At 34.5% G+C, this 72,089-nt stretch overlaps 1 protein-coding gene across 2 annotated transcripts; it reads left to right on the forward strand.

Moving 5' to 3' along the window:
- The first annotated feature begins 11,806 nt into the window (after positions 1–11,806).
- LOC129808273 (zinc finger protein Elbow) lies at positions 11,807–34,570 on the forward strand. Of its 2 annotated transcripts, none has more exons than XM_055858110.1 (3): positions 11,807–12,449; positions 32,863–34,211; positions 34,306–34,570. In XM_055858110.1, exons 1-2 carry the CDS (start codon positions 12,381–12,383, stop codon positions 34,201–34,203), a joined length of 1,410 nt encoding a protein of 469 aa, XP_055714085.1. In that variant the 5' UTR covers positions 11,807–12,380; the 3' UTR covers positions 34,204–34,211; positions 34,306–34,570. The 2 variants fall into 2 exon arrangements, with proteins under 2 accessions (XP_055714085.1, XP_055714084.1); XM_055858109.1 differs by having other exon boundaries at positions 11,808–12,449; positions 32,863–34,250.
- The last annotated feature ends 37,519 nt before the right edge of the window (positions 34,571–72,089 follow it).

The raw sequence follows: 72,089 nt of genomic DNA on the forward strand, positions 1-72,089 counted from the left end.
TCGTAAAAAAAATAAAAGCTAATTGAATAAAGCATTTAAAAAAAAAGAAACCATAACGGTACCATCAGAGACGCTAGTCAAAAAGGGAGGCATTACGTCTCGAATATTTTGGGTTGGCTTTAGCCAGCTTTAGCAGAGCATTTATTGTTAATAAGCGGGAAATTTGAGAGCTAAATTTAGTCGAAATATTAGTGTAAATATTATGTTAAGTATACTATGCACTCGAGGAATTCTTCGCGTATCTTTGAGACAACCACAGATTTTCGTGAAATTATTCCCGGACTGTATTTTTTGTTTATAGAATTTTCCTTATTCCCAAAGGGAATTATACGCACATCATAAAATTGTTTTCAGGCTAGAGGTTTAACTCTTTCGCGTCCCACTTTTATTCAGCAGATGAATTCATGTAAAATTGAGTTTTTCCTAATGCTTTATGATCAAATATAATAGTTCAGAGAGGAAAAAAAAATTTCCATTGCGTGAAAACTCGGAAAAACTCCGGGTCATATATGACCCTATTGTCCTCCAGGGAAGTGTACATACCATTTTCAAAATCTATATCACGGGCTTTTTAAGACTTCTTTTTGCTTGAAGTTACTAATTTGGCCAAAACCATGGCAAATTGGATTGTCTTGATGAACACTGTACTCCTGGTTTTCAAGGAATCTTCCTGGTAATCCCTTGAACAGTCACTGTAACAATATTTTGAGTGATATTTGGCAAAAATAAACTTGTTCACATATTTATTCACACACAATACAATTGCATAATATGAGACGCTTGCAGAATACTCTAAAATATTGCAAAATATGTTATAATTCATCAGATATAAGATGAAATGTCCAGGAGCAAGATGTCCCACCTGCATTTCACAAAGAAAAACAATGTCCCAACTACATTTCGCTATAGGTTTGGGACGAAAACACTGTTACCCTTGGGGACCATAGGGTCATATATGACCCGGAAAATTCTACACGCTTTTCTGGAAAATTGAGAGTAGTTTATTATATAAAAATATGCAATATACAATCTTTGGATATTCTATTTTGTATTTCTAAAGAACTTTTTGCTGAAAAAAATATATGAATATAAAAAATTTTGAAAAAGAAAAGTCATTTCACAAAGTTCGAAATTCGTGATTTTTGATCTCAAATATTTTCTTTTCCTGAATATCTGGAGTCTTGAGAAAATTAGCCAAGAATCTTACATCCTTCTATTAAATGATGTCGTGTACAAACCGATAGATTTCAATTAATATAAATAGTCAAAAAAAATTGTTTTTTCCCCGGGTCATATATGACCCTAATGACGCGAAAGAGTTAAGCCTAGTTTTCGAAGGTTTCAAAATCCTAAATAACAACCAATTTAATTTGTTCCTTTGATTCAAATAGATTACTATCCCTTAAAAGTCCATTTCTAAGTCAAAATTTTCCAAAAACTTTCCATTAATGAAAAATGTGAGAAGTTAAGCCTTGTGGCTAAGTCTTAGGTCTGAAGCCCGTATAAGCATAAAGGGTGCTCCAAACGGATGCAAAATTATAGGCCTCCATCTCTTATGGTTTCCGACAAAATTGACTGTAAAATTCATTGTATAACATTGTGCAACAAAGTTTCACGTGTTCTTTCAAAGGACTGGTATTTTCGGGTTTTTTTTTGTGTTTCTTGAGAATCTGTCAGAGAAACTTATGGTCCATCTAGCAGAGTTTCTGAATTAGCTTAAGATGAAAATCTTTCAGAAATGGGTAGCCTACATAACTTAACGCCTTAAGTTTTCACCATCTAATCTAATTTTTTGGCGCTCCTAATTTTTTGGGCGCTCTAAGGCATGACGATCACATTCTCTTTCATTCATGGAATTGTGAGTGAAACGGCTCCTGCTCAGCTGAGAAACCGAATCAAGAGGAAGAGACTAGTCTGAATCCGATCAGACTATTCCTTTGCTCTAGTAGGGATATCTTTAAGTAATTCCGGTGACTTCGTCCTCTGTTTAGACTGACTCTCAGCTGTATTATTTACGGCCTCTAGTAACGGCTCTTTCGAGCCACTCCGGGCTTAAGGCAGTAATGCCCCTTTGTGTAGGCTACCACCGGGAGTGCCTCGAAAGAGTTTCAACTCAGGGTTAGAAAATAAATTTCCTAACTTTGCAGTCCGGCAAATAAATGCCTCATGAGGACAAATTCCTCAACGGAAATTTGCTTAAAGACGATATCCCAAAACTCGTGCCCTGGATCGTAAGGGCCTTGACAGACCTGAGGATTATCCAAGAGTTGGCTTAGCGTAATTATATTAGAAATAATGGTTAAAGTATATTTCCATAATTTTCCACTAAGTCGTCTCTCGGCTTAAGTCGTAAGTGTGTCTAGGGCAAAAGGCTTCTTGAAGAGAAGCCGCTGTCTTTATAGCAGGATAGAACCAATTGGCTGATTTCAAATAATTTGAAATTTTTATGATATTTATACTTTTACATGACTGTTTTCAATTTGGTTTATTCTTAGTTCTTTTTACGTTAGAATTTTTCAGAATTGTTTTGGATATGAAAAAATATTAAATGATTACAATCCGCTACAATGGAGTGTAGATAGATGGTGCGATGGGGAATCGCATCATTTTTTCATTTTTTCTTCTCAGGCGAGAAAATGGTTCAAGATTGAAGGAAATTTTTCATCTATTTGAATGATTTCATTCATAATTTCTTCAACTTATGCAACCCTATATTCCTGGGGGCACTTCAAAAGATGACCCAGAGAAGAGTGGCTTCCCAAACTCTCTTCAATCACAGGGAAATAATCCACCCACACGTGAGAAAAGAAAACGCATCTCTGGCCATAATTCATCTGATAGAGCAAAATGTTTTTAATGTTTAGGGATTTTCCACCACCACTGGAAGATTAGTTTCGGATGATCTCTGACACCAGAGGGAATTGTGTGCGAAGAAGGAAAATGGATACACTTGAAATGCGATCTATATGTTCATATATAAGGGAATCACAGATCACGGTGATATATGTCTTTGAAGAAGGACAAGGGTGAGACAGGATGCAATAAATCATTCATGAAGTACTTACCATCAAAAACCCATATTATACTTGGCAAAGCTGCTAGAGCTGTAGGTTGGGAACAACAGCTAAAATTTGCACATTGACAACAACAGGATACAAGATGAAATCTCCTTTTGTGTCCTTTCCATCATTTACACAGCATTTTACTCTGATTTCTTTTCTTTCCAACATTTTTTGCAGAAGCTGAAAGAAAAATAAAACGAGAAAATTGCCTTCAAATAAATTTTGATTTAAATGATTGAGAGTGAAAATCATCAAATTGAGTGTCATTTATTTTAATTAATTTTCCTCAACTGTCAGCAAGTTGTATGTGTTAAATTTTTCCGCCTTTGAAAGCATCACAAGTCAAACACACGCCAAGAGAGAAAGCGAATTTCTTCGCCTTTTGTCACCCAAAAGTATAATCATCTCTCGAGTGAATAAATGCTGAAAGGCATCAACCCAAATTTGTTGGCATGGCTGTCAACAAGGAGTGCTCTCTCTGATTGTCGCAAATGAAATTGAGATAGTTTTAGAATGGTGTTGCAATTATCTTTTTCAAGCCACACCTCATCTACATCGTCTTGTCGTGCTCAATGTCATCACAACATTGTTGTACAAGATATATTGCTAAACGCATTTCAATGAAAAAAATTTAGTCAACTGTTGATTTAATTTCCGTTGTTTCAAATTAAAATTGCATCATAAAATCCTCGATAACGCTTATCGATTAACAAACTGACAGAAAGTCGTACAATTTGTAAAATTGAACGACTCGAAACTGACAACAAGGTAAATGAATTTAATGCCAAAAATTGAAATACAGAACGAATTTGGTTGAACAAAGTTTATAAAATTCAATCGACAGTATCATATGAAATTCTAAAAGACTAGGGTAAAATGAGGTAATTTTGAACCATTAATAATTTGGGACATTTGAGAGTTACTCACTGTTTCAGGTGAGAAAAGAGAAATCAAAGACCGGGAAATAAAAGAAAAAGACGATTAAGAAGAACAGGAACGGCTTTTCTTCCTTTTGGATCTCTAAAACAGTGAGAAAATCTTAAATGTCCCACATTTTAAATGGTTCCAAATTACCTCATTCTACCCTATACTGATCTAAATATTGAAAGATAGAAAAGGAAAATGACAAATGAGATTATTTTGAGTCTAGATTCAGAAAAGAAGAATTGGACGCTTATGATTTTCATCCAATCGCAAAGCCTTGCATCTGCTTAAATTATATAAATTATAAAATCATAACCTACTCAAAATCGAAAATTTCGGCATTGTAAGGAAACATTAAACGAAATAATATTTTCCTATACACGTTTATGAAACAGGAAAAATAAATTACAGTGGGACCTCGATAGAGTCAACCCCCGATAGAGTCAACAGCTATTTTTTTACTCCACGGACTCCGATAGAGTCAACTTGGACCCAAATTGACTCCGATAGAGTCAACTTGGACCCAAATTGACTCCGATAGAGTCAACTTTTCCATTATTATTGAACTAATAATACTGTATGACTTTTTCGAAATTAAAATCAGTGTTTTGGTGTATCAATGTAACGTTTTTAACATAATAAAAACAATCTTATGATAAAATTCGTATATTAACCGTGTAATCAAATTTCAACAAAATAATTTTTTTCGTGATTTTAAACGTTTTGACCGATTGAAAGTTCTCTTGTCTTTTTTCTCTTGACTTAGGATTTTTTGATTAAGCCCCATGATCCCGTATGACGTGTTTTCCTGTACTCACAAAAAAAAAAACGATTTTGGCGGTGAAGGGTAGGGGCAGGGAGGAAATGAGGGTCATAATAATAATCCCTAGGTTGACTTATTATGGGGTCATCTGAAGACTCCAATTAGATATCTCTAACCATTTAGCGCCCATTTTTCAGAACAAGAAGAAAATGAGAAAAATTGGTTTTATTGCTCTTTTTGTGAAGTTTAAGCCATAGTTATGACATAAAGAAAAGAACAACTATCTTATTCTTTCACACAATAACAGTTTAAAAGAAATTGTAGTTAAGAACATTAATTAAATTAGAATTTTGAACAATTAATATTTACCGGAGCACTTCTTAAAAAAAAAGTAAAAAGAAATCTTTAAGACACCATTTTCTTATCTTAATACCGTGGATGTATTTCAATATTATCATATGGATAGTAATTTTCACTTAAGATACTTACTAATTATAAAAACATTCTATAAAATCATTCCTTAATCTTCAACTTTTGTCCAAAGATACGATTTTTTTAGACCAGAGGATGTAGAATTTATGGGTTTAGTAAATGAAATATTCTACTATCGTGTTAAATTTATCAATTATAGTACAAACATAAAATAGGGGTATTATGTTATCAAAATTTCATGTTGTAATTGATGTTTTCGGACTCTGATAGAATCATCGAATCCAATGGAGTCAACAGACCTGTAAATAATTACTTGACTCTATCGAGGTCTCACTGTATTATTATTTATTAAACTATATTTTTATACAGACTTCTGCTTATATGAAAACTAGGGTAAAATGGGGTTCCTTTCAATTAGGTCAACTCTAAAATAGGCTTTTTCACCTATATTTTGTTGGAACCAGGCTGTAGTAAGTATTGGTCATGCCAGTGAAACCTGCATGACAGTCGAGAATAAAACCTGGATTGATATATTACCTGGAATATTATATTGTTGTTGAATCCCTGTTGGAAGAATCTGCTAAGTCCGTTTGTAGACCGCCCAGGAGCGCCTTTCCCGCAATGTGGATGCTTCATCCATGCTGCCGGAGTTGTTGAGGCAGTGCATTTTATCGCGTTTTATCACAGTGAAAATGTATTTTTCTAAGCGTTCAGTTGTTTGCACCGGGCGGGACTCGAACTCACAACTTTGAGAGTCGAGTCAGGGACCTCATCCGTCCAAGACCAACGCTCTTAATCGTCTTGCGTATTGGGCCACTGGGATCCCCTAGGCCTTACCATGATATAATTTAGCTCCTCAAACCAATTATGAAGCCAAATTGCATTATGACATTTTAGATACAGTAGACTCTCGCTCAATCGGGTCTTTTTCAATCGGGCGAAAAATTTTGTTGACAATTTTCACATTTGATTTTGAAGCAAATTTGCTCAAATTCACTGTAGTTTCTCTTGTTTTATCGTGATTTGGCGCCCAAATTTCTTGAAATTTTTGGATGACATTTTGCCCCATATGCCCGATTGTGAGAGAGTCTACTGTACATTAAGGTGCATTTGACATTAGATCGCCATTAATAAAAAATCTAGTCTTTAATTTAAGCCTATCACTCAAATCTTACCGATAAGACTTAAAAGAATACCTATAGATAGGTGTTAACTAAACTTTAACAATCAGATCACTTACACTGTGTCAGATAGGAGGTGACACCGCATTAAATTCATAATTTAAAAAAACTATCAAATTTATAGAACAGTATTGAAATGACCCTAAATAACCTTACAATACAACTTCAGCACAATTTCGAGGTCATCCAGTTTCAATGTTCGAAGCATGGGTTTTAGTTGCAATTTTGTGATTAAAATCAGTGCGAAAGACACCACATTACTGAACATTGCATTTTCCACTTTTGTTTTAACTTCTTTTTCAACTCAACCATATTTATCAATTGATTTTGCAATTTTTCAAATGCCAATAACACTCAATGCTATGTTTCGCACTTCGCATATTACCTCCAATATTTTTATTCCTATTGTTGAGTCAAAAATCGATAATAGATACTATAACTAGAATAAGAAATTATTGGTTTAGATAAACTTCTTTTATATAAGGAAAAGCCACCAAAGTATGCAGCCACTGCAAAATCGACAGAATAAAACATCTTCTGGCGGCGCATAACACTTCGCTTCATGATCCCCATTACCTTCTGGTGTGTCAAAAGGGGCCTACAAATAAATGTGAATGGCGTTTCCTGAATAAATTATACACCAGTTGCGGCATATCTTTTAACTTTTGTCCATTTCTTCCGCCGAGCCTCCCACATCGCTTCACCGAAAAAGGCCAGAGTGTGTGACTAATAAAAATTATGCTCGTGATAAAAATCGACAATATAAAAATGTAATGAGAGGTCCATCTAAATAAAAATTGTGAAATCAGTTATGAGGTGTCATTAAACATTTTACAACTTAATTTTGACCGTCTTTATTGCTCATGATTCACTCTATCATACTTTCTGCATGGTGTTTTTATGTCAGTTCAGCCCATGGGGCCATTTTTTTTTAGCAGCGTGTCTAAATAAATTAAACCAAAAAGCTCTTAAATTTTATATTTATAAGTCTTTCTTTTTCTTACCGGAAAAAAATAATGGGTGTCTTGACAGAACCGAGATGATCAATAAAAAACATCATTTTGAGATTCCACCAAGCATTCCTGAGGTATATTTTTCACCGAAGAATATTCTAAAAAGTCCAATAATGGAAAATGGCCGGTCTTTCAATGCGCCAGCCTTTGAATATTTCACAATTTTTCTCTTATTTTCCAAACCAAAATAAAAATTGTATTTTATTAATTAAAATTAATAGAAAATAATTAATAGTGTTAACTATGGTTTACAGAATAGAATTCTTGCTTTGAAATAAAAAAAAATTAAATATTCTAAGGCTGGCGTAATTAATACATTTTTCTGACAAAGTTTTATTTTAATTTTAATAGAATTTTCGTTATAATTTTGATTTCGTTTTGAATTTCAATTTATCAAAAAAATCAACTGCCTTTGAACATGAGCTCTTGAAGCAGACCACATTTACAATCATAAACAATCATAAGGGCAGAAAGCGTTGGCTTACGCTCACCGGCGTCTTAGCGTAGATGACCAACCTCCAGAGTGTAAATGCTTTAGAGCAAAGATGACCAAGAACCGTTTGAAACCGAATAAACGTCAAAATAAGTTTGTCCAGGTAGCATTTTCACCATTAACGTACGTTTCAAGCGGTTTTTGCTCACCTCTGCTTTAGAGAAGTCTAAAAAAATCAAGATCGCAAAATGTTTATTGTCGAGGCCTATCCAAAGATCGTGGATAACGCAAAGTAAAGCACTGGTAGTGCTATGAAATTTTCGGAAATCCGATTGAAAATAGAGAGAAAATTGCAACAATTTAAGTGATCTTCGATCTCAAATTTGAAAAGTTGTTCAAAAGGTTGGATAAACAAGGTGGGATGCTAATATGTCGGAAGTCCGCAACAGTAAAAGGCTTAGAATTTTTTGGAATAGGAGATGCAATTGCATGTTTTCAGTCATCAGGAAAGAAAGACTGAGTGATACATGCGTTATATATGTCAGAAATGTCAGAAATGGAAGGAAAAAGGATAACTAAAAGGGGCTTCAGAAAGCCAATAAGGATTCCGTCGTGTCCACAAGAATATATTATTAGAATAGGGGAGACTGGGGCAAAAAGTAACAAAACGGATATTTTATTTTTTTACAAGCTACCCGAGCACCCCCAAAATTTCTAATTAGCACAGTTTTATGTTTTAAAGGAAATTTACCGCTCTACAACTCTGTGAAAGTCATTTTCTTCTATTTTGTAAGCTAATATATTTAGCGAGCTGTTTTCTAAAAAGTAGTTTTGTGATCATTCTCAAAAATGCTGGGGCAAATAATATCAGGCATATGATACTATCACATTTTGATTCGCTTTGTTACGGAATTCCGTAAATTTAAGTAAAATACCTAGATTACATATTTTCATAGGAAATTTATTCTTCCTACACCTTTGTAAAACACCGTTTTCTCTGCGAGAAAAGTGAGAAAACGAGAAAAGCGCTTTTCAAGCTATTTTAGAAAAAAACACACAAAAGACTGCAAATCGTTTGACCAATGCAAACAAAAAGCGGCGAAACATGGAAATGACGTTTCTTCTCGCCGTGGGACATCAGAAATTGTTACGGTTTTTGTTACTTCTTGCTCCAAAGCTTTTGTTACTTTTTACCCCAAATGGTCGTTTTTAATAAAAGGATTTCTGGAGAAAAGAATCTTTGTAAAATGGCGCCCTCTTTAGTGGGGAACGAGAGTGACGGATGACATATCTATATCGTGTGACGTCAGCGATAGCGCAAGGAAATAGGGAATAGGGGAAAGTGCCCATGCTTTGCAAGGTCCTAGGCTTCATAATGACCTTTTTCCTATATTACTGATATATATGTTGAGGCCACTAAAATGATGGCCGGACTTTCCGGTTACTTGTGGCCCGGTAGCTTTAAGTGGAATTAAAGGCAAGGGGTACGGCTGCGACCTTCAATGAGACACATGGAATATTTGACAATCTCCTTTCGCCAAAATTAAAAACCCAAACAGGCTGGCCCCCTTATCTTTGTCCTTCTGGAGCTTGGAGCGGTCAGCTGATTTCCAGTGTGTCCATGTATCTCACTGGCTGTCTTTGAGTCAGATTAAAATAAAAATAAATAAATAAGTAAATAAATAAATAGCGTCGAAGGAACACCTCTTCGACAGGGAACTCCTATTGACACTTTTGTCAAAATCTTGAAATTTATGTAAAAGTATCTAATAAAATGTAAATAATATGACTTTTTTTCCTTAGTCTACGTTTTCTGATAAGGATAGGTGTTGTAATTTTGTATTCCAAATGGTACAGAGTAGGGTGTCAATAAGTCCTGTCCTGACACGATTTCTTAAAGTGTCAATAGGTATTCCTTTCACCCTAGAAAAAGAGAATAGTGCAGAAGGCTCTTCTCACATAGAAAAAATATTTTGCGACTGCGACGTATTAAATTAAAAGTACCCCTTCAAAAGAGTGGTTATATACTTAACACGTATTAAAATAAAACAGTCCACTTTTTACACTACTGGTGACACACAAGACAAACATTACAGTGACCCTAGGGGGGCGCAAATGTGACTCCGCAATATATTTTAAAAACAGGACACTTTCTCCTAGTTTTTAAAATATGGGTGCGATGAGACACATTTATTCAGAAACATAGGAAAAATTTATTCATTATGAAGCTTGGCACCGTGCAAAGCATGGGCACTTTCCCCTACACAGTAAGAAATATGTGTAAAATTTTACTACTCTAATAGTGCAAAATCGACCTTTTTAGTTGTTTGTTTTAAAAATGTAGAAAAAATGCACAATATTTTGGAAACGTGATTGAAAATTACCACTATTATAGTTGAAACATTTTCAACAACGTTGTTAAACTTGAAAATGTGTAAAATTTTAACACTATAATAGTGTGAAGTCGGATAAATTAATTATTTAATTGCAATCTGTGTAAAATTTCTCACTAGTCAGAAAAAAAATTTCAACAATGATTTGTAATTTAAACTGTTGAAAAATTCTAAAAATTGACACTATTATAGTATGAATATAGTTTTTCACATTATTATAGTGTGAAAAAATACACACCTTTATGGTATTTTTTGTCACACGATCAAAAATTAACACCATTATAGTTTGATCATAATTTTTCACAATATTATACACTGAGAGAAAGAAAGAGGGTGCGATTTACTTTTTCTCGTCATAACTTTAACACTTTTTGGGTGTAAAAATATGTCAACATTTTTTATGTTAATTTTACACGTTTTTAAGGGTAAAATCAACATGACAGAAGGGTAACTTTAACCCATAATACACCTAAAAAGAGTAAAATTTACACCGTTTTCGGATCAATACCGCAGGGTAAAATTAACATTTCCGGAATGTTATTTTAACTTTTTCGGATTTCTCTCAGTGTAGTGTGAAGCCTTGTGTATTTCAACCTAAGTTGTTGAATTTTTATGAAAAAACTGTTGAATTTTCAGACAAAAGTTGTTGAATTTTTAAACAAAAGTTGTGTAAAAATTGTTGAATTTCTGTTTAAGACATATACTTCAGTCGAGATGCTTTTCATTGGGCAAAAGTCATATAGAACATCAAATATTTGTATGCATAATAAGTATATCGTGAAGAATCGAACACGCTATTTATGTCCATATTCAAATAAATTCCCTACGCTTGTGTATAAAAAACTCTTCAATATGGACATAAATGTCTCTAGTGTGTAGAGGCCATTATACAAACAAGTAATATTTGTAGTACTCTCGAAATTCTAATTTCCCATCAACTTCTTATCTGTACAGCCCATTAAGAGACACCGATTTCGAAATTTAAGTAGGGCTTTCAATTCTAAACCTACAAAAAGTTCTCTCGACGCAATTTACTTTTAAAGTGCACTTGTAAGCTTTTTGAAAAAAAAGATCCTCAATCAAATAAGATACCAATTAACCCTCTTCTCAGTTATCTACCATTCAAAATAAAAAAAAATCACATGTTTAATTTTATAAATTGACTAAAAAGCTAGAAAGCAAGTTGTCAAGGTGTGACTGGTCGCCGAAAAGGTGTGAAGTGTTGTCTAAACAAGGCAGCACTCTAATTGACTTTTCTTCACATTTGCACTCTTGAGCTTTTTGCACTTTTCTCTCTTTCCTGGAAGACAGGTGGGGGATAGAAAGGTTTTCCCAGTGCTAGTTCCTCTCTCTATGATACCGGCATTTGAGTTTAGAGTGAGAGCGGATGTCATACGCATGCCTGCAACTTTCTCTCTCTCTGTCTATGGGAATCCTCTCTTCCTGGTTACTCCAAGTTCAAGAGAAATGGAGCTTTCTGAGCTTCCCGCCATGTGTTCAGAAGTTTTTGAGTGTGTTGGGAAAAAAAAGCAATACAAACGACCAGAAAACTTGCCACAAGAGAGTCTCCCATAGAATGTTTCACTCTCAAAATGCCGACTCGTGGCTTCGCGGTGAATTCGATTTCTCAGCCACATTCAGTCGATGCCAGACATTTCATTCGTGTGGTCTTTACGTCGTTCGTTCAATCGTTATACATTCTGCCAACGTTTGTGACCAACGAAAGTGCGATCATTTTTTTTTATGTTGGAAAAATATCCAGTGCTAAAGGAGATAAATTTTTAATTTTTAAATTTGAAACGGTTTTAAAAAATTACCGAAAACCAGTCATCTGGGAACAATGATTAAATTCCAGTGAGATAGATCAACTGAAAATACAATGGAAGTGTCAAGTGAGATGCAGGATTAATTAACTCACTCTGAGGATTAAAATTACCTGACACATCACATAAGGATTATCAACGCTAAAGCATTAAGTGAATGGTGGTTCTGGGTGCACAACAGTGACAAATCCCAAAAGGTTTTGCACAATTCAAGTGATTAATTTATCAAAGAATGTGGAGCATAAAGTGATTAAAGCAAACCCACTGAAGTGCAGTTATCTGAAAAGAGGATTTCAAGTGATAAGTGTCTAGAAGAGGGAAGAGATAACTTGTGAACCTTAACCTCCATAGTCATCATGCTAACGTCCAGCAATCCCAGCAATCAATACTTAAGACCGGACTATCTGTCACCACTTCCAACATCTGTAAGTGTTTTATCAATAACACCTTCGAAATACATTAACCTCTTCCTTGTCATGTCCCTCTAAGAAAAGATCCCATTAAGTGTAATGCCAGCGCGTGTAAGTCAAAATGTGCCGTGACTAATTTTTGGGGCTCTTTTTTTATCTTAATTTATTCGAAGCGATTTCAATAAAATCTAGTGGAAATAGCGTCTCTGGCCGTTGCAAATGCCACATTAATGGCTATTATCGATAAATTATTGCCGCATACATTATTCAAATCGCAAACTTTACGAGCGCGCCAAGAGCGTCGGCCATATTTCAGGGAATAACTCGTTCCTAAAGTTCCCCCAAACCCCCACGCAGCACCCCTCAATTCCACCCATTCCGCCAGTCTCTTCGAGAGACGGAAAACCCATCCAATACCAAACAAGAGCCAATACTTGAAACCACCCAAAAGGAGTAATATATTGCAATTTTGTGCCCCCATCTCGCTGGAATTAATTGTTAAATTGAACAATGTACATGGGTGTTATTTGGGTGTATGACAGAATGATGGAGCACTTGGGTATCTCATTCGTCAAAATGTGGGAAGAAATTTATGCAAAAGATCAGTGGTTGGAATGTTGAAGACTGAAAAGATGCAGTAAATGTCATAATTGCTAAATGATTGGTGAAACTGATTGATGATATAGGAACTTTTTACACTGCGTATGCAGTTTTTAGAGACATAACGTGTATGGTAATGAGAGCACAAACATCTTGTATTTCTTCTATCAAATCATTTGACAGCTGTCAAATTTAATAGATGACAGTTCCGGTAACATCTCTTAATTTGGAGGTTTGCAAAATATAACAGTAGCTACCTCATATTTCTTTGGTTAGTTGTCACCAAGAACAGCTGCTCTCACAGCACCGAACTAAATCATAAGACCACGTGCTCAAACTTTCATTTCTATTAGATATTCAACAAAAATGAACATCTTTAACTAAACCAATTAAATGTTAAAAACACTGATAACAATCATGTGACAAACTTGACAGAAGTTTGGACTGACATATCAAAAATGACAAATACAGTAGAGTTCTTCAAATTTGAACATTCGGGGATGTAGATGACATTTCCCGTCTGACACAGGGTAAGTGGGCCCAGCGTTGAGCCATTAATTAACACCCAGGATTAGGAACTATTTTAGCCCTCATCGGCAAGATCCGAGAGGTAGGCCTGAATTAAGGACTGGACTTTTCCACGTACATCAATGGCGATGCAATGAATTTTCGAATTTTATACAAACGATAGAACCTACAAAGATAGTGATATATTTTAATTAACCAGTATGAAAGATTTAACACTTTATAAAAGTAAAAATAATTTTGTAAAAAATTGTCTCTTAATAAATATTCACGGAAAGGAAAGAAAAACACGTATTTCACGATTGAAAACTTGTTTATTGTAAACACTATATTCTTCTCTACACGAAACCCACCGCCGCATATTTATTATTATTAATAAAAACACTAAAATCACTCACAATCTTTGTGCAAAATTTAAAAACAAATAAAATCTTTTGGAAAATATTCCATTTTGTCACTGACAGCTGAGCAACACGGCCGGCAACATAATTTTCGTAGTTCCGCTGCTCACCACCATGAACGCAGAAGAGTGTCCTTCACGTATATTTGGTAAGGGGTATTTTGTATGGGACCTTCTTAAAAGTAAGGTATGAAAGATAGGGGTTTATTCAGGCTATAATCCACGCTTATCTGGTCAGACGGGTTTCCACAATTTGAACGATATTTTCAAAAAAGGAACGGAATTTATGTGAAATGCACTTTCCCTAAATTAAGAAAAATAACTTTAGAGGATATATCAATGTAATTTATTGTGAAATAAATGGAATTTGTTGCGGAAGTTAATATAATACGACAATATTGAGGAAACACTAGAGAAAAATGGTCCTAATTCAGACTCCACGCAAAGCTTTCTTCACATAACCTCAAATTTTACATTTTGAATGCAACCGTCGTTCAAATTTAGGGAACATTACTGTATAGAGGACAAACCTTTTAATAGTAGGGTCGAATCAACACCTCTCCGACAGGGAACCTCTATTGAAACTTTTGTCAAAATATTGAAATTTATTTAATGTATCTAATAAAATGTAAGTAGGGGAAAGCGCGCTACCTTCGGCCGATTTATGTTTCGCACAAATCATTTTTTTTTTTCAATGTGTTATAAATGAATTTGGCCCGTTATTATATTATATTTTAATAGCTAGGCCAATGCCTCAAATTTTCAGAAAAGAACTATGAGTGAAATCCGTAGGGAACATAGAGAAAAAATTGAATTATGCGAAGCTTGAGTCATCCGAAGGTAGCGCGCTTTCCCCTAATATGGCGTTTTTCAATTAATTTACGTTTTTCGATAAGTATGAGTATTGCAATTTCGTATTCCAAATGGCACAGAGTAGGGTGTCAATAGGTCCTGACACGAGTTCTTAAAGTGTCAATAGGTGTTCCTTTCACTATATTTTTTGAAAGTTTAAAAAAAAAAGAATAGTGATTTCTAAGATTATGCTGCACAGTCAACAATCTTTTCAACGAAATTATAGCCAGCAGATAAATGCACTAAGAAAAAACCTAAAAAATTAAAACAACTCTATGGCAGAGTTGAATTAACACTACGAATATCGATGTAGTTGTTACTCTTTTTCGTTGTAAATTTTAGTAAATAGAGTTGAAACAACTCTTCGTGCGAGTTGAATTAATTCGTCGGATATCGATGTAATTATTACACATTTTCAATGTAAAATTTCATCTCGACTGAAGTATATGCTTAAGTGTTTTCATTTTAAGAATATACTTCAGTCAAGAAGATTTTCGTATGACAAAGTTCATAAGGAACATTAATTAGAGTGCTTCATGAAGACATGTGCTTGCATCATACGTGATATTTCGCTCAGAACATAGGGAACTTGATGCCAAGAAAATGTTAATAAAGAAAATGTTAAAATAAAAAAGACACATAAAATTGCAAAACATATATTCATTTTGGGATTTGAAAGAGTTATTTTAACTCTTAAAACAAGTTATTTTCAATCTTAAAAAGAGTTATTTACACTTTTTTGTCATGTAAATATCAGGAAAAAGAGTTAAAACAACTCTTCCAAATATTACACCTGAATAAAAGTAAAATCAACTCTAAATCGAAAATCACAACGAAAAAGAGTTAATTCAACATCGATTTGCGTAAGTTTTACTCGATTATTTTTCTGAGTGTACGTGGTTCCAAATTTTTATATTAAACATATGCAGAATGCACTGCATAAAGTTATAAAGAAATAAAGTTCTTACCAGAATTTACCAATAGATTTTTTTTCTTTCACTAGAGATCTTAACAGAGCGAAAGATAATGACAAAATATACCCCATGCCTGACAAAATTTGCCCCAACAGTTTTGAAAATTTCCATAAAATCGTCTTTTAGAAAATGGTTCGGAAATAGCATTTCCTTTCGAGATAGGGAAAAGTGAATTTCAGAAAACGGTATAGCGGTAAATTTCCTATAAGAATATGCTCATTAGAAATTATTCAGATCTTCTGATTGTCAGAGTTTGTGGAAAAAATAAAATATCCATTTTGACACTTTTTGCCCCAGTCTCCCCTAATCTTAAGTTTTTTTTCTTATACTGTCAACCACAGCTCCCTTAAAATTCAAATCTATTTCATCTATTTCACACAAAATCACTTAAATTCTTCTGAATGATAACCTTGGGCCACAGGCTAAAGTTGCAGCCATATAAAGTGACTGACAATGGATGAACGAGTCATATTTTTTTTAGATTTATCGCACAACAAATCTCTAATTTAATTCCCCCATGTAAATCACTTTACCATTAATTTGACACATATGGAATATTTGTGAAAATACAGTCTATAAATTAAAATTTTTATTCAATCAGAAAATATATGTTTGAAAATAAATCTAAAAACATCCAACACGGAGAGAAAATGGATAATTTATGCTTCAAGGTGTAATGATGGAACACTGAAGAAACTCTTAAAATGCAGATATAGTATAAAAATGAAATATTGATGTCATTAACATTTTTAAAGGATAATTTAATGTTAACAATTTACCAAAAAAATCATTTCAAAATGTACGAATAGCAATTTTATTAAATTCTCAGAAATAAACCCTCCCAGAAGAGGAAAAAATGTGCAATAGAGCCACTTGAAATAGGGTTTTATATCTAAATTCTAAAGGCAAATAGAAAAGACGACCCATATTTATTTATTTATTGAGGCATTAATTAAGAAAACACAAAATTAATAACTGTGCGGCTGTCAAAACGACGTAAATCTCCCGAAGTGCTATCAATCATATTTTCCTGTGTTATTTTTTCACTCTCACACTCCCCAAAAAATTCTCTTTATAGAGAAGCGAGGTATAACATTTACGTTTTGTATTAATTCTCGCTCCATGCGATTTCCATTCGTTATAATGTCGCTTGATTGAATGATTAATGACACTGACACAGTTGTCGGTTTTGGGTTTTGGCTTGTTCTGCCTTTTTACCCCGGCTGGATTCAACATTGTTGTTGGGACCCTCTTTTTCTCTTCCAGCTCAACAAAAGACATCGAGGGGGTGGTACAAAAAAAGAGGCCTAACACATGATTGAGTGACAGGGAAAGAGTTTCCAAAAGCATGTCCACATGACATAATCGGAAGTTCTCTGACCAAACAAATTCCCACAGAGCTACTGTCTAACCCGGGGACTTCTTCTTTTTCTGCCCGACAAAATTTGTCCTCCAGCTTGTTCGTCTCCCAAGTCACTCGACTGTATTTCCTATGTAATTAGTGGGACTGTCGTTTAAGTGGCTCATTAGTGTCCTCACCAGCCGACAAAGTTGCTCATGTCCTCTTTATTTGTAGCCCCCCTGTCTGCCTTCAATATTGAAGATGTGCCAAATTTGTGGCTTATTGAATTAAATTCTGAAATACTCAAATAAACTAAAGTGATTTTTTATAATACAAAATTATTTTACAAAATAAACAAATTTCGTCTGGTTAAATTTTGTAAGACATAGGGTAAAGTGGTACAAGTTGGACAATGGTACAATTTAGACAGGGCTTTTTGTCTTGATAAATTTAGTACTTCATTTTTGTTTGTATATTTTTATTGCTTTAGTTTTATAATTTGGTTCCTTATGATTAAAAACAAATTTTGTATTGTATTTATCAAAAAAAATCCCTGTCCAACTTGTACCGGCGAATTGTCCAACTTGTAACACTATGTCCAACTTATATCACTTTACCCTACATAACTTGTACTCATAGAAAAGTCATCATTATTTGTATGCAAGTCTATGCTTGGAATGTTTTTGAAGAATTCAACAGAATTACCAACCTAAAAAATAATCTCCCAGCTGTGTTTGTAAATAGATATTTTAGTTTTAGTTTAGTTCAGTAATGGCCAGAGCGCAACAATTCTTGTTTGTAAACATATTTTCAAAATTCCCTATGAGAGAGAGCGAGATGACTAGATATACATTTTGCCCATCGCACAATAACATTTGTTTTGTAAAAATATTTTTGACATTTTAGTAAAAGTGAGTGAGATCTCAATCTAGTCATTTCACTCAATCTCATGCAATTTTGAAAACATGTTTACTAACAAAAATTATTGTGCGCTGGGCATAAGTTTTGTTTTGTAAACATATTTTCAAAATTTCCCATGAGAGTGAACGAGATGACTAGATCTAGATCTCACTCCCTCTCACAGGAAGATCCAAAATCATGTTTACAAACAAAAGTTATTGGGCGCTGGTCAAAATGTTACAGTAGACTCTCGCTAATTCGGTTCTTTTAAGATCGGGCTACTTTTTAATTCGTGCAGCAGTTAAATTTGAAAAAAGTGTGTTGACATTTTTCAAGTTTGCTTATTATTTTCAAATAAAGCAAATATTCTCAAATTTGCCATGTATTGTCTTAGTTCTGATATGTTTTTGCATTATTGAGCGGTTTTCATAAAATTTACCATAAATATATGAGTATGTAAACTCAATAAGTGTTGCATATGAATAAAAAATCGTTGCATTTCAAAAAATTTGTCGATCGAATTTCTCTCTAATTCGGGTGACATTTTGATTCCAAATGCCTGAAATTGAGAGAGTCTACTGTATATAAACAAATAAACTAAAGCTTGGATGATATCATTTATAATTGGGCTGCTCAGAGCAAAAAAAAGGCTATTTCAAAAACGATAGATTTTTTTGCTATTATTAACAGAATTTATCGTTTATAATAAATAAAACATTTAATATGTTTAAGTTCTAAATTCTTGATTTTATTTTAAAATACCTTGACCGTCCAAATTTAGGATTATTTTTCACTTAGCACTACACATAGAACGCACTTACAAATATTACAAATTATTTTGCAGCAAAATCATCAGCATTATAATTAGACTAAACAGCAAGTATCGTTCTACAACTAAATTTCGGCGGAAAAGCCCTTTTTTTACATTAAAAAACAACATTGTTAGAGGCAAAAAGTACTTTTCGCCTCTAACAAGAGAAGATTTTCGACCCTTATACGGGCTTCAGACCTAAGGCTTAGCCAAATGCCGTAACTACTCTAGTTTATTATCAATCATGATTTTTTGGGAAAATTTAACTTAGGATTGGATTATGAAAGATAAATGACCTATTAGGCTTTTAAAAAGCAATTAAATTACATATTAGAATTTTATTTGAGACCTACGGGAACTGGGCTAAACCTCTAATCTGAAGACCGCTTTAGTGTACCTTAAGAGGCATGTATGGCGGATCTATTGACAAATTTGACAATTATCTGATAGTACTTTTAGTCATTTTTAGGTGTGATTCTTACATAATCACATCTATTGTAATCTGCAATTTGGTCTACTTGCTTTGGCCAATCTCAAATTTACAGGGTTGATGTTTGGAGCATCCCTCATGACGAAAATGACAGGTCCTTTTTCGCAAATTTTCGCGTTCCGAGATATACGGAAACATGTGTAAAAACGCGTTTTTTTTCTTAGATTAACTCGAAATCCTTCTATGCTTTTTCGAAAATTTTTAAATACTTTTTATAAAGCTATTTAAGTAGATGAAATAATAAAAATTAAATTTTCTATAACGGTACCCTAGATCGCGAGATATTTCAATTAAAAGCAAAATTGAATTTTTAAAAATTTTACTGTGTTTATAAAATTTCCCGAAATATGTTTACTCGCTTTCGATCATTTTGAATTTGAAAACAAACCGAATTTGCAATGTAAGAATCATACCCTTTATAAGCTGATCTAGGCTATCATTGGCTTTTTAGTTACTAAGATCCATTGTCTTCAAGGCTTTAATTTTTTCTCTATTTTTGTTCATTAAACATTTTCCTCACGATCTTTAAACCAAAATTAATGTAAAAGTTTAGAAAATGGAATTTTATTTAATAATTGTTAAAAATAAAATTATTCAAAGATATTATCCTTAAATTGGTCGAAAATAAATACCCTAGCAGTAAATTTATTGAGTGGAATTATACTTATTTCCAAACAAAAAAAAATAAAATTCTAATAATAGAACAAAAAATAAAAATGTCGATTTTTATGTTGGCATGAAAGGACGTTATGATCTATGTATGAATTTTTTCGAATTACACTTATTTCCACGACTGACTGTAGCAGATAGGATTGTTAAGTGTCTCATCTTATGGTCTCTACACACTATGAGCAATTTCTTAAAAAAAATGCCTTTCTAAAGAAAATTTCCTCTAATAGGTAATGGAACTGGTGTGATGAGTTGATGAGTTGATGAGTTGAAAACACCTTTTTAATCTTGCCCAGAGCTTTCGGTCCGGATGAAAGTCCATATCCGGACCGAAAGCTCTGGGCAAGATTAAAAAGGTGTTTTAGTCTTGAAGAGAAGAAAACTCTCACTGGTCATCACCGTAATTTTTATAATCAAACTTTTCCCTATTGTTGTAGGCAGAAATGTCAGATTTTTTTTAAAAGGCTATTTTTGACGAAAATTGCTTCTAGTGAGAAACCATAATACATTTCTTTTTTTTTTCACTGAAACATTTCGATTTGAGTGCATTCAATGAATTTTTCAAAACGAAATCCGTTTTTACTTTCATAATTATTGAACATTAAAGTTTTGATTTCAATTTTCTTTAACAAAATTTTAAACAAACATTTTTTTAAGTTTCCTGTATGCTAAAACAGGCCCTCCTAAATTCTTCCGGTGTATAATGAGCTAAATAATTAATTTCGAATTTCGAAGTGCTCAAGTGTCAAATGTGTTGGTCTTCACTTTGTTATGTGGAAAAACACAAAGCAACGATGCTTACTACTCATGTCCCAATCTTTAATCACTCCATAATTACTGAGTAACTTTTTTACGAGCATTTTAGAGTAATTTTTCATAAATTTTCCCCACCTTGTTCGAGAATTTAGTATGAAAATTCGAAATTGAATTTGAATTCTTCGAACATCAATGACTTTTTGTTCAAATAGAGTATCATTTACATTTTATCCAAGACACTATTTGAAAATCAAAATCTACTTGTGTTTGCACCCAATAAATAGTATTCATGTTAACCAAAATAATGTCAAGTAATCTAAACAGATCCTTTAGTTGTCGCCCCAACGTAACCCCATAGTAAATCACCTGGAAATTTATCTTACATTGTTCAACTAGGAAAATTCCACTATTTTTCCAATTCACTGACTCCACCTCATAAGATGGTGATTTGTGTTTAAATAGTGTTTTAGTGGTTTGCTAGAGTAATTAAATATGCAAATGAGGACAACCGTTGGAGACGACAATATGGTGGCTTTTTAGCATATTTTGACGGAAACAACTGGTGAAATCACTGAGCTTCTGTGGGAGACTCCATAAACATTGGACTAAAGAAAAGTTTCTTGAATTAAAAAAAGGAAAAGATTTGAAATAAATTTTCCATCAATTTCCTCTACTAATAAAACGTTCTATACTAATAAAGTTTGGAAAGCCCGTTTGAAGGCAATGTATGGGGAGAAAAATTAAGAAGTTTCTGAGACCATAAAATAGCACTTAAAACTCAGCAATATTGAATTACGACTTAATTTTTAATGTGTTGGCTGTAAATTAAGAAAATGAGACAACAAAACATCCTACAACCAACACCGATCAATTATCGTTTCTTTTTTGTCAAAGAATATCATGCTTTTCTCAAAAAAAAAATATCATTCTTTTTATTTTATGATCGAGCCTCATAATTTGACAGACGTGCCTTTATGACTAATTTACGATGATCTGTTTTTTATGAATCATTTTTCTTTTAGCGATGGATGGGTAATGTTCTGTTAACCAAAAATAATGAATGATGGCTTCGAGAGAAGGAAGAAGTCCTTTTACTGACTCATAACATTCTTTATGAATTACTATGAGGTGCTTTTTATTAGCAGAACTACAGCCAATGTTATTGGTCGTTGCCTTTGATATAATAAAAATGGATTTACGGGTCCATCAAAGAAGTGTTATGGCGGGAAAGTAGGTCAATTTATCATACATCGTTGTAGGAGAAACACGCAAGACATTGTTGGGCATTTTTGTGGGCAGACTTAGGACGAGGAAGGAAAAAAATGACAACAAGGATAATCATCCGAGCAACTTTCATCACTCAAAATGATAACAATCAACCCCATTTCCACAGGAAAAAAAGACATGTACTTAAAATGTGAGGTGTAACATGTTACCTTTATTTCAATTCCCTATCTCAACTTGCACGTCCCCTTAGCAATTCACCCTTGAAGACTCATGCAAGCTTACAAGAAGGAAAAGGTCTAGGGGAATTGTTCAAGATTTACGATTATTATTTGCATTTTTATGATAAATGAATCCATAAAATTTTATTGTTGATATAACTTGGCATTATTAAAAATATGAAAGGATGCGCCTTCCACATTGTGAACATCTCTCAGCTGCGCACGAAGAATATTTACGACCACTGAATGTATTTTAATATTTTCTGTGAGGGTTATACAGCAGTTTTCCTAAATGTTCCATTTCATTCAGGACACATGAGGGCTGAGATTTACTAGTTTTAACAAAATAGAAAATATATACCGATGTGGCTGTTTCATCCTTGACTTCTGATTGTACAAGATTGGGAATAAGCCATAAATTTCACCACAAATTGAGGGACAAGTTTTTAAAGAAAGTTATTATTATATGGCACGTATTTCTAAGGCCCAGCGCACAATAACTTTTGTTTGCAAATATGTTTTGAAAATTTCCTATGAGAGTGAGCGAGATGACTAGATCTATATTTCACTCACTCACATTGAAATGTCAAGAATATGTTTACAAAACAAATAATATTGTGCGTTGGGCATAAGAAAGTTTTTTTTTTTTAAATATTTTAATTCGGCCCAATGTTCATAAAGATATTGATTAGGAACATGGTCCGAATCAAATTGACTAATTTTTGTGCATTGCTATATTATGGCGTCTACACACTATAAGAAATTTTCGTCAAAAATTGCCCCTTAAAAAATTTTGTTTCTGCCTACAGTGATTAGGTAAAATAGTGTGTAGATGGCTTTAAACACAAAATCGATCAAGCCAGTATAAAGGCCTCTACACATTAGGGGCAATTTTCGTCAAAAACTGAATTTTTGACAGAATTTTGACGTTTCTACACTGAGAGAAATCCGAAAAAGTTAAAATAACATTCCGAAAATGTTTATTTTACCCTGCAGTATTGATCCGAAATCGGTATAAAATAAATATTATGCTTTTTAGGTGTATTAGGGGTTAAAGTTACCCATCTTCATGTTAACTTTACCCTTAAAAAGGTGTAAATTAATATTAAATAATTTTGATATACTTTTACACCTAAAAAGTGTTAAAGTTACGAGGAAAAAAAGTTAATCGCACCCCCTTTTCTTTCTCAGTGTACCTACAACACTGCAGGCAATTTCCTTCAAAAAAGCTATTTTTGATGAAAATTGCTCCAAATGTGTAGACGCCTTAAGAGGTAAAGCAGATCTCTTGAGCTCCTGCGTATCATTTTGCATTCCAAGAACACCAAGTGGTGGCTTTAGAGAGACGTATAAAATACTTAAAATTGTCAGCAGGAGTGAAAAAGTGGTGAAGAAAAAGAAATTAAACAAGACCACAGTAATTCCCTCTTCCAGGTCAGAATTAATTTTTAACAAAGCAAATTATTTTTAATTTGATACAATGCACAAGCACCAGAAGCATTGTATAAAGTTGAGGTGGTAGAAAACTCAGCAAAAAAAAGGAGCAGAAAAAGAATCCCTCATTGAGATTCAGAACATGAACCCACCACTGGCTGCCTCATTATATATTAAACTGGAAGCCGCGAAAATGAAAAGTGCACACAGCATTGTGTGTTGCATTTTTTTTGCTGTGCCTTTCCTGAACTCTAGTCCGTGTTTCTCGCATCATCCTACCCTACCCCATATCCTCATTGATCTCACCTCACCTCAGCCCGTGCTGATGCATGAGACCACGGTTTAAATATGCCAGTGGATGACGAGTCAGTCTGGTTGCGAAACACTCAAATCAATCATTTAATTGATGGTAGATGGATCACCCCAAAAAACTATAGGGGGAAGTGGGGCACCTTTGAAATTGGGCTTTTCTCCTATTTTTAAGTGGAACTGAGACATATCATAATTTAGCTTTTCAATCTGTGTGTGCAGCTAAATTATATCACGATAAGGCTCAATTTTATTTAAAAATAGGTGAAAAATCCCAATTTCAAAGGTGACCCACTTCCCCCTACATACAGAGTTCTCAGAAGATCTAATTTTACTTACAGCCAAATAAAAGGGGTGAAATAAATATCCTGTTCGTGGTTCAACAGGCCATAGATCTATATTTAATTTTCAGATCATTTATGTTACCTATAGCCTCTACTAAACTAAGAAAATCTAGAAAAGATCAACATCCATCGCAAATTAAATTGAGTTCAATTAACTGCACTTAGTCTACCATTAACTTCTCTATCGATTGCCCTAAAAACAGGCTTCGCGAAATGCTCGAACTCGTAACTTAGATGCTATACCTCAAAAGTTCTTTCGCATCATTTACTGTTCAGCGGTCCCTAACCGATTTAAACCGATTTAAAATCATTCAAAAACTCCTTAAAATAGTTTTAAGAATAATATAATCGATTTTCGGACAAAATTACTTATCAGTTCATAACCGGTTTAGTGTCGGTTCATAACCGATTTGAACCGATTTATAAATCACTCAAAACATTGCCCAAAATACACCTCAAGAGTAATATAATTGAATTTCGAATAAAAATTAGTTTTCGGTTATGAACCGAGTCATTATCGATTCAGAACCGATTGAAATCGGTTCAGTTTTATCGGAAATTCCAAGACCTTTCCAACGAGTTTAAACATGATACTATTCGAATGAGAAATACGCTCTTTAGAGTAGTTTTAACTTTTGACCTTGAAAAACCTTTAATAGGAATGATTCAACTGTATTTTTGTCTAAGGTTGAAATGTCCGCCATGGTAATCTCTAAAACATATTCAAAGATTAAAAAAATGAAGGGTAAGCGGTGGGGGAAATGAAGAGCAGGTTAACGATCCTTAAGTTGACTTTTAGGGGGGATCCCCCGTAAGTCCCGAGTCGCTATCTCTAACCGTTTGGCCGCTAGAGCTGGCGACAGCCGGACGGATAGACGGACAAACAGCGTGACGCCAAAAAACTCGAAACTTCAGATTTCCAAAATTCTCCCAAAATACGACCCCTTGGGGAATAAGGAGTCGAAATATATATATAACTCAAAATCGAGGAATTATATATGTATACTGCTCTCTCCGTGGAGTTCGAGCAGTAAAAAAAACGGTAGAAATTTGAATAATTAATCTAGTACGCAAAAAACTAATTCAATCTAGAAATAAAATGACAGACAGGTTATGTCCTTGGCCTGTCCTTATTTATGAGCTCATTGGAATTTTGGTCATAAAATGATTAGAAAAACCAAAAACAATGTGAGGTGTTATCATAAGACATCAAATATGTTTAATTTTGGGGGTTTTTTTAAATCACTTTGTAACATTGTGGTGTTTTTTGCGAGGGGGCCATAAGTATAGACAAGGGCCACAAGTAATACCGCCACCCTATAACAGGAAAGTTCTGTTCCAGATCTCATATTCTGCATAAAACAACAATGCCGATCTTAACATCGCTAAACACAGTTTTTTTTTTTTTTTTTTTTGAAAACACTAAGACTATGAAAGCTCTTGAAATAAAGGGGTGGCTAAGCGTCCCAGGCTTTGCGAAATGCTCGAACTCGTGACTTAGATTCTATATACCTCAGAAGTACTTTCGCATCATTTATCATTTACCGGTTCTCAACCGATTTGAACCGATTCATATATCATTCAAAAGATCCTCTAAAATTGTTTTAAAAGTATCGATTTTCGGATAAAAATTAGTTATCGACTATGAACCGGTTCAGAACCGATTGGAACCGGGTCAGTTTTATAGGAAATTCCAAGATCTTTCCAACGAGCCCAAATCATGACCCCATTCGTTTGATAAATGCGCTCTCTAGTGTCTTTTTAGCCTTTGGCCATGTAAAACTGTAATTAGGAATGTTTCAACGCTATTTTCGTCTCAGGACAAAATGTGCGCCTGGGTAATCTTTCGCGTTTTCGAGCAATCCCAAAAAACATGGTTTTGGAGGGGAAGGCGAGGGGCGAGGGGAAATAAGGAGCATGTTAACGCTCCTTGGATCTACTTATGGGGGGTCCCCCTTAGGTCCCAAGTCGCTATCTCTAACCGTTTGACCTCTAGAGCTGGCGACAAGCGAACGAACAGACGGACAGACTGACAAACAGAGTGACGACATTTCTCAGAAATCGTCTGAAACGTGAAGATTTGTTGATAAAAGTGGTCTTCGGGGGGTGGAAGGTGAAAATAAAAAAAAGAAAAGCAGTAAAAATGCTAACATTATTAAAATGGTAATTTATCTCGATGAGGATCCTTAAATAATCGAAAAATGAAAATAATTCAAGGAAAATGCATTAACTTTTTCCAGGGCTTTTACCTCAGTCTCCAAGCTTTCATCACTGGTCAAGTCTTCATATCTTTCTCTGAGATTTATTCAGATTCGTTTTTTGAATTGGTCATCCGATCTCTCACTTTTTAACCGTTTTTAGTATATGATCTCTGATTTCATCAATAACGCTCAGTGTCCTAATAATCAACGCTTTTGGCCTATATTTTATTCCAAACAGACATCGATTAATCGAATATTTTCTCAATATTCGCGATTTAGAATGCTTATGAACCCCCAAAATAAATAACTAGCAATTTCTGCTGATATTGACACATGAGCGGCGTCAAGTGCCAAAAAGTGCCATATGCAGGAAATGCACAATATTAGATATGCCGTCAAAATTAACTGAGGCAAAACATGCGGGATCTCCTTTGAGACAGATTAAAAACTATCCCGACTTACGAGAGCGAATCAAGCAAAATGAAACAAAAAAATCTGTCAGTGTTTCGCGCTTTCGCAGCATGTTTTGAATGGGCCATAAGCCGGAAGCTACAAAGAGAAAAAGAGGACCACAAGAGAGACGATTTGTTGAACGACGGAGATAAATGTCCCGTGTCCACCCCTGTTCTGTCACAATTCGCGGAAATTAATTATGGCAGTGAAATCTGACGATGATGGGTCACCGAGCACGCAAAGCACAGCATGCACTTGTCAGCATGACAGCATTCGATTTGGACTATTAATTATGTGGGATGCCTTGAAATGTTCCACCGTATTAAAATGTATGTATGGTAGATTTTCACAGGAGGCTATATCTATACGCTCACGCCAGTGAGCTTGCCAACATTCTTGAAGGGGTCAATCAATCTTTTCCACGTTGTTTTTTTTTGTAAATTTTTGCTTAAAGCGTGGCTTCATTTTGTCTTGACCATGCGAGAAGAATCAATATCGTAATCGATTGAGCGAATTTGAGTGTGAGAAAAAGCGGTACTACGGTCTGCAACGTTTTAGCTGAGATTCTTTACAATTTCAGCTTTTGTGGTCACAGGTGAATCCGACCTCGTCAAATCAGACCTAAATATTGGATTTACACGTTTTGATACTCATAGATCACGAAAATCATGTGTGCTATAAATCGATTTTCGTGAACGTCCCGTCCCGGCCCGTCCGTCGTATAACCACTTCCGGAGAGAGATCGGAGAGAGATATCGACAAGCGCTTTTCGGGAAAGGTTAAATGTCGATGGGCGGTCAGAATTAGGTGATGTCAGATTGACCCCCCACCACCTCCTGCCACAACTTTGAAACACACCGAAATGTTGTTTTCTCAATAATTCAGCCCCTATGGCATCGGTCGATCTCACATTTTAGTATGTTATAGTTGGGCCTAAGACCTTTCGATCAATACTAAACTTAAGGTCACCCGACCCCCCTGACCCGAGCTAGAAGGGGTCAAGAATTTAATTTTCGAATGGCGATATCTTCGGTTCTAATTATCGGAATTTGAAAACATTTTGGTGTTTTGGAAAGCTCTCGTTGAGTACTACGACCTTTCTGACATCCCAATTTCATCCGATTTAATCGAAGCTCCGATTAATCGACAAATCGATTTCCGATTAATTGATCTCAAATATTTCGAAAACTAGACGATGCTTTTTCTTTAAGTTTTAGTATGTTGTAGCTGAGGTCGGGACCTTTCCAACAGTGGGCCGCACTCCTCCCTCGATGTTCCCTGACCCGAGCTATAACCAAAAATGTCATGACCGGACTGCATTTTTGGTACCAAATTTAAAGTCCTCCGACCCCACTGACCTGAGCTATAACGGTTCAAAATTTCGATTTTCAAATCTCCATGTGTCCGGTTTTAATTATCAGAACTTGAAAAAAAATTGGTGTGTTGGAAAGCTCTCGTGGAATACTACAACCCTGGAATACTACAACTTTTTTGACATCCCATGTTCATCCCATTTAATCGAAGGTCAAATTAATCGAAAAATCGATTTTCGAAATTTCGATTTCATATATTTCGAAAACTAGACGATGCTTTTTCTTTAAATTTTAGTATGTTGTAGCTAAGTACGAAACCTTTCCAACAGTGGGTCGCACTCCTCCCTCGCTGTTCCCTGATCTGAGCTATATTAAAAAAAAAGTCTTGATCGGACTGCACCGGGCGGGACTCGAAATCACTATACTATGAGTCAAGCCGGGGATCGATCCGCCCAAGGGCCAACGATCTTATCTATTGCGCCAGTGAGATCCCTTTCACCCCACTGTAACTCTAACTGTAACGAAATTGACCGAACTCAATTTCAAACTATTTAAGATGACCAGTGATAAAGCCAGATAAGCTCATGATAGCTGAAATTCTTTACCGGAGACCTTGTAGTGCTTACAAGTCGGGGTACCTACAACTCAAAATGCATGAAAATTTGATTGTGAGTTCAATTTTTCAGGTAAAGAATCGCGTCGAGCAAACTGTTCTCGGAAGTCTAAAATAATAACATTATCTCGACACGATAACAATCGGATTTTCAAGTATTTAAAGTTGCAGGTACTCCGAGTTGAAGGCACTCTAAGGTCCCCTGTAAAGAATCTCAGCTGATAGAAGCGTATGTGGCCTTATCACTGGTTTTTAAGTCATACATATCCTGAAAAAATAAGTCACATTAAAAACTGATAAAAGAAAGATGGTACTCTATGGGGACACTTCCGGTAATCGTCAGTGGAAATTTATTTCACCTCAAGAAGAAAAACACGTTTTCTGTCTTGCCCAGAGCTTTCGGTCCAGATGTGGACCTTCTTCAGTGGTCGACTAGACTATGTTTTTCAAATTCCATATAAACTTAGTCTAGTCGACCACTGAAGAAGGTCCACATCCGGACCGAAAGCTCTGGGCAAAACATAAAATTTGTTTTTCTTCTTGAGGTGAAAAAAATTTGCTCTGGCGATTACCGGAAGTATCCCCATAGAATATCCATCAGGCCAGTTCATTATCCAACGAAATAGGGTACGATTAACTTTTTTTCCTCGTAACTTTAACACTTTTTAGGTGAAAAAATATATCAACATTTTTAATGTTAATTTTACACCTTTTTAAGTGTAAAATTAACTTGAAAAAGGGTAACTTTAACCCATAATACACCTAAAAAGCATAATATTAACACAGATTTCGAATCAATAATGCGGGGTAAAATGAACATTTCCGGAATGCTATTTTAACTTTTTCGGATTTCTCTTACAGTGAAGGAATAAGGGATAAATATGAAGTGTTCGAAGCTGAAGCTGTAGTGCATGCAAAGCCTAAAAACCTTCCCCTAACCTTATTGCGAACTTGGACTTTCCTAAAAATATATCATTTGGTGTTCGTCGTCCATTAAATGCAATAAAGAACGAACTAATTAGATCCCAGAATCAGCTAGGTCTAGCAACAATAAATCTGTGGTAATGCTATAAACGTTTTCATTTAAACTGATGAACCCCTGCTGTGAGACATGCCACCTTTACTCATTTAGTGTCTTCTCTGGATGTTTTTAGCGGCGCAAAGTCGAGGGTTAAATGATAAATGAGTCAACTAAATGAAAAGCATTTCGAGTTTCAACGGGCGTGAAACATTTGCGCGGTTCACATACAACGGATCAATAAATAGTTTTCATTTTAATTGCCCTCTATTGCAATTTTGCAGGCAATTTTTTTCCACACACATCACACCTCAATTGCAGAGGAGATCCTAGAATGTTACATATAGCTCAGAAATTTTATTCATTGTGGTGCATCGTGGTGCAAAATGTATTAATTAACACTATTGCCTGAGTGTTTGTGAATCTCTTGACATCCCAAAACATAAATGTACAACTTTCCAGGGCGGGCGTATAAGTTGCAGTGAGACAGACAAGAGTCAATTCTGTAATTAATTTCCTTGATTGATATACGACCAATTAGGGGTATTCCACACAATTTATCATTTCCTTCGTGTCTCATTTTGACACGTCTGAATTTATACTTCTTTCAAACTCTCCCTTGTGTCTACAATTACTATATACCTTCTTTTTTTTTAATCACATCTTCAACTGTTAAATTTACAACTCTTGGCCATTACAATCTCTTCTTCATACTTTGGGATATTCTAAAAGAGAGCGAAACCGAGACAGAAAATGAAAATTGATCTACAGAATGGGGGTTCGAAGGAGCATTAGGAAGACAACGACAGAGATGTTGAAAATTTAGAGTGAGAGAAAAAATTAATTAAAATTTAATGAATGGTCACGTCAATTCAGACATCCTATAAATTTTCATTTACTCCGCTCTGTGTTCTCTGTTTTCGGTCCAATGCAAAACCAAAAGAACCAAACGCAAAAGAGTTTTGCAGCGTTGTTCAATATTAAATTGCTTTTTGGGCGGTCGGTGATGGTGTAAATGTTAACACAGCTATTAATGAAGCTTTTCTGTGGGCTCACGGCCATAATTTTGACAAAGATGTGGGCTCATAAAATTCACACAAATTCAGTTAAACCATTGCAATATGTATTCAAATAGAGATCCCCCAAGAAACAATTTTTTCTCAATATAGTCTTATAGAATTCCCGAATCATGGCTTATCAGAAAGTCTCAAGGAACGATTTACTTAAATAACGCTTGTAGACTACCTAAAATAGTCGTTGAGACCTTTATATATAAAAGTGGTGCACCATTAAGGGGCTCAAGTGACTCTATAAGCATTACTGTGAAAGGAAACTGAAGAGTTCTATGAGACAATCTTATAAAACATCTATATATCTTCTGAGAGAATGCTTATACAATACTCTCTCTAAATTTAATACTATAAACAGATATGAACCTGTTATAAGACCATAATCAGAATAATTAAAAGAATCACAAAAAAGTTTCGCTTTTATACATATTTATCTAATTCTATTCATCATGTTTAGGAATTTATTAGTTTACTATTACCGCAATTCCAAAGATACAAAGATGGTCGCTGTAGCTGTGCCGCGAACCCACGAAAATCCATATTGTCCCTGTACATAATCTGCTGAACGCGCCTTCTTTTTCTTTATTAATATCCAATTGGTATATGAAGAAACGCCTCCCAACTTCGTCTCGACTGAATTTTACGCTTATTTGTAAATTTTAAAGACTGTTATGAGCATGCTACAAGTCTTCAATAGATCTAGGTCAAATTTAAGGGAAAATTAGGGGAAATCAGGGGAAGTTGTTGACATTTTGCACGCAGCGTTTGGATTGAAAAGCATTTTTCACATAAATTCATTCAATAAGAGTAGATTTCTTGTATTGTGCTAATGTTTTAAGGTGAAAATGTGCTGTGGTATAGTAATAACGAGTGTATAATCAAGAAATAAAGAAATTACTAAGTTTTACAGCATCTTCTCAAAGAATGCCTCACATTCTTTGTCAGTAATGCTCAAGAACTTCCTGAGTATCTTAGTAGTGCGCCACTTTTACATATAAGGGACACTGGGACTCATTCGGGACGGGAGTACTACAAGCGGTGTTTAAGAAGAGCAAAGTATCATATTTTAAGAACCGTACAAGCCAAAATGAAGGAGAAAATACTTCTTGGATGCTCCCATGGTATTTTTTATAAATTAAAAAGGTGCAAGTGCCACTGAAGGACAAAAAATAAAAAAATAATGGTACAAACTGATAAAATTGGATTACTTTAATTTTTTGTGGAAATCATGATATTTTTCACGTGGACAAGAGTGTTAGTGTACTGAAAGTCTAAGAATCTTCTATAAGACTATTTGCAGAGCAAATATGAGAACCTTATAGCAGTTTTTAGTATTTCTCCATATTGTACTCATTGCGCTCTTCTATCCTAATAGAAAACTCACAGCGTAATTAATCTGTTTTCCGGTTTTATTCATAAATTAGGAAGTAATAATTGCAAACAAATGGCAGAAGGCTCGAGAAAACATTGAGCAAATCGACAAAATAGGTCTACTTTGATTTTCATTAAGAAAATGACTAATATTTTCACGCAAAAAAGATTGTACTGAAAAAAGTCTATAAAAAGAACTTGTAGTACACCTTTAAATAAGATTTATAAGAAAATAGTTCTTAAGGCTTTTGTTCTTATAAACACATACTTTGAGCTTGATGTAAGTAAAATATTATAGAAGATATTTTCTTGAGAAATAAAGGGTTTTGTAGGATTGTATTACGCTTCTTATGAGACTTTTATATCTCTATCCTATAATTCCGCTGTCAGCTGTTTAGAAGATCATTATGAAATCGTTTCAAGTATTTGGCTCTATAAGGCAGCTAATTTACTAGTTGGGCCTCTTCCACGGCTCATTGGAATCCCTTTTTGCTCTAGTCAGACATAGGATTAACTAAATATTTTTCTTTGCTTTCAGCTGGACGCAAAGAACAGCCCGTTAGCCCTTTTGGCTCAGACATGCAGCTCTATTGGAGCCGATTCTCCGAATCCCAAGCTCCTGGCAAATATCGAGAAGAGCGCAAAGGCTCATATTAAATCTGACGGAAGAGACAAATCGTCCCCGGGCAGTCAATCTTCCCTCTCAAATGGTTCTTCCAGTGATATTCTCAAATCAAGCTTTAAGCCCTACGATTTGGGCAACCGTGAAAAGGCCACAACACCAGAAGATCGCTCAATCTCACGAACTAGAACACCCAAAGTAACAACCCCAATTCCGACGAGTCAACCAATGCAAATTAACGGCCGCTGCGGAAGCAATCAGAGCGCAATGTCGCCCAGATCTTCGCCAGCGAATAGGAAATCCACACCAAGTATGTCTCATGTAGAAAAAAATGCTAGTCCTCAACGTGCCTCATCCAAGGAATCCTCTAGCGGGGCCATGAACGGTCCATCTCAAGACAGTCCGCATAGTATGTCAGGCAAGCTAGCTGAACAAGCTGCTAAGGATCTGAGTTCTGCCAAAGTAACAACGTCACTCGGTCTGCCAACATCTAGTGCATCTTCGGCTTTTCTCAGTGGCTACCCGCCACCTGGTCTCCCTTATCCTATGGATCTGATGACAGCTAGCGCTCTTATGACCCCTCACCACTCGATGATCAAAGCCGCCGCCCTTAGTCCTTACCTCAATTACGCCCGTATGAAAGTACCTGGCGCTCCAACAGACCCCATGATGGTTTGTAGAGACCCCTATTGCACCGGCTGCGCTCTCAGCAATCACATGATGAAATCCAGCGCATCAACGCCTGGTGGTTGCCCAGCTGGCTGCACCCAGTGCGATCATCCCGCCAAAGGATATCCAACTTCCCTCTCGGCCGCACACAATTCTGCAGCAGCGGCATATGCTCATGCACAGCTAGCAGCCCTTGCAGCCGCCTCACAGCTTCCCTTCGTCTGCAACTGGATCGCCAGTGACGCATCTTACTGTGGTAAACGTTTTGGCACTTCAGACGAACTCCTGCAGCATCTCAGAACTCACACCTCCAATATGTCTGAATCCATGCTAACTACGGCCGCAGCTACAGGCTTACCACCGACACATCCTCTACTTCAGAGAACCTATCCAACTCCACCGCTGAGCCCACTGTCAACAGCCAGGTACCATCCCTACAGCAAACCATCCCTTCTGCCGCCAACCCTGCCACCGCCGTCACTCACAGGGCTTCCTGGTCTCCCGCCACATCCCTCTCTCGCACAGTACTTTTCACCCTTCTCCCTATACGGACCCAGGCTGGGCACACCGCCCTCAATGCATCCCTAAACCTGAGGGTATGTATTAGCCTTGTGATTGTCTCCAGATTGCGAAAGGTTAGAGAGACTATATTTAAAATTGTATAAAGCTTACAAAAAGGGTTTCTTTCAGAAGTAAACTTAAGAAGTTGAAAGATTTTTCGAAGAGAAGTTCCGAGATTTTAGAGAAGCAAACGGATTGAAAAAGTGGAAAAAGTTTGTTATTAATTATAAATTTCCCTAACTTAAAAAACTAAGTAACTCGGTCAGGACACAAAACTTACAACTGATTTCAAATTTTCTTCGCAACAATTTTTGTTAAATCAGATGGTCTTTCTAAGTTCTTTGAAGCCTGATTTACATTATGAAAAAATACATAAGAAGTACGTAAACCAAAATGGAGCAATCTGATTGGTTGAGGCTTATGCACTTTTGTGTAAAACTTTTTCATAAAGATCATTTTAATTCTTAATTTAGTTCCCAACTGTTCCCAATTTCGTTTGAATCAAGTGCGCGCAAAAGAAAAGAAAACGTCAAAAATATATGCGGCAAAGCGTTCGGGTTGTGCCCTAGTGCGTAAGATCAATATTGTGAATATGTTTCGTGTGATACTGAATGCTTTCAACACATTATTGGTGAATCAGCATCAGGAAAACTGAGAAACTTTATCACTCTACACTAGCGAAGCGATACAAGGAATCAAGAATCTTCAGATCCAAAAGAGACTTAGGGATCAGATGGCGAGGAAGTGTCTGTGGTTCTATGGCTCTATGATACCTCATCTCCTTTAAGCACCTTGCCAGAAATGTACTGAATCGAAAATACGAATATCCAGGAGAATCTTGAGCGATCAGATGGCGAAGGAGTTTCTACGATTATACTCCCATCAAGATATCTTCTTCAAGCACCTTGTCGCTCCGCCTGTGCTGAGTAGACGATACGATGTGACTATCCAGATTTTTAGAGAAGGCGTCTTGATGAGATCTCACAGCCACAGGAGCTCCTTCGTCATCTAATCTCTCAAGATCCTCCTAGATATTCCATATTGGCTCCGTTGAGTAATAATCTTTTAAAGAGACAAAGCCGCTCCCAAGCCAAGCTAAACCTATTCGAAAATCTACCGGAAGTCTAAACTCTAAGTTCATGTGCTCTCCGCTTAAGCGCTCTTTGTTTTGCCATTTCGAATTTCTAATTCTTGACACTTCAATCGTCAACAATGTCAGCAACAGTGTGCAAACATTTGCTGCAAAAAGTGAATTTTTGTGTACTTTTGTGGAAATTCTGGATGGCAGAACGTCTTAATTGCACTTTAACTCAAAGAGATGTCCTTTTTAGGAACTTGCTCATTTTTGTGTAACTCGTCGGTTTAAACGTTCGAACTTCCAACGGGTTTTTAGGCAAGTTCTCTCTGATATACCTTCGAATCGGTAAAGGAAAAACCTCCACCGGAGAGAGCTCTCAAATCGGGAAGGTTATTACTGAACGAGAGGATTAGGTCTATATAGCCCAAAAATCACCATTTTTACGAACGAAAAACAAATGTTTGACGCGCTGTACAGCTGATTTGACAACTGATAACCATGTCACATATAAGATTAATATTAAGATTAATACTTTGTGAACTGCGAGAATGCCAAAAAAAAAAGATAGCAAGTATATTATCATGCCTCTCTCTTATGTTTCGCTCGAAAACTGACCGAAACTGCACAGTTGACTCGAAAACTGCACAGTTGGCACCCTTGGAAAATTCTTCGAATTGCCTGTAATACGATTCAGAAAGCAATTAATACGAACAGTAATATCTCACTCATCGTATTACTCCAGTAGAGTGTACTCTTTCTAACACACGTGATATTCCATTTGAAATTTTGCATACTATATACCTCTCTTTCCGGCTTTTCTTAACACTAATATTAATCTTATATGTGACACCTCGGTGAATCTTTCGCGCGCACTTGATTCAAACGAAATTGGGAACAGTTTGGAATTAAATTAGGAACTACGAGGTAAATTTTTTTATGCAACTTTTCATCATGTGAATCCAGCTTCAAAAGGTTAATTTGGGATCCTTAGTATATTATAAAAACTTCCATCTTTAAAATGCTTTGATGTACGACTGCTTTGTAATGTTATATTTGTATTAAAATTTCAAATCACGCGTACGAATGATATCGTACTAGCTTAATAATTTATTTGCTTTGAGGATAATGAGAAATTTATTTTTAAAATAATAAATATCAATGTTTTTGAGGTTAACAATATTCAGGATCCTAAATTTAATAAAATAGAAAGACAAACTTTAAAATTCTTTCATATTTTGTTTTTCAAAAATGTCCAAAAAATCACAACTGTTTCAATAAAATCTCCAAGTAAAAAAAAATCATAAAAGACGGATTAAATTGTTCGTCTCAGTGAGGTAATTGCCTCCAATCAATTCCGTGATAACGAGAAAATTGCAAACACCCTCAGTGCGGTGTGCAGTTGGGACAAGGAGGAGGAAAAATCTCGCAAATCGATGAATGCATGTCGTGTATAAAATTGTGTAATTAAAATGTAATTAAAATATGGTCTATAAATCAATTTTAATTGATTAATAACCATAGAAAAATACACAATCAAGATGGAATTAAATAATAGTGTACTAGCAGAGGTTAGAAATAGTGTTTTAAATTATGATAGTTTTCCATGCGGAAAGATTAAACAGAAGGGAGAGAAAGATGAAGAAAAGAGCGCTAAATAATATTGCAAAAAAAAACTATTTTAAGATGAAGTTAATCATATGCAAAACATCACTCTGTGTAATTAATTTTTCTCTGTCTCTCCTCCATCTTACTCTATCGTGCAAAAGGAATATATTGTGAGGAAATATGTGGGAGGTAAAATCACACAATTGCATCAATTTCAGGGTAATTGCAATAATTATAACTTATGTTACACAAAATTGCATTTATCAAAAAAAATAGGCATAGCTTCATCATCTGCAAACATATACATATAATGTTTTCAGAGTTGAGAAAATTGAGGTATTTTTCAACGTTATGGACTTTCATGTCTTCAGTGATGCATTAGGAGAGAAAAACTCTAATAATTCATCTTGTTCATGTAACATACAATTAATTATTAATTTGAAATGTAAATTGGATGATAAATATCGCGTTAGAAATTTTTTCTTGATTACTCTTGAATTAAAAGCCGCAGTTGAGCGAGAAAAATTGCCTGGCAATTGAGATGTGGCATAAATTAGCTCCTAAGAGACACGACATTTTCCATAAAAGCCAAGGGGCATTCTACTAATATTTGTCAAATTCACAAAACGATCACACGCAAAATATTTTAGATATTCGCAATATTTTCACTGTTTTCGATTTATTTGGCAAAGAAATTAAACGCCAGACAGAGGATGCTAGCTTAGAAAAATCGGAATTTTCTACGCTTTCCTCTTCTTTTCGACACTCAAAGATTTTCTAACATTATATGTTAGGGCAGGGGGGTGACATTAGCTCTGAAAAATGCAACCGGTTTTAGTGTATTTTTTCCCTTGTTTTCGTATACATTTCACGAGATATCTCCAAAACTACGTAGGTTTCCAATTTAGGGTTTTCGGTTGCCTCTTCGTTATTAATTTGGTTTTTATTTTGTATCAGAATTTTTTTCTAATTCATTCTACAATGACAGAAAACAGCTAATAAACTAAAAAGTTTTTTCGGCTCGCTAGAAACATATGAGAAACATAGGAAATGTCATGCCCCTGTGTTAGGGTGCAGGCATCACTTATGGCCACACTGAGGACATATCTCCTTACAGCTGTTGATCTTTTTGACTAATTAAAGAAAAAATTTAAGAGTAATTTCTTTCATGTAGTTTCTTTCGATATATCCAAATGAATTTACTAAAAAAATCCCTCAAACCCCGGAAAATATGTGATTTTCCCAAACATGTAAAATTCATAAGTTTACTGAGAAAAAAACGGGGGTGCGATTAACTTTTTTTCCTCAGAACTTTAACACTTTTTAGGTGTAAGAATATATCAACATTCTTTATGTTAATTTTACACCTTTTGAGGGTAAAATTAACATAAAAAAGGGTAACTTTAACCCCTAATACACCTAAAAAGCATAATATTTACACCGATTTTGGATCAATACTGCAGGGTAAAATTAACATTTCCGGAATGTTATTTTAACTTTTTCGGATTTCTCTCAGCAGTATTGTGGCTTCCTATACGAACTTATGGCCACTCGTGGAATAACTTATGGCCACTATTTTAAATGATATAAAACAAACTTACTAATGAAATAATCAAGGGGGAGATATTAGGGTTGGAAATGGTGTACGGTTGAAAATGAAGTACTTGGAAGTCTTTGGAAGTGCAAGTGTCCGAATATAAAGTCTCTTCTGCCTAATTTCGTATTTTTTCAGGCTACGCTACTTCTAGTTGAGATTTTTAATTCAAACGGCAGTGTAATTTAAAAAGATCTTTTTTTTGACATTTTACATGTTCGGTTATGAAAATGAAATGGATCATGTTTTCTCAAATTTATTACAGCTTAATTAATTATCAAGTTTTTCCGTAAAAGTTAAAAAGGAAAAAAGAGAAAAATTTAGATTATTTACAAGAAAATGCGAGTTCATGGAGAAAATAAATAAAAGAATACACATTACTAATTTATAAACAATTTTCTGTTTCAATTTCAACACTTATGGCGTTGGCACACCTTTCCAATTGAGTGAAATTCATTCGATTGAAATGTTACCTCTTACTCTTTCAAACTGAAATCAGCTATAGCTGTCTCTTTCTGTCAAATGAAATTCAAAATTGAAATTGAAAATGAAATTGAAATTTCAATTTTAGTTTGACAGAAAAAGACAAACATATATTATTTCTGTTTGAAAGAGTAAGAGGTAAAATTTCAATCGATTGAATTTCACTCAATTGAAAAGGTGTGCCATCGCCATTACCCTGAATTTTATTAAATTTTTGCTAGAAAACTCAGATTCACTGAATCAAAATAACACGACTGACAACTCGCTAAACCAAATATCTGTGAGGGCGCCACACGTCAAATGCTATTTCTATAAGTTAATAATCTTATCAAATTGATCATAACTTATAGCCTTGTCATTATTTTTTTTGGTGTAAAAATCATAAAAAAAAAACAAATGGTAAAAGAAAATATAGGTAGTAATGCCCAACGCAGAATAACTTTTGTTTGTAAACGTGTTTTCGAAACAGCCTATAAGAGCGGGCGAGATGACTAGATTCATTATCTCATTCACTCTCATAAGAAATTTTGAAAATATGTTTACAAACAAAAGTTATTGTGCGCTGGGCATAAGAAAGTAAGTTTTGAAAAATAGTGCTGAATATTTTCGATTGATGATATAAGATTTAGTCATTAAAAATTGTGAGATCATTAGTAATTTTCTTAACGATTTGACGTATATTTGAACAACGGGCGCATCAGTAAATTAATTCCCGTAAAATAATTAAAATTCTATCAAAATATAAAAGTAAATCAATTTAAAAGTTTTATAATGATAGCACATCAAATATTCCTAATTTTGTGGTTCTTCGAAATTAATTTAGGGGAAAAAATTAAAGATATCTGCGAGGTGGCCACAAGTATAGACTGGGCATAAGTAATGCCGCCACTAAATATCCATCGGCGAATGGTTAAATATTCGCAAATCATTAAAAAAAATTGTAAGATTATTTGCAAAATTCACTAGTAACATGCCCCTTGAGAAAAATTGAACAAGAAACTGTTGCAATTTGTTGCAAAAGCTGGCACAAGAAAAACAAGACAGACACAGGAATATCATCCGAGAAACTCCAACATTGCAATTGATTTACAGCAAAATGCTAGAAGCAATGACTTTTTTTTATTTCCTCCTAACATCAATAACCAATAAATTGTGCATCGTCTTTTTAGATTTTCTTCATCTTCTTCTTCTTCCGTTGCACGAAGAAGAATAAATTCCTATTTTATTGATAAATCTCCATCTACTTCTACAGCACTTTGTTCTAATAGAGTCGTGATTTGAGATTCATATCGAAGACGATGAAAAAGATGTGTTGAATTTTTCACGAGATCCACAATAATCATTACTTTAGCTGTTGACACACATTTTCTATCCCTTGGGAAAAATTTGTTGCTTCTTCGGGGTCATGATTTAGTGGTTTAAGATGGTGAGAGAACTTGAGAGACACAAACAAAAAAAATGGAAAGGACTTGAGAGAGATAAATTGTATGATATAATCTACAGGAGATATTTTCCAATTCAACACCTCTTATTTTGTCAAGAGACACTCGCTCTTTGGAATTAAATCACAAGATTTTTTCCTGCCATTCTTTATGTTGAAAAATTCTTTGCATCTCAGTAAAGTCTTTCCTAAACAGAGTTGCATGGAAAACAATTGGAAGACAAAGAACATTTGATCAGCTTAACAATAATTGAGGTTAAAGTACTAAAATCTTAATGAGAATAAGAAAATCCAAAAAAAAACTTCAATAATATAGGGGAATGTTGGCATGGTTCGTACAGAGTGAACCTTCAAACAACGCAAATTTTCTATTTGTATATAAAGAGCTATAAGATAGATAATGAATTAAGCTCATGAGACGAGATGAGAGATGGTAAGTCAGTTCTTTACAAACGAAGAGAAAATTGACATCGTTTGAATGTTCACTCTGTGCGAACCATGCCTACATTCCCCTAGCTATCGTTTAAAATATCTAATTGTGAAAGCAGCATCAATCAGGATAAATTTAACGAAAATGTAATTAAGCAATCATCAATGCTACCCATTTGACACTTGATAAAATATTTTGAAAAATAGCAGCTGTCAAAATAAATATTATTAATCACCTGACGCTACATACAAGTAAATTAATAATAATTTAATGATGAATTGATCTAGCAAAATTATTATTTTTTTCTCTCTCAAACTTCCCTTAAATAAATTTTAAACCAAAACAAGGACAAGCATAATCGATAACTGTGAATTTAATACTAAAAATAAAATTTTACACAAAAAAGAAGCAAACAAATTTAAACCAAGATCCACAATTTTTATCTAGTGATTTTTTTTAATTTTACGTTTACACTCAGTCTCGGCATTATGCACTTCGGGATTATGCATATAAAATTATGCATATTTGCCTACAATTCGGAGTCAATTTTAAAATCATTTTTGAAATACGTTTTAACTCTTTAAGAGCGATAGGTAAACCGGTGTCCCATAAAGAAAATAATTTTCCTGAAGAAGGTTGAAGAAATGTAGAATAGGTTTTGCAAGTCTCTCTCTAACTATTTGCTATGTAATAAATATTTAAGTTCGAAAATGACGATTTTTTTTAAATACTTAGATAGGGGAAGAGTTCATAATTTTGGACAGTTTCTAAATTTGGACACTTTGATGGTAAAATTGGACACTAAAAATAAATTGATTAAAAATATGGATTTTTATTCCAATATTTAATTAATGTTTGTTCCAATAATTAATTAATTAAATGTGCATAATCCCGAGACTGAGTGTATAGTAAGGTGGGGTAACTGGATCGTTTTCCGAAGAATGCTACTTAAACGCTTGTTTTTGGACTGATGAAATTCTTTTTTACTTCTTCTAAATCCATAGAATTATTCACTGTTTCATTCAGAAACATAATATAAAATAAATTATCAAAAATATTAAAGAAAATTTATAAAATAATGATAATACTGAAATAAGTCAGCATGCACTAACTGGGTCGCCTCTTCGCTAATTCACTTTTAATTAGACCTTTGGATTTAAAATACTTTTTTTACAAGGAAAAAACAATAAATGTTTTCAATCAACCAGCTGTCATTAGCGAAAATATCACTGCTGAAAAATTTTTAGTGAAGAACCTAGCTGGCACAAGATTGAAATGAGTCGATTACACTCACTTATTTAATGGATAAAAATATTATTTTTGCTTTTTCTCAAAGTTGAATAGTTACATTATGTTACTGTAGTGACTATATTATGGAAATAAAAAAGATTATTTTAAGTTGATTATCTAGTTAACGTAGTCATAAACGATCCAAATAGCGAAGCGCTCGGTTTAGCACACTTGACTGTAGTTTCTATATTTCTCAAGTTCTTTTTGTTGTGCACCTAAACAGAAATTGACAAATTTACCCATCTTCTGTTCAATAGCCTCTCTACACTGAGAGAAATCCGAAAAAGTTAAAATAACATTCTGGAATTGTTTATTTTACCCTGCAGTATTGATTGATCCGAAATCGGTGTGAATATTACCCTTTTTAGGTGTATTATGGGTTAAAGTTACCCTTTTTCATGTTAATTTTACCCTTAAAAAGGTGTAAAATTAACATTAAAAAATCTTGATATATTTTTACACCTAAAAATTGTTAAAGTTATGAGGAAAAAAAGTTAATCGCATCCCCGTTTTTTTCTCATAGTGCACTTACTCTATACAACAAAAAACTATGATATTCAACTCCGATGTATCTTTCCACAATATATTCTAACATATTAATTTAATTTAATTTTTATATCACTTAAGTATGACGAAAAATCTCGTTGAGCGACAACCGTTTCAGTAAATGTATTCAAGAGTATGGAGTATATCTAATTTTTTTATGTAATAGATATTTTAACATATTCTCCATGGTGTTGCGCGACCAATTATTCCTTAATGACACGATCAATTATTACACCTAAACACCCATTTAGCCGAGCAATGAAATTGTGTGTGTGTGGTGTAATTGTTAGAGGTGGCACTAAATGCCTGAATATCTCTAAATCACATAAGATTACCGTCCCGTGTTAAATGTTGGGCTAGACATTGGTCACAATGTTGCCACACTCAAGTGCTTCTGAATTGAATGTCTTTTGTATCATTTTTCCTTCCCACTGCGAAAATTCTTGCACGATAGATTTTGTCACAGAAAAACACGATAAAATTATGTGAGAGATGGAAGTTTATAGGAATAAAATAGCCAAAGTTTTCTCTTAAGATGAAAAAAAAACAGTTACAACAGAAACGACAAAAAAAAAACCCTTGAGCACAACTTTGTAAATATAAACTTATATTGGAGTGTAAGAAAAAAAATCCTCAAAGATAGTTAAAAATGTCGTAAGGAATTAAATAGAAAACAAAAATATTATAGAAATTTAATTTTCAGTTTACCTTGTTAGATTTTAAAAAGAAGTGATGGATTAATGAAGGAAAACATCATTGTCTGATGAGGAAGGTGCAAAAAAAAAAATAAGTGGAGAAAAAAGAAAAATAAAATCAAATGATTTGCAACATAGAAAAAAAGTCAAACGTGTCTTTTATCTCTTCTGCAAGAAAAAGAATCTCAAATTTCAGGTGGAAACGACAAATACTGGCAATGGATATAAAAAGAGACACTAAAGAAGAAATATATTTATTTATTAGTGTCAAATGGCATCATCACCATCAATGGTGATAAATAAAATTTACATTTTATAACATCAACCTGCACCTTAATTTAAAACATATAAAATATTGTCTTCTTTGACTTCTTCTTCGACGATGAGGATTCTTTTATTGCCACTTGATTTATGTTGTAGCCAGTCACCATTTGCTGCCACCATATGTTCAATAAAACATCCATTTATTGCCTCTTTCGCTGCCCCCCTCACCCTCGTCACAATTACACCAAAGTGGTCGTGAGGAAGCTAACATTCAACTTCTCATCAACACACGTTGAAAAAAATAGAAACACTTTTAGAAAATCCACAAAAACAGGTAAGTGATTCTTTTGTTGCAAAAACTTTGTCAAAACAATTTATAAATGTTATCCACAGAAAATTTGTTCCCAAGAGAAATGTTTCAAAAACAAAAAACATAGAGGAAACTAGGGCACCACTAAACACGGGGTAGCACCAAACAATAATTTTTATTTCTAAACTATTTGGACTATCTCGACCAGGGACATGACGTTTCCTATGTTTCCCATATGTTTCTAGCGTGCCGAAAAAACTTTGGAGTTTATTAGCTGTTTTCTGTCATTGTGGAATGAATTACCAAAAAGTACAAATACAAAATAAAAGCCTATTTAATATGGAATTAGCAACCGAAAACCCCAAATTAGCAACCTACGTAGTTTCGGAGATATCTCGTGAAATGTGTACGAAAACAGGGAAAAATTTACACTAAAACTGGTTGCATATTTCACAGCTAATGTCACCCACCTGATCTCGACCGTTTCTTCAGTGGACGAGCATCCCCATAGTTCCTATAAATTGCTAAAAGTCATGTCCTCTGAAATCGAAATTCCTATTAAAAAATTGCAGTGTTTGGTGCTACCCCGTGTTTGGTGGTGCCCCAGTTTCCCCTACTTTATTTAAAAAACGAATGAAAAATATATTTTGAAATAGGTAATGGAACTGGTGTGATGAGTTGATTTGAAAAACTCCGGTGATCACCAGTGAAATTCTTTTTCACCTCAAGACTAAAAACACCTTTTTTATCTTGCCCAGAGCTTTCGGTCCGGATATGAACCATCTTCAGTGGCTACAATGGATATTTCTTTTTATTAAGGAATTATTTTATACAATGTCGTTTTTTGGACAATTTCAAATTCACTTGCTCAGCTAGTGGCCTCTACACGCAAGAGAAATTTATGTCCATATTGGCTATGTTCAGTAATAAACCTTTCGAAGAGACAAAGCCACTCCAAAGCCAAGCTAAACCTATTCTAAAATCTATCGAAAGCCTAAAGTGCAAGTTCGCATACTCGCCGCTTTTGCGCTGATTGTTCTGCCATTTCGAATTTCGATATTCTTTGACACTTCAATCGTCAACAATGTCAACAATAGTGTGCAAAAGTTTGCTGCAAAAAGCTAATTTTGTGTAGTTTTGTGGAATTTCAGGATGACAGAACGTTTTAATTGCAATTTTATTAAGATAAATGTCCTTTAGATGAACTTGCTCACTTTTGTGTAACTCGTCGGTTTAAATGTTCGAACTTCCAACGGTTTTATAGGTAAGTTCTCTCTGATATACCTTCGAATCGGTAAAGAAAAAACCTCAACCGGAGAGAGTTCTCAAATCGGGAAGGTTATTACTGAACGAGAGGATTATGGAGAGTTTTTTCTACACAAGCGTACTCTGAAAAAAATGTATATGGAAAAGTAACAAGATGTTTGGTTACCCCTGTCGCCATAGGGATTCTCGTAAAATCTGTTCATTTTCAAAAAGATTTCTTGTTAAAACTCAATCCATCAAAATTATTTAACAAAATTCTTGCAAAAGTTTTCTTAAAATCTGGTTTTCATGGGAATTTCTCAATATATGGCGTTGCAAAATATATGGTTTTCACTTTAATTTTTATCTCTTTCTCTCAAAATGGCCTTGGAGTATTATCTGTCAATTGTTTATCAATTTGGTGGAAACGATAATCACGATTTTCATGCTTTCTGTTATATATAGCAATTATACGCCGGTATGCTGTGTACAGGAAAGAGTTAAATAGGACTTTAGAAACTATTTCCGACTACAAAATCGTCATTTTTTGGTGAATAAAAAAAGAATACTGAGGAAACTTTTACAAGATTTTGTATATTATTAGTAAAAAAAAATATGGAGGATCCGGTATCAGCAAGATATCTTGTTGAAATTAAAAAGATTTTAGAAAAATCTCTATGACGTCAGGGGTAGCCAAACACCTCGTTTCTTTTCTATATGGGGCAACAGGATTTTATAAAATTTTTACGAGCAATTTTTATCAGAATAGGGAATTTGCTTCAATATGGACATAAATTTCTCTAGTGTGTAGCGGCCATAAGACTATGTTTCTCTGGTTTCTTGAGGATTCGTTGTCTTTGTGAGAATTAGCGAAAAACATCACCAAACATCACTAGCAGGAAAATCAGTTACGAAGGTTTGTATTGGATTAAATATTAACAATTTTATACAATAAGGTTATAATAAGTTATTAACAATTTTATAATTTTTAATTTTTCTTTCTTTCTGTAAAGACTTTCTGTGGCGTGTTTGGCGCTTTAATTACACTAAGAAAAAACTGTACAGTTGAAACAATTCTATCGCCGAGTTGAATTAACTAGAGGAATATCGATGTAATTGTTATTCTTTTTCGTTGTAAATTTTAGTAGATAAAGTTGAAACAACTCTAGTACGAGTTGAATTAACTCATCGGATATAAATGTAATTATTATTCTTTCCGATGGAGAATTTCATATCGGGTGAAGTATACCTATGCTTAAGTGTTTTCGTTTTAATAATATACTTCAGCCAAGAAGGTTTTCATGTGACAAAGTTCATAACGATAACGATAAAATAAAAAAAGCACAAAATTGAAAAGTCTATCCATTTTGGGATTTAACCCTTTATGGACGATTGGAACACCGGTGTCCCATAAAGAAAATAATTTTTTCCTGACACCTAAAGTTATTTTTTTTCTTATGTCTGTACACAATTGTAACGTAGAAGGTTCAATGAATCTAGAAAATTTCTTGCAAGTTTCTATCTATTTGCTATATGGTAAATATTTAAGTTCGAAAATGGCGAATTTTTAAATTTTCAAATTCATAATTGATTTTATTTATTTTTTATACTTCCACTTTTTTTAAGCAAAATCCTTTTGGCAATAAAAACTACAATACTCATACAAGCGCCTGGCGAGTTGTCCTTGAAGTCAATTCCTAAATTGATCTCGGACTCAGCTCACAGTGCTCCAAGGAAAAAATTTATATAAACAAAAATTTAGTATATTTATCCCTCCATACGGAAAGCTATCTTATAATACGGAAAAACTTCTCACTTTTTAAATATTTAGCATAACAATCACGAGTGCAGAAAAATTCCCATACGCATTTGTATGTGAAAGTAAGAAATTGGCTTCAACTTTGAAGGCCACTCGTCGGGGACCAGTAGGGTGGCGGCATTACTTGTGGCCACTGTCTTTACTTATGGCCTCCCGACAAAAAACTTTACAATGTTAAAAAATGATTTCGGAAAACCTCAAAATTAAAAATATTTGATGTGTTTTAATAGCAAATCACATTTTTTCGATTTTCGGAATCATTTTCTGACAAAAATTGCGACATGGCCATAAGTAAAGACAGGCCACAAGTAATGCCGCCACCCTACTCATACGTAATATTTTTCATTCAAGCCAAAAATATTATTCATTGGTATTGTCAGAAAAATTACTTCTATTTTTGGGCTATTTTTGTCCCTATCGTTCATAGAAGGACAAAATACACCGAATCAGACTCTGTTGGACTTTCCAAGGTTAGATGTAAGACTTATCATTGATTATATTTCTCAGTTTAATTTTTATTGTTGATTTTCAGTCCGTAAAAATTTCCTCGTCGTTAAAGGATTAAAAGAGTTATTCTTACTCTAAAAAAGCAATATTTTAACTCTTGAAACGAGTTATTTTAACTCTTAAAACGAGTTATTTTCACTCTTAAAAAGAGTTATTTACACTCTTTTTTCATGTAAATTTGAGGACGAAAAATCGAGGATTCGCGCCTGTTGCGACTATAATCGCGGATTATATTCGAAACAGGCGTGATTTTCGATTAACTTTTCTTTAGAATAAAAAATTTGAAAAATTCATTCAAAATACTCTAATTATTTATCTAGAATCGGTATTAAATATGAAAAAAGTACTGTTTCGTGTATTTTTGATGGTTATAGAAAGCTGCTATTTCATAAAATTCAATTAAAAAGGTGGCGAAAAAGTACTTCCACAATAGCGAAAAAATGTATACAAAGTGGCGGAAACATTCAAAACATCTGTGCACGAAATTTCATTTTATTTCGATAAAAATTATAAGAATGACAAGGGTATCAAACCCTAAGGTGGCGAAAAGTACTTACTCTACCCTACCATCTTCTTCACCACTTTGTGTAGTCCCTAATTCCTACATCTACAACGATTACAACTGTCCCATTAATTTTCTTTAAATACAAATTTAAATTTATGCTAGTTTTATTACTATTGGATATTATTATTACAAGAAAATTAATTTAATAACTTTGACGCAAAATGGCTAATTCACTTCAAGAGGTGAGTTCAAAATTTCTTTTAATTTTTTACCAGTTTGAAGATAAATATTTCTGCTAAAATCAGTTAGTGATACTAATTTTTATAATCACTATAAAGCAACTGACAACTGTCCCACTAATTTGTAAAAACATAATAATTTCATCAAGAAAAACCGCAACAATATCAATTAAAACTTCTTCTGAAACCATCAGAATTTCCCATTAAAGACAGGCAATTAAAATCTCTGTCGAAATCCACTCAAAAGTCAAATTACCACTAAAAATTTTAATTACATGATTCCCCTCTCAATTGACCATTAAAAGGCAAATACCATTGGAATCTGTTATTTGTCCAACGTCTTATCTCGTGTTTATCTCATCAATTGAGAAGTTGATGTTCCAAAATACCCACAATTTACCTGATTAATAAACATCAGGCGAAAAAATACTTCCCAAAGAAACACCACAAACAGCTTAACTTAGTGTCAATAAAAATGAAATGTTTACCATAATAATCGTTTTGGAGATATTATATATATATCCAATACCGAGGCTGGAATATAACATAAATTAAAATTTATGATGTTGAACCTATTGATAAATCTTCTATTCATCTTTAATTCCAATTCTATGGGGATGTCTTTTAACTCCATCATATTTCATTTTTTTTATCTTTCTCACGGACACCCATAAAAACTGCATAAAATACTAACTTAGGATGAACTCATGTTAAATATTGGATTGACGTTGAGGAGACATAAGTGTCAGCTTACGTTACTCATTTTTAACTCTAATAATTTTAAATTTCTTTATCGCAGTCCAAAGATGATTTTCAAAATATATGCATAGGGTAAAATGAGGTAATTTGGAACGATTTAAAATTTGGGATATTTGAGATTTCTTCACTGTTTTAGAGGTTCAAAAGTAGTAGAGTAACCACATATCGCCAAGTTAATGAAAAACAGGAATTAATTTTATTATAACTTTTGAACCCTCATTACAAGAGAACTCAATTTTACACAAGGTTACTTAAATGTATTGGGTGCAGATTCATGAAAACAATAGTCCTCCAATTTAACCTTGGAATACTTAAAAAAAACAGATTTTTATTAACAATGCAAAAATAACCACTTCTTCGCCATTTTTTACCACTTTTCGCCAGTTCTGTAACCACTTCTCGCCACCCACTTTGAAAGGTTCAAACTCAATTATTTTGGACAATATTATGCAAAGATTACATTCATTATTTCTCTTTCCTCATGATCACCCTATTATTACTCATTTTAAATGATTTTTCTTCGCTTTTATTTGAGAAATCAAACTATTGGACTATTGCATAAAGTAAACAATCCAGATTTGATGAAAGTGAATCTACGAAGTGAAGTTAGCGTCGCCTATTGAAAAGAGATGGCGATAGGTGATAATATCATTCCAAAATATTACCACTTTTCGCCATGCCTAATTTTTATATAAATATAATATAAAATGAAATATTAATTAACTAAATATTAATTTTATCTATTCCTCAAGTGTAATTCAATACTCAATAGACAAATTGTTTATCCAAAAAGGTACATTTTGCATGATGAAAATTTGATGACACTTAGTATATTGGATAAGAAATATTGGATTCGATGCACTTGCTTAAAATATTGCTCTATAAAATGCTCAAAATCATAAATTCAAAACGAATAATTACTCTTCTTCGACTCTACCAGCAATAAAAATCCAAGTAACTTTGCGGCTCATTTATTTCATAAATCGCGAAAAATGGCTATTTCAATTTAAGTGGCGAGAAGTGGTGATTCCACCCTAACTCATTTCGGGAAACTCGAGCCAATCTGATCAGAGAACCCACGGGAAACCCGGGGAACCTATGGGAAACTCGGAGAACCCATACGTCCCTTAGGGAACTTACAGAGAATTCGGGGAACCAGATTTTCAGGAAACGCTTCGTGAACCTATATATTTTTATGAGACCCTAGGAACTCATACGTTTTTCTGGGAACTCGAGAAATATATACATTTTTCATTTCTGAGAAGTGGATCCTCGGTGAGGTGTCTATTCCAAAAAGCTCAAAAATCGAAAGCTCTGGAACCTTGAGTGTTTTAATTGTGGACATGGACACTGTCTTTAGATCCAAAGACAATGTTGTGGATTAAACCATCTCATGAACGCTCATCGGAAGGACAATTTTGTCCTGAAATCGCAGAACATATATTTTTCAGGAAATTCTCAGGGAACCCATACAATTTTCAGGGAACTCATAGGGAACTCGGGGTACCCATGTATTTTTCAAGGATTCTACAGAACTCATAGAGGAAAGTACTCTCCCTTCGAACGTTCATGTCTTCGAATAATGTGAATTTTCTTTTATTTTTCCTAGGCGACTTACACATTTCTATTAAATATTAGGTAGCTTATTATCAATTTTATTGATAATTACGTGATAATTTTGTGTAAATCTCTTAGGAAAAGTAAAAAACTCACATTATTCGAAGGCATGAGCGTTTGAAGGCAGAGTACTTCCCTCTATATTTCTTTCAGGGAACCCGGGGAACTTTTTTTTAGGAATCCGGGGAGTTCGTATATTTTATTCAAGGAATCCGGAGATCTCATATATATATTTTAGAAAACTCACGGGAAAATCTGGGAACCTACACTTGAGAGAAATCCGAAAAATTTAAAATAACATTCCGGAAATGTTTATTTTATCCTGCAGTATTGATCCGAAATCGGTATAATCTAAATATTGTGCTGTTTAGGTGTATTAGGGGTTAAAGTTACCCTTTTTCATGTTAATTTTACTCTTAAAAAGGTGTAAAATTAACATTAAAAAATGTTTTTTACACCTAAAAAGTGTTAAAGTAATGAGGAAAAAAAGTTAATCGCACCCCCGTTTTTTTCTCAGTGTTTATATTATATTTCTCAGGATACCGGCAATTCGACCCACTCTGTTTGATTATGAATAACCCCTTAATTGTTTATACTTATAAGCTCCCTTTGAAGATCTATGGATAAGATAGTTTTTAATCACGTCATTTAGACGGTAATCTATAACTACCTCTTTATTCTTGCGACAAGTTTAAAAATTATACATTTATTTTCTTCCGTCTTCAAAAAGAATTTTTAAAAGATCTCCCTAGTTGAAACCTTCCTGCCAGCATGGCAGGAAATGGCACGTATAGTTTTAAGCACCCACCTCCAGAAATATTCAAAAGACCCAAAAACCCATCATCAGTACAATGTTTAGATATTAAAATGAAGTGGATAGCGGCACCATTTAGAGAAACTAATTCCATCAGATTTCATTGTTATTCGAGTATTAATTTTCCGTGGAAGAAAGGTTTTTTTCTGTCTTGGTTTCTGTCACAGGGAGTCATAATCTTGTAATAATCACGCACGTAGAATGGTAATTTTTAAAATATATCGCTCTCAGAAAGTCATTAAGATTGTTGAGTAGTGAGTTTGCTTCTTCTTTTTCTGTCCAATTCACCTCCTTTACCATCGTCAATGTGGTGAATGAATGGATGAAAAATCTATGGGGGGCTCCTCATAAATAATATCCATGTACATATTGGTTTGCGGCCAGAAAGCCTATCCAAAAGAACGACAGCCTAGTGGAAAATCTCACCGCGACTCGTATTAAAAAATATTTATTTTAATTTACTGGCGCAACTTGAAAAGAAGGATTTTGAAAAAAAAGCACATTAAAGCGGTTTTTGTGCTATGAAGAGAAGCCTAATGATATTTTATTGCTTTCGGAAATTCTCACCTTTATATTTATTTGACATTTTATTGGAATAAATTTTCTCTCTTTCCACCTTCTTTTTACATCCACACATCTCTCCCTCCACCGTCCACCAATCAAAAACCATATATTATTGTCTAACATTTATGCCTTGTATTCTTTGTCGTAACAAATTGTGGAATGGGTGAATGTCAAAAAAATAATTTGATGCCAATTGAGAGGCGCCCACATGGAAAAATCATCTCATTTGTTGCACACTGAAATACACTGGGTCCATATATTTTTTCACCATTGTACTTCAACCCCATGTGTCGAATATCAGTTCATTTGAATAAATGAAAAGTGAAATTTCATATAAATTTTCCAACCCTCATTGCGGGGAGCCATCTTTGGTGTGGTGAAAACACACAAATCATTGAATACTTCCTCACAACAGTCACAGATTTTAGGAGGATAAAGATTTCAGAAACAATTTCAAAGATTTCAATATAATTTTGTGAAAATCTCAACTATAAAATAATTACGAGGTCATTTAAAAAAAATCGTGAAGACAAGTTTTTGCAAAATTGTGGAACACTTTTGTAATAATTCAAAAACCGAATAGTAAGTTGGGGTAATTGGATCATTTTCCGAAGAGTGCTACTTAAACGCTTGTTTTTGGACTGATGGAATTTTTTTTTACTTCTTCTAAATCCATAGAATTATTCACTGTTTCATTCAGAAACATAATATAAAAAAAGATATCAAAAATATTAAAGAAAATTTATAAAATAATGATAATACTGAAATAAGTCAGCATGCACTAACTGGGTCGCCTTTTCGCTAATTCACTTTTAATTAAACCTTTGGATTTAAAATACTTTTTTTACAAGGAAAAAACAATAAATGTTTTCAATCAACCAGCTGTCATTAGCGAAAATATCACTGCTAAAAAATTTTTAGTGAAGAACCCAGCTGGCACAAGATTGAAATGAGTCGATTACACTCACTTATTTAATAGATAAAAATATTATTTTTGCTTTTTCTCAAACTTGAATAGTTATATTATGTTACTGTAGTGACTATATCACACAAATAAAAATATTATTTTAAATGGATTAGTCATAAACGATCCAGATAGCGAAGCGCCCGGATTAGCACACTTGACTAAATATGTTTTCAGAGCATCAAAAAACACAATGAACTAACTCGAAGCCAAAAATAAATAGCTTTTGGTTGTATACACAATTACTACGAATTAAAAGTAGATCATAAATTATTGGAAATCCATCCCAAAATTAAAAAAACAAATTGCCAATTTGTAGGGGAGACTGGGGAATTTTGAAAAATTCAAAATTCAATATGTTCCAAGGTGAAAAAGATAGCGGCTCAAATTTTTTTCAATAGATAGCCTCCATAGACCTTCTTCAATGTCGTAAGTTTCTTAGAATTCGAACAAGGAATTTGGAAAAAAAAATATTGAAATTTTTAGTCCTATTTCTGAAATATTTTCCTTGCAGATGATATCAATTTTTACCTACTTATTTTTCAAAACTCATGCACTTGTCAATATTTCTTAAATGATTTGATATTTTAAAATTTTACAAAGATTCTTTCCTACAGAAATATTTAAAACGACCATTTGGGGTAAAAAGTAACAAAAATTATGGGGCAAAAAGTAACAAAAACCGAATAACAAAATAGAAGAAAATGACTTTCACAAAGTTGTAGAGCGGCAAATTTCCTATAAAACTGCGTTAATTAGAAATTTCCGAGGCGATCGGGTAGCTCGTAAAAAAATAAAATATCCATTTTGTGACTTTTTGCCCCGATCTCTCCTAAAGATACAAGATAAATGAAAATCTAATTTAATGACGCAAACGAGAAAAAACCAGAAAATAGTCAGCATTTGAGAATCTATTTAAAATTTTGAATGAAATCACATTTGGAATAGATAATAACCCTGTTTTAACCAATGAACGGAGGATCTCACTGGCGCAATAGGCAAGACCGTAGGCTCTTGGGCGAATAGATCCCCGACTTGACTCACAGTTTTATGAGTTCGAGTACCACCCGGTGCAAAGATCTGAATGTCTGACTGAGACAATTTTCAATGCACCGCCTTTGCCCAACAGGTCCAGGAACATGGAAGTAGCATCCACACTACGAGGAAGACGTCCCTGGGCGATCTACGATCAGCAGAGTCTTCCAATACGGGCACGTTGTAATGATTACATCTTAATACAAATAAAGTGAGTTGATACCTAATAAAGTACAACTTTCAGAGTCTCAAAATTCAAAAATTGATGATTTTCGGGAACCAGCATAAAACTTAAGTTTGAAAACCATTTTTATGAAATTTTTCAATAAAAGCTACGTTACAATGAATTAGTAGAAATTTGAGAAACCTCTTCACAAGTGCCACAAATCAAATTCTCAGTTTGAGGGTGAAACAGCAAAAGCGGCCAAAAAATGACTTATTTTTGGGGTGGCTGAAAAAAAAGGAAAGACTATTCCAACCCTCATGATAGATTGTCCAAAATTGCAAAATCTAATTTCTCCGTCCCGCATTCAGCCCAAAATTCCCTCAACCCCGTGGCAAATGTATGATTTATTTCATTATTACCCTCATTCATTTACGTCAACCGATACGCCCCTCTGATGCATTTGGAAAACCGTGTTACCGGGCGCCTCCACTGCCACACATGTGGAAAGGCTCATAAAGGAGGGTGAGTTGGGGAAATGAATGATGATGGCTGGTGGCACAAAATGCTATATTGACGACTGACATCTGTCAACATTTCGAGGGTCACGGCTCATATATGCCAAATAGAGAGTCAATTATTCGACACACATTTTCATTTTTATGTTATATAGAGGGCAAAGTGAATGAGACAGAAAAGCCTCAAATAGTCAGCCAAAAGAATTTCAAATGAGCCTTTTTTGTCACATATGAAGGGTTATTTTGACCCTCCTCAATTGTCCTTTGGAGAAGTCATTCAAAGATTCAAAATAAAAGAGAAAGAATTTTGTAGAATGATCCGGGGCAATTTTTATCACCAATACGTAGGCTTTTTTTGAGCGACAAGTCAATCTTTTAGAAATCAATTTCAAAAAGTGAAGTACATCAATTTAACACAAAAGACACTGACTTTGATTATCATTTCAATTTGGGAAACATTTTGGGTCGACCTTGGCCAAGGTTATGGACAAGATTATACTTATTTTTATACACTTGAAAATTTGACAAAATAAAATGTAGTTCATAAGGTCAAGGCAGCCAGAACAGTGACATTTAATGATAATAATAAATCCGACGGACTTACGGGTTATAGAATGGGTTGAATATCCTTCCTATCTTTTGCACATTGATCTTGCTGAGACACTGAATTTCTGGATCAAGCTCATATTCCCATATTTTTCCAATAATTATCTCGAATTTTAAAAAAAAGAGTGAAAAGATAAATATTGTAGCTCGAAAAATTCCACAAATTTGGCGTTCTCCTCGCTTCATAGGTGGCGTTCGGAACAAATTCGTTACTAATATTGGGTGTCCTTTTGTTTCTCTTAGAAGGTACAAATTTGTTCCAAAAATTTTCGGAGTTCATGAGCGAGCTAATTTTTGGAACAAATTCGTTACTGATGTTAAGTATCTTACTGAGTCTCGCAAAAGGAACAAGATTGTGCGAAAAATTTGCGTATCCATGGAGAAACCAATTTTTGGAATAAATATGTGCCGAAATTTTTTACCGTGTAGGTAAAATCCAATCTCGTTAGACGGGGCCTAAATTTGGGTTCTCCATATTTTGATACTTATACAGTCAAATCCAAGTGTGCTAATCCGGGCGCTTCGCTATCTGGATCGTTTATGACTAATCCACTTAAAATAATATTTTTATTTTTATTTCCGTAATATAGTCACTACAGTAACATAATATAACTATTCAACTTTGAGGAAAAGCAAAAATACTATTTTTATCCATTAAATAAGTGAGTGTAATCGACTCATTTCAATCTTGTGCCAGCTGGGTTCTTCACTAAAAATTTTCTAGCAGTGATATTTTCGCTAATGGCAGCTGGTTGATTGAAAACATTTATTGTTTTTTTCCTTGTGAAAAAAGTATTTTAAATCCAAAAGTTTAATTAAAAGTGAATTAGCGAAAAGGCGACCCAGTTAGTGCATGCTGACTTGTTTCAGTATTATCATTATTTTAAATTTTTCTTTAATATTTTTTGATAATTTTTTTTATATTATGTTTCTGAATGAAACAGGGAATAATTCTATGGATTTAGAAGAAGTAAAAAAGAATTTCATCAGTCCAAAAACAAGCGTTTAAGTAGCACTCTTCGGAAAACGATCCAGTTACCCCACCTTACTATAGATCACGAATATCATATGCGCCAAAAATCGATTTTCGTGCACGATCTGGAGAGAAAACGAAGAGAGATATCGGCAAGCGGTTTTCGGCAAAGGTTATATGACGATAGGTGGCTAGGAGTTGGTCATGTCAGACCCACCTCCACCCGCCTTCCCCTTCAGCCATTTTGGAGCACTCCTAAATTTTGTTTTATCAATAACTGAGTCTCAAAGAACTTTCGATTAAAAAAAAAACTTAAGCCCCCTGACCCCGCTAGACCAATCTATAAGGGATCAAACATTTAATTTACAAATAGCCATATCTCCGGTTCTAATTGTTATAAATTGAAAAATTTTGGTGATTTGGAAAGCTTTCGTTGAGTACTAGAACTATATTGAATCCCAAACTGCATACGATTTAATCGAAGATCCGATTAACCGATTAATCGATTTTCGAAACGTCCACAAGTGCGGATTCGCGCATTCCCTGGCCTTTCCGGTAGCCTTTTAAGGCTTTTCTCACTACATCTCGTTCATAGAGATGATGCCCCTTTATTACTCCGGGCATTTATACAACCTAGTCAATCACAAGAGCTAAAAATTCACGAAATTTTGAGAAAAACACCTGTCTAAAATAAGATATATCAACTCACTGGTGAATCTCTTACAGGTTTCCAAATGAATTTTTCCAAAAATATTGGTTTGGGTCTTCGACCTTTCTAATCTTTTATAAAATTTCAATAAAAACTTTAAATAATATTTACAACGATCCTCAGATAGCTGATTATAAGTACATACAGGTTTTTTTTTTCTACTAGTAAATTGATTATTTGATAAATTATGGGATGCACTTTCATCGCTTTTAAAAATTTGTTGGGGATTTTAATTCAGCACTCTAGATAAGCAATTTACACTACAATAATACTACTTAATAAAGAATAGAATTTTTAATTGAAAAAAAAAGATATTAAAAAGAAAAAAAAACAGACGGAGCCAGAGGATCGAACCCGCGGCACTCCCGTTGAACGTCCGGTGCGCTACCGCTGAGCCAGCACCGCATGCAGTCCCATACGAATTTTCTTTATTATGTGAGGCGTAAGGTGTCATTTTCAACTTTGGGGAATTTTTTTAAAAAAAATTAACCTGATTTCGCACTTTTTGAATATACCACGTTTAATTTGATGCCTTTATGCGTAGTTGAGCAAAGCCTCAGATTTTTCTGAATTTGATGACTCGAGTACTTCCCTTGTTAGAAAATTGCCCACTTTTCACACGGAAAACGTAATTCACAAGGCAAATCTCACTTCAGGTTATTTGTATAAATCACCATTAACGTAAATCAAAACAATAATCAATTAATATTTAATATCACTTAAAAGCATCGAGAAGAGACTGTTAGTACTTCACCATAGCTAAATAAAAGGTTGAAGTAAACACGAAGTTCTGTCATATTTCTCATAAGCAATTGCTCACACTGAAATTTCAACAAAGCATTTTAACTCAAATCTTATTTAAAATTTAGCGAATTTAGTGTTAAAATCTTCCAAAAAGAACAAATATTTATATAGAATTCATTATTCATCAAATATTTGAATAAAAATCGATAATTTTAATCAATTTATTTTTAGTGTCCAATTTTATCCTCAAAGTGTCCAAACTTAGAAACCGTCCAAAATTATGAGCATTTACCCTATGTCTTGAATTTTGTGTCAAAGTTCAAGCCTGTGCACTGAGAAAAAAAGAGGGTGCAATTAACTTTTTTTCCTCATAACTTTAACACTTTTCAGGTGTAAAAATATATCAACATTTTTTAAGGTTAATTTTGCACCTTTCTAAGTGTAAAATTAATACAAAAAGGGTTAATTTAACCCCTAATACACCTAAAAAGGGTAATACTTACACCGTGTTACACATACTTACTTTAATGTTAATTTTACACCTTTTCAAGGGTAAAGTTAACATGAAGAAGGATAACTTTAACCCCTAATACACCTAAAATGCATAATATTTAAACCGATTTCGGATCAATAATGCAGGGTAAAATTAACATTTCCGGAATGTTATTTCAACTTTTTCGGATTTCTCTCACTCAGTGTGGAAATTGTTCTAAATGAAGACAATTTCATTGCTAACATATTTCCTTAGAGCCTTTGAATAATGTATGTCTTATTAGGACGCTGAAAGTGTGAGGAAAATGCAAGATAAAAGTTTATTTATTGCAAACACATGTCTTCAAATACTTTCTCTTCCTTTTTTTCCAAATAAATGTCACATTAGCACTTTTGGTGGTCTCGTCTATGGGGCTCGCTGCTGTGGAAATTGGGTATCCCAATTTTAAGCCAAGTATGAGGTGTACAATCTTGAAGAGTATTGTGAAAGAGGTGGAGGAGTTATGGTGTCTGGAGTGGCTCATAATTTAATTTGGTAGCAAGATATGTTGGGAAGATGTGTGCATATGATGGTAGAAATGGTTTGTTGGATGCCGCAATATTTCATCGTGTAGTACAATAATTCCTGGGCTGTCATCGCGCAACATCTCCATGTCTATTTTCGCATTCATCCGCGAACAGATTTTTCTCTTTCATCTCATCACACCATTGAGACATGTAGGGTGGGTAAGAGTGGAAGATCGGGATATAGGGGAGAACCGGTGTGTTTGAGACACTCTTTTACATTCGGTGAGATTCCTTTTAACTTTAAAGCATTATTTCCATCACGTCTCAAACATGCAGACTCTCCCCTATGTGACGGGAAAAATCTGGAAGTTGATGGTGCGTTCCTGGGTGAATTTGGGGATGGGGAGTGTAGCAAAAGAGTAAATCCACTCCAGATGGATTGGGAGGGGAGCCAGAAAAGCCAGAGACAGCCAGAGAAATATTTCATATTCAAAATCTGACAACAGAAGCATCAGCAGACAGAAAGGCAGTCATGATATACATTATGGATCCCAACCGTACCATGCCCCACAAATCGCCCTCCAGACCGCCAACAACACATCGCAAAATATCTAAACGTGGGATGGAGAGCGCTAGTGAGATCAAGAGAGGAAAAGGAAGTCTCTCAAACCTCTTCTTCATCTTGGGTTGCCCCCGATGAAATATACGCTGGAACAGCCGGCAGAGAGACATGGAGATAGGTGCAATTGCATGCAATCTCTCTATTATGCTGAGGTAAAATTATGAGCTTGATGTGTGCCATAAATTAAAGCTACGCGTCTGAGTCAGACGCCGCGTCGTGCAAGCGGTAGGTTAAATAATAATGATATGGTTTCTGGATATCTCAGCAATTGTAAATCATTTGAACCATTCTTCGTGCATACACATAGGCACCGTCAGGAAATACTATACACACCTTAGCTCAATCAACATTGCGGCAGGAGGATTGCCTGCCACTTGCATTCTTTTGTGTTAAAATCAATTCTGCGGATTTGTTTGAAGTGTTATCGGAGTTACTTTTTTTTCTCAAAGACAAATATTCAACTTAGAACTATCGTTTAAACGTTATTTTAACGTGAAAAATATTGTAGTACTACCAGTACTACTCATTTGATAATAATCTTATAGTTTAATTGTAATTAGGAATACTAAGTAGTTGTACCAATTTTCTACATCATAAATATTTATTAGTTGTAGAGGAAACTGGGGTACCACCAAACACTTTTGAAAGATGCGCTTTTGACAGAATTTCCCAAGATAACTGTGAATTCTAGAAAAATGTTGCTTCCCCTATGTTATAGCCTTTGGTATAGGCTGCATATTAATCCACATAAGGATGATGTAAAATAATAAAATTTTCCATATAACGGAAAATTGTATCACCATGTATTTTTCGACTTTTTACCAATCACCCGGGGTACCACTAAACATTTTCTGGGGCACCAGTAAACACCTATTTTTCTCACCCATTGAAGTTATTTTGGGCATTCACCACAGGTCATAATTATAAAGAAGATATTAAAAATGTAATAAAGAAGATATAAAAACATATTTTTCCATCGACTCTTCGTCATTTTGACAACAATTGACTTCTTTCTGGTAAACAACGCCACTAAATCGTGTCGAGCATTTTACCTACAATTCGAATTTCGTGCATTCTTCAAATTTGTTTTTGATAAAGTCGAAAAATCATCCGCCGGTTTTTGATTAAAAACTCACTTAAGGCAAACTTAGGTTCGTTAAATTATCTTTCTCCCATTTGTCCTGAATTTTGAATGAAAATTCAATAAATAAAATTTGAGAAATCGAACAAAAACGGAGTGGAAGAGTAAGAAAGAGAAGAGAAAAAATTTTGCTATTCAAGCTACGCTCGCGACATCTACAATTGTGAGAGATTTGCCTGTTTGGTGGTGCCCCAATTTCCCCCAAATATTGCATCGTTGTTATCATTTATTTAAAAAAATAATAATAAAAATTTGTTTTGCCAAAAATTTTAAAGCAAATTGATAATTACAATTGAAAATACGCAGTTGTTCTAGAATGCAAAGTGATATCTTTCCAAGCCAACCATTTCCACACTCAATCACCAAGAGCAAAATAGTGACATACATTGAATTGGTGTCTGCATATTTTCGTTTGCATTTTTTCTAAAATCGTTCAGGCCATATTTTTAAAGGACTGCCGGAGGGGGAAAACTAAAGAGATTATTTTCGAGATAATGTCATTTGAGGAGGGGTCATCGAAGACCGGAAGTTGATATCTCTTACCGTTTAAATTTTATATGGGTCAAAAGACCGAAAAAGTGCGAAAAACAGTATTTTTAAATTAGGGAAATTACCGTTACTTTGCCGATTCGCCACCGATTGTGACCAATTCAGCCGGGTTCAGAATTAAAATATCTTTCAAAAAAGTCCAAATTTGTCCAAATCCGTTGAAAATTAGGCCCTCCAGGGTGATTAACCTTTGACCTTGATTAATCCAAAATGGCGAATGAAGCGGTGAAAGTTGTCTAAAAACGAAATGTTCAGCTCGAATCACTACGAAACATATCCGAAAATCATTGAAATCGCTAGGGATAATTATTTGCAGTCAAAAAAACATGTTTTTGGAGGGGATAGAAGAGGTGAGTGGTACCTTGAGTAAGTTAGTTCGCTACAGAATGCTGACTTGTGCGGGGGTCACCGAAGACCGGAAGTCAATATATCTTACCGTTTAGCAGCCAGGATGGTGAGAATTTTCACAAAAATTATATTGTGAAAACTGCTCTATCTTGGAGTTCGAGCAGTTAAAATTAGTAAGTCGTGAAATATTATTGGCAATGAGATAATTAACCAGTTATGAATCACGTTAACCAGGAGGTTAAGTTAATCTCTTGTCGAGATCGAGTGTGGTACGTGGCCGTTCATAAGGAGCTAAGCGTCAAGTAGTTGCTTCTTCGAGTGGAAAGATCACAACTTCGATGGGATGGTTGATGGTATGGTAGAAAGACTCTTCAGAAAAGCTATGCAAGCCGAAACCTCGGCCTCGAGACAGATCTAGGACAAGGTGGCTAAATCAAATTGGATCATGCCTAGGGACGCCTTGGGATTGACAGTAAACATCTTTCTGAAGGGGCGGAGGATCGGCTGGCCTGGGCTACTAACCTAGATGTCCTAAAGTCAATCGAATTTGCATACATTACGAGTTGCAAGTACCCTGAGTTGCTCGTGTTGTAGAGCTTTCCAAAACACTAAAATTTCTCAAATTTTGACAAATAGAACCGGAGATATCACCATTTAAAAATTAAATTTTTGACCCCATATAGCTCAGGTCAGGGGGATCAGAGGATGCGCTGGATCAGTGGGGCTTAATTCTCTGTAATCGAAATCTCTTAGGCCCAGCTATAACATACTAAAATTTTAGATCAATCGAGAATATAGAGACTGAGTAAGAGATTTTGCCAGGGGTCAGTTCTCCATTTCGGATTACCGATGCATCTAGGCCACAATTAGGCCCCTTATGCTTGCCTACTCCTATTCTATCTTATCTCCATATCACAGTTCTGTATACACCCAGTGCCGCTACTGTATCACAGCAGCCCTTCTCGGTGTGTGTTTGGATCAGTGACAGTGAATATTTGTATCGACTGAAGTACCATCTTTCATGCCGAAACTCCTTCTCGGACTGAGTAGTTCAGAAAACAAAATTTGGGAGTGTTCCAAAATGGCGGAAAGGTCGGTGGGGCTAATCTGACATCATCAACCTTTGCCGAAAATCTCTTGTCGATATCTCTCTTTTCATTCTCTCTCCGAAAGCATTTGTACCCCGGACGGGATGAACGGGATAGGACGTCAATGAAAAATCAATTTTTGGCGCATATCATATTCGTGATCTAGAAGTATCAAAACGTATTGGACACGATCTGACGAGGTCGCATCTCACCTCGGACCACAAAAGCTGAGATTATAAAGAATCTCAGCTAATTGAGGCACGGCTTTGATGTCTCCCTTCCTAAATCTTGCACGAATTCGAAATGCTCAGAAGTTTTTCTATGTCAAAAAGACCAATGTTCTGTCAAGTGACCGCCCCTCTACGAATTCATCAGAGCATTTTGTGTTAGTTGAAAACTTCATTTCATTGAAAGTATCTAATGGCTTGAGGGTGAATAAAAGTATTTCTAAAATCTACACTTCACTAGTACCTAAACCCCCGCCCAAAAAAGAGGGAATAAATTGAAGAAACAAGCAAGTGAACTTAACAAAATCATTTGTTGAAAGTGCCCACAGAATGGGTGTACATGGGGAATTTTGTATATTTTTGCCTAATTACCATCCAAAATCATTCCCTTCTACTTTTGCCACAATTCTAAATCACATGGTGATTAGTGTGCGTGTTTCTGTGGTAGAAAATGAGGAAGACTTCAAAGGCGGCTTCTCATGCCACATTCTATATATTCCGTGTATATTTCACTGGCACTCTTCTCCTCATTTCAATTCTCATTTCATTTTCCAACTCAATGACTTCTTGGGTTAACAGTAGCGGCAACATTCATTTTCAAACCAAACTACTTCTTTGACTTTGGTCTTCTTTCTCCCCTACCAACTCGTCTGGGTGTCTTTTCTCTTAAATTAATGTTACGGAAGATAAACAATTTTGTCTGCCACGGAGAGAGCATTTGCATTTGTCAGTGAGATGGGAAATATACTTCAAAATTCTATAGGATTCTATCTCTGAAACATAAGTGCGTGTGGCATGTCTCAAAAAATCATCTAACCGACTAATTTTGAAGAGACCTTTAGTGGAAAGTTCATAGGATGCTTTAGAATGTTACCTATCGACGAGAGAGAAAATTCATCTCGAAGGATCAAAAAGTCGTTCTTTAGAGAATTTACTTTAGAAGGCTCAGAAAAATTAACTTCTGCTTACGGGATTATCGATCTACGTTGTGGGTTTATCATTTTCAACCGCTTTTCCCTATTGGGGTCGCGGGCCCATGACATTCAATTTACCAGCCCACGCTTATCGATACTCCGCCATTTCAGGAAGATGTAGAGGTTCGATCTCAAGGCGTTCCAAGGCAAGATTCTGAATTTGATTCAGCCACCTTGTCCTAGGTCTGCCTCGAGGTCGACGCCTTCTCACAATGGCTTGCATAGCTTTTCTGGGGAATCTTTTTCTATCCATGCGCTGAACATGTCCATACCGTCGAAGTTGTGATCTCTCAACCCGAAGAAGCAACTCCTCGACTCGTAGTTCCTCACGAACGGCTACGTTCCTCACTCGATCTCGACGAGTGATTCCCTTAACCGCCCGAAGGTACCTCATCTCGGCAGCTTGTACTCGCGATCTTATACTTTCGGTCATTACCCAAATCTCATGACCATAGGTGAGAATAGGAATAAACACAGCTTTGAAAACCGATAACTTAGCCGAACGGCTGAGCTCTGCCTTCCTCACCACGCTTCCGCCAAGCTCCCTCATTACTGCAGAAGTTTGACCGATTTGCGACGATAGTTAATTTATTTATTATGGATCTTATGGATGTATTCATAATTCAATTGGAAATACTATTAGACTGTGATTGCAATTTAAAACTGAAAGATACTAAAACGAAATTAAAAGGCATTTGACTTTCAGTTTGTAGATTTGAATTAGAATCGCATTGAAAAATAACTGTATTCAATTTGAAATGTCAGATATAAGTATGACTAAAGAAAAGCATTAAGGAAACCACTTAACAGAACCCAAAATGCAAAACTTTTTTTTTTTAATTTACCTCCAAATTCAAAATCAACGATCTTCAGAAAAAACTACTCTTTACTTTTTTTATTTTTTTTTCAAATTAGAACTGTCTAGTTTTTTTAGATAATAACTGTCTATTTCAAAATATTTGAGACTAGGTCTCAAAATCAAGAAATATCTCGCATCTTTTTTTTTAAATTTTTTTCTATTTTTTCTTTTTTCGCTCCTAAATCATACGTAGGGGAAAATACTCTCACTTTGAACGTTCATGCCTTCACTGAGAGAAATCCGAAAAAGTTAAAATAACATTCCGGAAATGTTAATTTTACCCTGCAGTATTGATCCGAAATCGGTGTAAATAATACCCTTTTTAGGTGTATTAGGGGTTAAAGTTATCCTTTTTTCATGTTAATTTTACCCCTTTTACCCTTAAAAAGGTGTAAAATTAACATTAAAAAATGTTGATATATTTTTACACCTAAAAAGTGTTAATGTTATGAGGAAAAAATGTTAATCGCACCCTCTTTTTTTTCTCAGTGTTCGAATAATGTGAATTTCTTTTAATTTTCCTAAGAGACTTACATTACACATACTTTTCACATAATTATCAATAATTGCTGATAAGCTAACTAGGGGAAAGTGACCATGCTTTATACTGTAAAATGATGTCCAAGGTTTGTGATTATTTTCTGATTACCACATACACCGAAGCGATTCTTCCACTATGATAAAAAAAAATGTTTCACTTATTAGGTTCATAATCCCACCTCAAATAGTTCCTGAAAAACCTTAGATTTTCCTCAAAAAGAAAATGGAAATTCAGTGGCGATTTTTATACAAGTTGGGTCCGGGGCCTTCCTGTATAATAATTGATTCGACAATTCGGAGGCCCATTTTCACTGTAAAAATTTCACCGGATACAAAAAATTGCACATCAATATTTAGACGAAACTCTAATCTATCTGCTTAAATCGTTTGTACGACTGGTTATTAGTTTTAAAATCACTTTTATATAATTTTTCTAAGCCATGTTTTTATGACATTAGGGCGCTAGCGAAAACCACTTTTTTCACTTTAAGTCCATGAAAATGTCACTCTGCAACCTTAAAATTCAGGCAACAGGGTTGAAGGCTATGTCAATTGTCGATAAAATTTGAGGATTACAATAGGTGTAATTATGAAAGAATCACATCTAATGATAGAGTTGCCACATTTAAATTATCATTCATGGACTCTTCTTAAAATATAGGATGGACACAGGTAGAATTTATGAATTTGTCACCAACAACAAAAACAATGTCCACCAAGTAAAAATATTTTTACATAAATATTAATACTGATGAACCCTCTATGTGCCTATGATAGTAGTTTTCCTGAATAGCGACATTAATTAAGAAATACTTATGAAATATCATGTATCGAAATTACAGTTTTGGATCCATTTTTAATTTTTGCTTCCTGAAACTAGGAAAAAAGAGCTAGGTTCCTAATTTTTTCAGGAAGTGTGAGACTTAGGACCAGCTATTAAAATATATTGCTAAGAGTCACAACTATGGATTAACACAAGAAAAAAATAGTTATTATCAAGCTTGGATCGTATCAAGCATGGTCACTTTCCCCTATATAGGAATATGTAAGTCTCTTACGAAAAATAAAAGAAAATTTACATTATTCGAAGGCATGAACGTTCGAAGGGAGAGTATTTTACCCTATTGTAAAAAAAATAAATAAATTAAACAATCTGATTTTAGAAATATTCTCCAAATTAAAAAAAAATATTTCAAATTTATAAACGGTCTCCCAATTTTGTTTAGTTTTACTACCATCGTCAGATATTATTAAGTTTTCTTAAATGTTTAATATGAAAGAGATAATTTCTTGGTATATCTACCAGGATATGATATTCATAAATTTTGATTAAATATCTATACTTATATCTAACTGTACGATAAGGTAATTGCCTCGTGATTTCTTGAAGAGTACGATATCTCATTGACCGGAACCTCCATCGAAAATCATTCCATGATATTAGGTGAGATTCTTAACAATTACACCTACTACAATCCTACAAAAGTTTGGTGTCTTCCGATCGGCCCTAAACTTTGCCAAAATGTGTTTCGAAACTTCCTGATCTCGAATATATGAATGGCTAAGGGCATTGCCAGACGTAATTATATTAGAAATAATGGTTAAACTACATTTCCATCATTTTCCACTAAGTCGTCTCTCGGCTTAAGTCGTAAGTGTGTCTAGAGCATACAGTTACATTCCCGGACTTGCGGTTTTCGGCAAAGGTTATATCGGGTGAAAATTACAACTTGGTGCATTGATCCCCCACCCTTCCTGGTGGATGGGATCGATTAGGCTCAAATTATAATGTGTTATAGCTGGCCCTTAGAGCGTTCGATCAATATCAAACTTAAGGTCCGCCGACCCCTCTGACCCGAGCTATAAGTGATTTTTCACTGTTTTTAGTGGGGAAAAAATTTTTTTTTACATTTTTTTTTCACAATAACTATGCAGTACGCAAGTGCTCAATTCAATCATTCTTTATGATATTGCTGTATTTCGTCACATGGACAAAATGCCCGCTTTGGTCAAAAAACCTGTTCCGTAACAAATAAATTGAATTATCTCGGCTACCGAGACTACCAATAAGATCAAGTTTTGGGGCAAAATTATAGGGGAGATTCTAGTCTATATTCCACAATCATTTATCTGTCAGTTACTTTACATTCTAGATATTTTGATTGAATTAAAATGTTTGCAATTTTTCAGAAATTTCATTCCAGATTGCTTTACAATATCTCTCATCTTAAGTACCAAATCGAACTTGCATTTAAACCGAGTTTGCTCATGTTAAGAATCTCACCTGCAATAAGCTGATCTAGGTTTATCACTGGCTTTTGGTAAGAATTCACACAGTAGAATCATTAGGTTAGATTTACGTGAGGAGAAAACCCTCTAAAAGAAAAGTTAGTGTATGTCCTCGAGCCCAATGAAGATGGTGTGAAAAGTGAATTGAGGAAAATGGGTGGAAAACCAAATCTCTGGCTTCCAGTACCATTAATTTGTGCGGTGACTGCGGTAGAATTCTAATTCGGTAAATTGTTTCAAGAGTGTTAACGAAGCGACAAAACCCTATACACTTTGCCCCATATAACACATCCCCAAAGTACCACCCACTCAATTCACAAAATCGTGCTGACTTAGTGGCTCTAGCACTTTTACCCCTCAACAGACATGATACAGAGATTTTCACAATCATCCAGAACCAATTTATTTCACATCTCTTCAAGTTTTTCCACTACACTGCATTTCAAGTCAGAATTGTCTGTATCCCGCCGACCCAAAGTCTCATCTTCCTGAAAATTGAAGCATATAGTGTTTTGTTCGGCACATAAAAAGGATAATTTTTAATGCCCTTCATACAGGGAAATAGCGTAGAAAATTAAGCTCAGATTTTACAATAAAATTGCACTTAACCCTCTAACGGTGTTTTCTTTAATATGCGAAAAAAGTTCTAACATTGTTTTAGAACTTTTTAGGATAATTATGATCCAATAAAGTCGAAAAAAACCATCCATTCTTCATTATCTTTTTTAGTTTAGGCGCTAGGTGAGAAAATATAAATATTTTTTGAAACTCTTTTTGCTTATAAAATTCACATTTTTAGATTTTTCAAATTTTTTAAATAAAATATACAAAGTAGAATGACATATCTTTCAGTAAAAAAATAAATTTATTTTAATCAGATAACTTTAAATCGGTATTTTTATGGAAATTGGAAATGAGTTTTTTTGCACAAATATTTTTTGTTGCTTTTTCTCTGACCTGTCACACAAAACTGGGAATAGCAACAAAACGAAGAGTCAAAATGAGTTCAAACTTTCAAGAGATGTTTATAAGACTATTACCGAGGACACTATAGCACTTTTAAATAAATAAAACTTTTATTGTCGCTGTAAATGTGATTTTTGTGAAGATCGCCTGGAAGCGGTCTTACCCGTTAGAGGGTTAATAATGTTCACAAACAGAATAATTATGAATTTCTGTGTACAGTCTAGAGGTTTATGGTCATGAATAGAATAAATTAACTCGTTTTGAAATATACTGGAAAATCTACTTTAAAATAAGAAATAGGGTCGAATGAAGACCTCTTCGATAGGGAACCCCTATTGACACTTTTGGCAAAATATTGATTTTTTTTAATGTATTTAATAAAATGTAAGTAATATAGCGTTTTTTTAATTAATCTACGTTTTTCGATAAGGATGAGTGTTCAAATTTCGTATTCCAAATGGTACAGAGCAGGATGTCAATAGGTCCTAGCACGAGTTCTTAAAGTGTCAATAGGTGTTCCTTTCACCTTAAGTAAGGGTCGGTCGTAAGGGTTCTCTGAAAAACAGTTTTGTTAAACGAACAAATGAATTTTACCAATTAATTAATTAATTTTACCAATTTGACAAAACTTTTTCTTGCACTTTATATGGAAAAACACCCTTTTGATAAACTTTTAACAAGATCCAGTTGGCCGCCGATTTGACGAAACTTTTCCCTATTCTGTATGGAAGAACATCCTTATAACAAACTTGTTTTGTTAATTTGACAAAACTTTTTGTCTTCAGAATATATCTTTGAAAAATGAAAGAGCTGTCGGTTAGCACAGTTGCTTGTACAAACGAGAATTTTACTGCTCGAACTCAACGGAGAGATCAGTATAATCCTTCGATTGTTTCGCCCCCCCCCCCCAAATCTCCACCTTCCACCCAATGGTGACCACTTGTCGTTAGTTCTAGAGACCAAACTGTTAGAGATAGTGACTTGGAACCTAAGAGGGACCCCCCATAAGACGACCAAAAGATCGTTAACATGTCCCTCATTCCCCCTGCAAAACCATCCTTTTTTGGGATTGCTGGAAAACGCGCTGTGCGATTTATTTTCCAAATTTGGATATGTTTTAGAGATCACCCAGGCGGACAATTGACCATGTGTAAAAATAAAGCGTGTGCACGATAAGATTGTTCCCAAGAATAATGCTTTAAAAATGAAGTCTATATAATATTAAAAAAAAAAAGAAAAATACTTTTTGAAACTTTAATTCATTGTAGATTCACGGTGGCAGCCAAAATCTTGAAAGCCAAAATCCCGAAAAGGCCAAAATCTAGAAAGAAAAAATCCGGAAAGCCAAAATCCCGAACGCCAAAATCCCGAAAAGGCCAAAATCTAGAAAGCCAAAATCTAGAAAGCCAAAATCCCGAATATTCAAAATCCTGAAAGGGATAAAATTATATGGGGGAAAATGTTTATAATAATTTTCCAAGACACAGAAGATTTCCCTTTGCCTCCAGAAAGAGCGGGTGCAATCGTGGGAGTAACTATGACACTTTTAAGAATTCGGGATTTTGGCTTTCGGGATTTTGCCCATTCGGGATTTTGGCGTTCGGGATTTTGGCTTTCGACATTTTGACTGGGACCCGTAGATTTATTAGATATATTAGTTTTTTTTTGCATTCAGGTTTCTGGGCAGTGGTTTTACTGTCGAGGAATCGAAGAATCACCCCCCGGACGGTCTGACGTGAGGTATTTGAGAGTTTTCCAAGGTCCGCGTAATTGATTCCAGGATTTTTTAGATACGTGTACACGATCAGTTCCCTTCTCTTTTCCATTATTATTTCGTATCTCAGTGAAAAACGAACAGAATTTGATGAGAGTTTCACCAAAAGAAAGGTAAAACACGTGTTACAATGTTTACATAAAACGAAAACGCGGAACTAGTGACATCTGTCATAAAAATATCAAATGATTTGGAACAATCTTATCGTGAATACGCTTCAATTACGATTTTTCACGGTCAAAGGATAAAAAGGCTCTAGAGAGCTCATTTATTAGGTGAATGGGGTCATGTTTTGGCTCGTTGGAAAGGTCTTAAAATTTCCGACAAAACTGAACCGGTTTGAATCGCTTTTGAACCGGTAATAAACCGGTTTATAGCCGATAAATAATTTTAATTCTAAATTAAATTACATGAGTCCTATGTTATTTTGGGCAACGTTTTGAGTGATTTATAAATCCGTTCAAATCGGTTGTGAACCGGTAATAAAGCAGTTATGAACCGATAAGTCATTTTTGTCCGAAAATCAATTTTATTACTCTTAAAATTATTTTGTGGGATCTTTCGAGTGATTTACAAATCGGTTTAAAGCGGTTTAGGACCGGTAAATGGTTAATGATACGAAAGTACTTTTGAGACGCTTTGCCACCGCCTTTTCTCTTTTTTTTTAAATAAATAAATTACTTCTTATAAAAACACAGGAACTAATATCATTAAAGTAATGTACATACATTGATTCCGTTCCCATTTCTAATCTCACTGCTTTCTAATGTTGGTGTTAAACTTAATAAACCCCTTGCGGAAGGCCATTTGGGCATTTTCCACCATCAACACCCACTTCAGTCCAGCTAATTGGAACTTATATTAGATGCTAAAAGTACATACTATAAGAGGAGAATATTTGCATGTTGGATCAAATTATTTCGCAAGCACTCACCAGTTTAGACAGAGAGTATAACCAGAGATTTGTACCTCATACATGAGCATTAAAACATTTCCCGAGGGGTAGTACTCAATAATGTTGTCAATTTCATTTTAATTAACTCCTTTAGCTGTTCAATGTACTGAGTAAATTAATAAACAAGTCACTTGAGTCACTTAATGTGGTCAGTGTATTTATCGTCGCATTTGTGTCTCTTATCTCTTATAACATTGTCGACAGTCTGCATTAGCTACGAACTGCAAAAAGACATCAATTGACACCAAATGCAAATTTATGCGATATAATGCAATATCAAAACTTAATTCTTTCTAATATTAAGCAAGTTGAATAATTATACTTTTGGTCCGCAACACGTGAAAGGCGAATGAGATATGTTGAACTTCCAGGAGAGGATGGTATACTACCTTCTCGTGGACAGGAAATAAATTCATTGTGTATTTGCAAAAATTTCCTAGAAAACGACAAACACAAGACAAAGTACACCCGAGACATCCAGGTGAAGGTGATATTGTCAAAATTGCACGGCAAATGTTCTTGTTTTCCGTGGCGAGGCACAGCGAAAAAGCATGTAAAGTTTCCTTATCAAAATCACATTAATAAATAACACGGGGACCCTTCTTTTACTCCAAACAATACCCCCAAGCGTGATTATTATCTATTGTGGAAGCCATAGGAGTCACCCAAGGGGATTGCATACCCAGAGTGAGACTTTGTCTTTGACTGCCGCTACCTTTCAAACACCTACGCAGTCTCTGGTCAAAGATGGTTCCATGGGGGTTTATCACTTCACGCTCTGGGGTTAGTATCTTGACCTTTCGCATCTCATTATTTTATTCTTTTCAGACTACTGGATAGAGGTTAGAGTTGAGTGAGAGGCTCAAACGAAATTCATTTGAAATTTTCCTTGAATTAAATTTGGAATTGAAAATATTCTGGAAACTCAAACGTTTTCAAAACTAAAAATATTCAACACCAATTTCTAAAATAAATAGGGTGGAATCACCAGTTCTCGCCAGTGCCCCACTTCTCGCCACTTACATTGAAATCGCTATTTTTCGCAATTTATGAAATAAATGAGTC

This window comes from Phlebotomus papatasi, chromosome 3 (assembly GCF_024763615.1).
Source record: "Phlebotomus papatasi isolate M1 chromosome 3, Ppap_2.1, whole genome shotgun sequence".
Classification (NCBI taxonomy): Eukaryota; Metazoa; Arthropoda; class Insecta; order Diptera; family Psychodidae; genus Phlebotomus; species Phlebotomus papatasi.

Bases quoted from the DNA above. Each gene is read 5' to 3' on its own strand.
- LOC129808273 (XM_055858110.1), top strand. From the start codon at position 12,381: ATGCTAACGTCCAGCAATCCCAGCAATCAATACTTAAGACCGGACTAT. The intron at 12,450-32,862 runs GTAAGTGTTTTA...CTTTGCTTTCAG, and splicing joins TGTCACCACTTCCAACATCT to CTGGACGCAAAGAACAGCCC.